General features: G+C 46.0%; 1 protein-coding gene across 3 annotated transcripts; it reads right to left on the minus strand.

Moving 5' to 3' along the window:
- Positions 1-44,132: 44,132 nt before the first annotated feature.
- Positions 44,133-48,789, minus strand: PJA1 (praja ring finger ubiquitin ligase 1). 3 transcript variants are annotated; one of them, XM_053580473.1, is made up of 3 exons: positions 48,620-48,789; positions 46,230-46,749; positions 44,133-45,662 (listed from the first exon to the last, which is right to left on the minus strand). In XM_053580473.1, exons 2-3 carry the CDS (start codon positions 46,520-46,522, stop codon positions 44,579-44,581), a joined length of 1,377 nt encoding a protein of 458 aa, XP_053436448.1. In that variant the 5' UTR covers positions 46,523-46,749; positions 48,620-48,789; the 3' UTR covers positions 44,133-44,578. The 3 variants fall into 3 exon arrangements, with proteins under 3 accessions (XP_053436448.1, XP_053436446.1, XP_053436445.1); XM_053580471.1 differs by having other exon boundaries at positions 44,133-46,424; XM_053580470.1 differs by having other exon boundaries at positions 44,133-46,749.
- Positions 48,790-72,089: the final 23,300 nt, after the last annotated feature.

Here is a 72,089-nt window from a genome sequence, read left to right on the forward strand (position 1 = left end):
ATACCCATCACCAAGCTTCAACAATTACCAACTCAGCCAAGCTTATTTCACCCCTATCCCACCTATTGGCTGTCCAAGGATTATTTTGGAACTGATTGCAGATATTCTATGAGCATGAATACAGATGGTAATTTTAATGGTCAGCCCTGTCCTGAGCTAGAACTGGCATCTAGGAGAGGGAGGGAAGGAACTCATTATCACTGGAGGGTTAAGTATCCCTGAGGCCATTCTTCATTATGGCCAGTGCCCCCTTCTGTGGGGTACAGTTCAAGGAACAGAGGCTGGTGCTACTAACTAAGCAATGAAGACTACTGAAGTGCCTTGAGCTTGCAAGACCAGAGGCATAAGCTAGGGAGCCCTCTATACTCTCCAGCCTAGAACTGGCACTGTCCTACCCCTGGTACCCAACATTTTCTCAGAAAGGGACATATTTACCCATTTTTAAAACACACACACACACATTCACATACTTACACACCCTACAAGAGTCTTTGGAAGGCATGTCCTAGGCTGCTGCTCACACCTTGCCCTGGAGCCTGGCATGAGTCACCTCCTCACCATGGACATGTGGGCACAGGTCTTCATGGGAGCCGTGGGAGCAAGCAAACTTCAAGGCTTCAGGGGCCGCCAACCCCCAGGCCTAGGCTACATTTCTAGCAGGTGGTTCTTCTTGGCCCTGCCTGCTACCCCCTCCAATGCTCTTAAGTGTACTCCTTCTTTGTCAGTCCCTCCCCTGGCTGTCAGCAGGGCCTCTAGCCCTAGTGAGGAACAGCTGGAGGCAGAGGAGCAGTTGTTGCAGTACCCACACTTAACCAACATAACAGCACTTGACTCATTTAAGGCCCAAGATGCCCTTGACCTTGGCAGAGCTCTGGCCCCTGACTTGAATAGATGCTTGCACACATGGCAATAGCTCCACAGGCACTTAGGCTGGTTTTGGTGGGTCTCATGTGCACACATCTATATTAGTTTATCGGTTTTTAACTAGAAGACAGGGATTGGCCTCCTGATGTTCTGTCCAGAAGGAGACCAATGGTGATAAGACTTTTAAATAAATAAGTAAATATATTTCAGAGAAGGTGGTGGAGGAGATAACAGTGAGTGGAAATTATATGACTGGTAGTATTGGTGGTTGTTGTGGTAACAGTGGTGGTACTATTGTTAAAATTGTTGCAAATGATGACAATAATGGTGGATTTTATTAAGCTGGTGATAGTAGTGATGAAAGCAGTGGTGGTGACAATAAATGTAGTCACTTCCTGCCTTCATACCCTTGCTTAAGTCTCCATACTTTCCTGCACCTTAGTTTGCTTATCTAGAAAATGGGCTAAAAATCCAGAGTTTGCAGAGGATTCTATGACATATTTCTAAACTGTGCCTGTCACAATTCCCAATACATAGTAGGCATGCCCTGTCTAGTAATAGTGCCCTTTCCTCCCTTTGAATCTTATTGAGAAAGTACAGCCTTACCCAACACCTTACCCACGTGGTACACCAGAACATTCCTGAGTAGGATACTAGGTGTCCAAGAGGCTCATCTTGAAACCACTTGACTCAAGTCACTGCAAAACCTCCAGGTTAGGCACTGGTCAGTAAGGTTTCCCAGAATGCCAGAGGATGATGATCTCTGTGAATGAAAAAGAAGCATATAGCCCATCCTCACTGCCTTGGGCAGTTGTACAAGGATTGGCCAAGGAGAGGACACTGTGTGCTTTCTCTCTGCTCTCTAGTCTTCTAACAAGCCCCTTCAACTAGCACAGAGAACATGCTGTCTGGAGATGTCTCTTGCATTGTTGTTACGAACCCTTGTATTCTTTAACTTGGTGTATGTATTTGTGTATGTGTGTCTAGGTGTGTTCTGTCTCTCTGCAAGGCCCCCAAGAGCACAGGGCACCTCTTCATCCATTCTATCCCCTCTTAGCACAGAGCTGGACACTGGAAAGGCTTTGGACTAACCTAGTTCTTGCTTCTGTGTTTGAACAGCTGTTGAGGATCCTTCCAAAAAGGGTGAAGTTCGAAATCCCTCCTAATCACTGGATCTCTGGGTCTTCCTGGCCCTTCAGAGACTATTTTCCTGGCTGCGTCTTTTTCTGCAAGATTCTGTATAGTCCTCTGAGCTGAGATCTCTCAGGTATATCTCTGTACTACTGTTTCTGTGAGTGAATGTCTTCAGTCACTAAGAAATGAGGGTGGGGCCGATGCAAACAGTGCAGCTGAATAGAATCTTTGTGGCCTAACGATTTTGGAAAACAATTCACATGGCAGGCTTATTATTCAGAGGATGGGAACCAGTTGTTCCTCCTCTCCCTGACAGCAGGATAAGGAGCAGACAAGTACTGCAGTTGGAAAGACGAAGGTTTTTGACCTAGAGGGGACAGTGGCATACAGACCTGAGGTCCTACATTTAGGGATACAATCTCCTTTCTAGAAACCTCTAAGAGCAGGTCACATCTCATTCCAGCTCAATCTGGGCAAAGGGTTCTTCTTCTAGATATCAATGGGTGGACACAATGACAGCAAGAGGATATGCAGCGCTAGGCCAGACTTGGGCAAGACATGGGTAGGAAGCAGGAAGAGGGCCTTGTGAAGTCCCAGGATAGAGATTTGGGATTCCTTGGACTAGAAACTTTGTCTAAGAAACTGTGGGTGGCCACAAGGGAAGTATTCCTTCTTGAAAGCCAATTATAGATCAGGACCTGTGCCACGTGCTTCTGAATCTATTACTCCCATCTATTCCTCAAGGCAAGCCTTTCAGGCAAAGGTATTATTGTGTCTGTGTGACTGATGAGGAACCTGAAACTCATTGGGAACAGTGAAGTTGTTCAAGGGCATACTCAGATAGCAACATCAAGGCCAGTATTTGAGCCTAGGTCTGGCACCTAAATCAGTGCTCTTGCCACTGTTCCAGAGCCTTTACTGTCCATGTCCAAGGAAAGCAGTGACAAGTTGAGTTGCTGGTGCTTGTGGTGAGGGAAGTGGAGAAGAGCATGACACTGACCCACTGGTGTTTTTCAGGAGCATGGATGCTGCATCAGGCTGTGCCACCATGGGTAAAGTTCTTCAGGACCCAAGCTCCCTTTACCCTTGATGTTCAAGGCTGGGCACAGGAGTGGCTGGGGGCAGTGTTTTATGCTAGATACCTTCCCGGTTCCAAAGAAAGCTGGTGTAAGAGTCTCAGACTCAGGAGACATTGAGAAGCTGCTTCAAGCTTCACCAGGGCATCTGGGGCTGTCTGCTAGTGCCAAAATAGTGCCCTCTGAGATACAAGGAGGCTGGTCGCCACCCTCACAGCACTATTGAGAGACTGAAACAGTAAAATGTATTTGCTAGTGTCCAGGGATGGTACTTGATGACTGTTGGAATCTATGTGGCCAAATAAAGGACAAAGTGCTGAGGACAATTGGGCCCTTGGGGGAGCAGGTGGGAAGGGCTGGAAATTTACAGGGCCTGGGCCTGAACCTGCCATACTGTTGTGCTCGCTTCTTCCTTGAGGAGGGCTGTGCTTCCTCAGACAAGCCTCAAACAATGGGCTCAGATCTTTCTACTTCTCAGCTGCCCCACCTGCTCACCCAGGAAGGAGAGACTATTCCCAGCATATCTCCTCCTTGCTGTCTCTGCAAGCCCTTTTGTGTTTTAAGGACTTTACAGTTACTCCAGGTGGAGAAATAAGTGGAGGGTGGTGGGGGTACCACCAGAATACCAACTGAGGGGAAGCCACAGAGGGTCAAGAGAGCAAAGTTCCAATTGCCCTTGGCATTCATTGAAAGGAAATGGGCTTGGGGCAGCCATTCTGATAGACTTTTCCCAGACTCTTTTTCTTCCGTGGTCCCCTGGACATTGCTTATAACGTCATTTTCTCTGTCTTTTATGCCTAAGCTTGGGGCTTCTGTGCTTCCCAGCAATGTGCCCTCACAATCAGCTCCACCCCCAACCCTCCTCACTATCAATAGGCTCTGGGGTAGCAGAAACCTTCTCAGCATAAGCATTGTGATTAACATCATTCAAGTTCCAGCAGACTCAAGTGGGTCATCTACATGGACCCTGGAATGTTCACACTGGGAGGAGCTTACAGATCATCTAAGTCATTTCTTCCTCAGTCCCTTCCCTCTGAAGAACAAAGAAGAAAACTGGGGCCCAAAGAAGAGAAGAGAGACCCCCATAGTTCTACAATGAGTAAGAGGCTGAAGCAGAACCCGAGGCCAGGGTTCCTGATGGCTCAAAGGGCTCCAGTCACTGCCTTTTATTTCCAGCTTTGAGGACCAGTCTGGGCCTCTGAGAGCAAGCCTTGGAGGGTACATTAGAGTCAACTCCTATCTGCTTTACACGGGGGGTTGGGGGGGAGAGTTCAGAGGAACTTTTCCCCTAATTAAGGGCAGCTTAGGCAGTCCCTGGGGGCTCAAAGGAAGGAAATTCCCACCTACTCTTAGCCCCTACAAGATGAAAAATACTCCTGCATCAGTTATTTTATTCCATCCTCATGACAATCCTGCCTAGGAAGAAGGTTGTTTCCCCGAAAATAAGACAGTGTCTTATTTTAAGTGTCTTATTTTAAGGTGTGCTCCCAAAGATGTGCTAGGTCTTATTTTCAGGGGATGTCTTATCTTTCCTGTAGGTGGGTCTTATTTTCGGAGGACGTCTTATTTTTGGGGAAACAGGGTATTACTACTATCCTCATTTTTCAGATGAGGAAACTGTCAGAAATGTGAAGTGCCTTGGACATGGTCCCTTAGCTAGAGAGTAATGTTCTGGGATTGGAGCTTGTGTCCTATTATGTATCTCCTCCTGCCACACAGGGTTCCTCAGATCTTATCCCAGCCAGGCCCCAGCACGGGTCATGCTCCCTTCTCCTTCCACTTTCAACCCACCTCCAAGTCACGCTGATTGACCTGGATAGGAGTGTTCAGGTAAGGGATCTATGACATAGTACTCCTGGAAACACACAGGCTCTGACTCAGCCACTTCTGAGGACTCTGAGGAGTTAGGAAGCAGCTCTCAACACACTGCAAAACAGACAGGTGTGGACAACAGGCAGTGTGTGCAAGTCTTATGTAGGGATGGTCTTGTGTGTGTGCGTGGGCACATGAGCTAACTGGGTATCTAAGTCAACTGAGGATTGTGCATGAGACCCTGGGTCTGTACATGAGTCTGAGCTTAAGTATTTGAGGCTCTGTCAGGGTGGAGATAGATGTCTGGATGTGTGTGCGATTGCATACATGTATCTGTCCACAAGTGCCATTGTGTCAATGGGTGTGTATTTCTATACATTAAATATGTGTCTATTTCTGCATACACCTACAACTGTGTGTGTGCTTATGATTGCAAGCACGTGAGATCATCTCTCCAGTGTCTGGGTGTGTCTACATGAACATGATTGTCAGGACCTCTCTGTCTGTGCATCTGAGGGCAAGCCTCCACCCCACATGTCTAGGCCTAGGGGCATCTGTGAGCACACACACAAGTACATCTGCATATGTGTCTGTGTCTAGGCAGACCTGAGCCTCTGAGGGTGCTTCATGCGTGGAGACCTCAGTGTACATTCAGACCTGATTTCAGTCTCCACCAGTGAGCTTCAGCAGTCCCTCAACATGTGTATTTGTGCAGCCTCTGTAACCACCACCACCACCACCACCCCCGTGCAAAGGAAGCAGGACCCATTAGGTGTGAGCATCCCTGTTACACCCTGCCAAGTGCACTAATCCCCCTGGGGAAGTGATTGCCAACAACCATACACAGCCGGAGTTGCTTAATCACTCTTAAGAAATTTCTTTATAATCTGAGTAAATTACTTTAATTACTTGCAACTACCAATTAGTGTTTGAAGGTTTCCCTTCCAGAGAAACAAGCCTCCCCCTCTGGACTTCCAGTGCCCTCCTCCCAGATGAGGGCTGCTCACCTGGCTGCCCCTCCTACCAGGCGCCAGACTGCCCCCCTCTTTGCCCACAGGGCCCAGGCATAGTGGCCCAGCCCTTGGCTTGGCTACAGGAGGTCTCATACTCTCACTGAAGCTCTAAGTCCTCCTTCCCGACCCCAGGGCCCATGCTTGAGGGGGAAGCTAGAAGCCAGGTGGTTAGAAACACCAGCAGGCCCCAGCCTGACCTCCTCCAACTTACCCTCATGAGGCCCGGATAAGCTCTGATTTTGTTCTGGGACCTCCTTCCAATGGCTAGAACATCCCTTCTCTGGGTGTCCCTCATTCACAGCCACTGCCTGCTACTGCCTCTGAGCTCCTTGAACATATGGGGCAGAAGTTCTGAGGGCCAATTTAGGCTGCCTCCTGCTTCTGTTGAACCTCCATAAGAGGCTCTGACCCTATGTGGCTTCCATCCCCAGCCCAGGGAGCCCCTGGGAAACGTGCAGAGAGAAAGCAGCACGATGTAAGAGGGGGAAGAGGAACACTGGCTTTGTTTATAGTGCTCACTCTGCTTCACCTTAGCTGCATGACCTTGAGCAAGTCACTTCCAACTCTAAGCCTCAGTTTCTTTAACGTAAAATGTGGAAGATGATGCTGACCTCACACTTGGGTATGAAGATTAAACCCCTAGCCCCATGGCCCAATGCCAAGCACAGAGAGAACATACAGTACGTGCTAATTCCCAGTGTGGTGTGGGCAGGAAACACAGAGAAACAGGACCCTGTTGCAACCTTTGTCACTTCTAGTCTCATGGGATAGATATGTGTATGATGTGTGGAGAAGAGTGAGAATTGTGGTACTTTCCCTAAGAAAGAGACACATAAACAGAAAAGCAAGAGCCTGTTTCACCCAGTTTTTAACTCACCACCTAATTCCCATTTGTCCCTCCCTGGGTTCATTAAAACCCTGGACACCTGGGCATCTTTGTGTGGCATGGCCATATAGGAAGCTACAAGATAGTCTGACTCATTTGGGTGCCTTTGCATGTCCCTTTACACATGCACACACTCACACACGCACACACACACACACACATATATATATATATAAAATGAATGTGAATGTGTGTGCACACATGCATGAGAATCTCAGGGGAGAAAAAGAGCAGGTGAAGATAAAGCAAAAGAAGGTGGTGGGGAGCAAGGCTTGTCTCTCCACCAGCTCCTCTCTCCCTCTTTCCAGTGCTGGGTGGCAGCCTCTGCTTACAGAGCTCAAGGATCCAGCCACCACCCCCTGCCCCTTCCAGCCCCCTCTCTTTCACTCAGACCTCTCTCCATCTCTGATACTCCTGATTTCTTCCGATCATTATTTGGACACATAGTTTCTTAGACATTTGTCCCTCCTTTGTCCCATTAGATTGGTTCCATAGTCTTGACAAGTAGGTGCTATTAATAATATCTGTTTTAAAGGTGGTAAAACTGAGGCATAGAGAGACGATGTGACTTCTCTTTAAAATTGTGAAGACAAGCACTTTAACCTTTAGTACCTTGGTAGTATTGCTCAACATCTGGGGGTCCCACCAGTCATTTGAGGGGTGGGGAAGAGGATTGAAGGGGAGGGCCACTTCTTTGTCTGACAGCCTGCTATCAGTTAGTCCCAGCTCCACACCCTTTCTCTAGACTTCTGTTCCACAGCCCCCCACCCTTTCCCCACTTCACAGAGAAGAGGGAACTGGCAGCCTCCTGGGCAGGCGGGCAGGCGGGCAGGCAGTGGGGCTGTGAGGGTTGGTGGGTCTGTGGGGGTTAATTAACTGTTTCCCAAAAAGCTTTGAAGATGAAGGCTCCTCCAGGAGGGGGGACCACAGACCGGCTTGCAAACAGGCACAACTGCCAGTGAGTGAGGGCACCAGGTTGTTATAAAGGCAAAATCCCCAGCTTCTGGCCTCCACTCACCCACCCCCTGCCAGGTGCTGCCAGTGGGCTCTGCACTTTGCAAGCTCTCTGGACTCCATGGCCTATCATGCCTGGGCATGCTTTTTGGAGGTGTACAGCCCTGGTGGAAGGGAGCGGAGCCCCTGGTCCGTGGTGGATACATGACCAGGGAGAGGAGAGACTCCAGGCTAGGAGGCAATGCAGGTCCCAGAGCCACATGGAGGGGATGAGGAAGGTGCTACCCAAACATCCTGTTGGTGAGACTGTCCCAGCTTGATTTGGGGAATGAGGCTATTGGCTTTGGCCTGAGTTCAACCATGCCAGGATTCCTCTGCAGTGTGCCAAGATGGCTCTTGATTTAGTGCCTTGTGTCCTCAGAAGCCCAGAACTGAGATCTGAGATGTTTTACTCCAGGAAAACCAGGTGAAAATAAATCTGTTTCTAGCTACAAGCCATAATTTTTCCATAACTACCTCTCTGTTCTCCTTTTTGCCTCCCTCCCTCTGTCCTAGTGCTGCAGATGCAGAAATGGCCATACCCTGACCCTGTACTTCCAGAACTTACAGTCCAGTTGGACAGATAGAGGTTTAATAAGATGAAGTGCAACCATTTAACCTAGCATCCCACTTTGAGGGAACTAGCCAACAGAGTACTCACTCGTGTATGAGGAGTTGTACGCAGCCTAAACAGTCATCATTAGGGAAGTGGTTTAAAAAACTATGGCATATAATACAGCTGTCCAAAGAATAACACAGATCAACCCATGAGAATGGAAAGATGCCCTACACATACCATTCTGGTTAAAAAGCTGTGAAACATGGGTGCACATGGAGTAGAATCCCATCCGTGAAAAACAAAACCAGTTCTACATCCTACATGTACTCCCTATGTGTGGTACAGATCAACAGAATAAAGTTCCAGCTTTTCCTCACCCCCTAGACTTCTTCACTAGCCTTGGCCTGCAGGTGGGGTGTGACGCTTCTTCACTGATATTCTTAGTCCCACAGTGGGAGAACTATAAGAATAAGAAGTAACTGAGTGCCCACTCTGGGCCAGGCCCTTGCTAGGACTAAATGTGTTTGCCGAGGGGACTAAGTTTCAGTTGAGGATGATAAAACCTGTCACCCATTGTGACACCTCCCTCCACACCAAGTGGCTTCTTCACACACTGGTCTAACTAGGGTCTCCTCTGCACTGAAGCTTTGCCTGGTCTCTGGCAAAGTACGTGTCCCTTTCTCCAGGTTAGGGGTAAGGGGTCAGCAAAAGCATGTGTGCTCTATGGCCTATGCTAGGCCCTGGGAGGGAAGTGGGGAACCAGAGGACAGTGTTTGCCCCTACAGTCTGGTGGTGGGTTAAGGAGGTAGGGTCCTGATAGCACACACAGAAATCAAACTCTGGTCAACTTGAGTTACAAGGATATTTGTACCAAAACTCAAGGCATATGTATTCACAGAACTCATGGAAGCCAAGGAGCCAGATGAGCATGAGTGGGAGCCAAAGAAGCATCACGAGCATTAGTGGAAGCCAGGGAAGCATCAAAGGTTCAAGAAATGAGATGCACAGGACCTGACATGTAACTGACACAGCCCAATCAGGACACCATCACTGTCACACAGCCAATGTGGTCAATAGGCACCCCTCCACTATGTTCCTTGCTCAAAGATTTTGGCTGAGCTCTGGTCAGGGCCAGCCCCCTTGACTGCTATAGTTGAAACAGTTATCTTAGGTCGCCCTCCACCATGGCCACATAAAATAGAAAAGTAGGGCTGGGGGCAGTGGCTCATGCCTATAATCCTAGCATTAGGGAGTCCAAGGTGGGTGGATTGCCTGAGCTCAGGAGTTCAAGACCAGCCTGAGCAAGAGCGAGACCCTGTCTTGAAAAATAGCTGGGCGTTGTGGTAAGCACTTATAGTCCCAGCTACTCAGGAGGCTGAGGCAAAAGGATCACTTGAGCCCAAGAGTTTAAGGTTGCTGTGAGCTATGATGCCATAGCACTCTATCAAGGGCAACAAAGACTCTGTCTTAAAAAGTAAAATAAAATAAAAGGTAATTCCTCAAAAGAAATTAGGGGCAGGTGGAAAGGAAAATGGGCAGCCCCCAATGTCCACAAGGGAAGCTAGCAGATGGGTATTAGACATAACAACCTAGACCAACAAAGCCTCTGTGCCTAGAATATGGGTAATGGCCACTTGAGGACTGTGGGGGAGATGATGTTGAATACCTCCTCAGTGCTGGCCCTATGCCAGGCTCTCTCTCCTTTGTCTTCACCTCAGCCCTGAGACATAGGCAGTGTCACCTCCATATACAGATGAGGATCTGGAGGCTCAGAGACAGGGAGTGACTTGCCCCATGTCATTGCCTACCAAGAGGCTGAATCTTGCCTTGAACCCCAGATTCAGGCTGTGCTCTCCCCGTGTCTCCCACCCTTGGTGTGGTAGAAGCCCCTACCCTGCTGTTTGAGCAGCTCCTTGGGATCGTGGAAGGGCCTTCAGAACTAGGCATCAGCAGCACTCTCTTGGGCTCTTCTTCCCCTTCCTTTTCTCCCTCCCACCTGTAGAGTTCAATCCTCAGCAAATCCTTGAGCTCAATTTATTTTTTTTTTTTTTTTGAGAGAGTCTCAAGCTGTCACCCTGAGTAGAATGCATGACATCATAACTCACAGCAACCTGCAACTCGTGGGCTCAAGGGATCCTCTTGCTTCAGTTTTTCTATTTTTAGTAGAGACAGAGTCTCACTTTTGCTCAGGCTAGTCTCGAACTTGTGAGCTCAAGCAATCCACCTGCCTTGGCTTCCCAGAGTGCTAGGATTACAGGCATGAGCCACTGTGCCTGGCCCCTGAGCTAACTCTAGTTAGAGTGCTGGAGGTCTTTAGTGCCAGCCAGCCTCCTGGGCAGAGGCAGGGTGAACTGTGGTCACATTGCCTAGGGCAGTGGTTCTCAACCTTCCTAATGCCATGACCCTTTAATACAGTTTCTCATGTTGTGGTGACCCCCAACCATAAAATTACTAATAACTGTATTAAAGGGTCACGGCTTTAGGAAGGTTGAGAACCACTGGCCTAGAGGCTTTTTGCCAGTTTTCTGCAAGGTTGGACCTGAGCCCTTGGCTGTGGGCAGGGCCTGGGAGGGATACTCAGCCCTGGAGAGGAAAGAGCAGGGCCTCCTTCTAGCCCCTCTGGCAGCCCCCAAGCAGGAATGGGACTTCCAGAAAGCAAGAGAGGCTGGAAAATGGCTAAAGCTACCAAAGGTACCCCAGGCTACCTAAGGAATAAGGTGGAGTATCCTTTTGGCTGGAGGGTGGGCTCCTGGGCTTTCCTGCTACCCTACCACTCCTCTGAGCTGATTACCCAATCAGCTACTTTGGTGGCACTCCTATCTTCCCAGCCCCCTCAACTGCCAGAGTATAAATATCAAGACTCAAACCCTTTCCAGGCACTAGACTACTTTGTGGACTTCTGGCTTCTCACTTGTGCTAGGTGAGTTTGCCTCTTAGGGAGATGAGTCTTGGGAGATGCTGGGCAGTTCTGTTCAGGGTCTCAGGTAGGTCTAGGCCACTGGTCTTGAGGCCTACACTGTCTTTATGAAGACTTTTGCTCAAAGATATTAGCAGTTCTCTGAACTCAAACTTAGAAATCCTTAACTTGTTTGCCTTGTTCCATCAGCCAAATGGCAAAGAATAAGTTGTAGCCTGGAGAAATGCTCTTTCCCACCATTACTTGACTGAGCCACCACGTGCAATTCCAGGAGGTACATACAAGGTATCAGGGAATAGGACAGGGCCAAGTATGAGCCCCACATGTGCCCTTATTTGCTGTTACCTGGGGTAAAGCCCTCCCCTCTCTAGCTTCCCTTTACAACCCGTAGGTTATAGGTTTGCCAGAGGCTCAAATGAGTCAATTGGTATAAACACTAATAATTTGCTGAGCATTCACTAAGTGCCAGTCACTATTCTAAGCAATTTACAGTACTACCTCATTTAAATCTCACAGCAACACTGTGGCCTGGGGACTTACTGTTACTGAAATTATATAAGGAGTACTGAGGGAGACCTAAGGCACAGAAAGAACGGAAAGACTATGTATCTTGCCCTGAGTCACAGAGCAAATGAGTGGCAGAACCAGGATTTAAACCAAGGCAGCCTGGCTACAAAACTTTTTCCTTTGAACACTGCTATACAGACAGTCCCTGACTTATGATGGTTCCTCTTACGATTTTTTGACGTTACAATGGGGTGAAAGCAATACACATTCAGTAGAAATGGTGATTTGAGTACCCATATAGCCATTCTGTTTTCATTTAGTACAGTATTCAATAAATTACACTAGATATTCAACACTTTATTATAAAATAGTCTTTGTGTTAGAGATGATTTTGCCCAACCGTAGATGAATGTAAGTGTTCTGAGCATGTTAAAGTAAGCTAGGTTAAGCTATGATCCTGAGTAGGTTTGGTGTATTAAATGCATTTTTGACTTATGATATTTTCAACTTAACGAGGGGTTTGTAGGGAGGTAACCCCCTCGTAAGTTGAGGTGCATCTATGCTATAAAAGACTGCACATGCCTCAGTATTATTTTTAAATAACTTCTAACTAAGGCTGTTTGTGGTGTTCTTCAGAGAGGAGAATCTAAGAGAGAGCAAAATGAGGATTTTCAAGGAAAAAAGCAGGTGGTGGCTTTCTGAACTTGGTAGAGATCTGCAGAAGTCAGCTCATGCTTGGCCTGGCTAGGAGCCTGAGGCCCCTTGCATTGGGGAGAGCACCTCACCGTCTCCCAGCTCCCATCTGCTCTGGCCATGGGGGCAGGTTCAGTGGGGCAGAAGCAGTGGGTGAGCCGCTAATCAGAAGCAGCGGGCCAGGCCGGGCTGTGCCTGAACTGCTTGGCTCGGTCCTCTGCAGCAACTAGTGCCTGCTGAAAGGTCCCTGCTCTACTCCAGAGCTACTGGTGGCAGTGGCATATGATGATAGAGAGTGCCAGGAGCCCCTCCTTGGGGGCAGGCTGCCAGCCACTATGCTTCGATGGCAAGTCTGTAGTCCAGCAGATCCTCTGGCATCACACACATTTGTCTCAGTCATGAGGAAAGTCAGCACCCTAACAAGATCCAGATGTAGGCTTCCTCTGGACTAGAACCCCAAATACTTCAAATACCAGCCAGGCCATTGGGAGACCTGGGGACACATGGGAAGGGCACTGGGAAACCCTCTAATTGTTCTCAGAGGGCCCAGGCCTCTGCTCTCTTTTCATTCTGTGCTTCATCCTGGCACCCAGCCAGCTGGGCTCACCAGCACTCTGCCCAGGGGAGTAAGGGAGTCTGGTGTCTAGCTTTGAGGCCCACTGAAGAGGTTATGTGCTTCTGTTGGACTCAGACACCCCATCCTCTGACGCTGCCAATAGGGTTCTATCCGTACTGAGCTGAGTACCCAGACTGAGCTAGCCCTCTTTGACCAGAGGAGGTTTTGGTCAGCTATGAGGCCCAGGTATCACAAGACTTAAATGCCAAGTTTTGAGTGCATGTCACTTCAGTTTTTAGCACTCAGTTACCTTGTGCCAATGAGCATGTGTGGGAAGTTCTGCCATGTGAGGAAACATCAACTTCAGCCTTGAAAGATGAGCCTGGCACTTGCTGGCACACAAGCAAAGGAGACCTTCTCTCCAGAGACCTCAAGCTTGTGCCATGGCCCCCACTCTTAACATGCTTCCATCTTCTCCTACAGGGCCTACTATGCCAAGCAGGAGGAAAGGGGACGGCCATGTGAGTCTGGGTCCCTGCTGCTGGATCTAGAGGCTGGGAAGAAAATTTGGGCAGGCAAATCTGGGTGCCTCCTCAGACATATTCCTTTAAGACTGAACTTGCAGCCTAAGAGTGGGTGCCACTCAGCCAATGGCAGTGCATATGTCGGTGTGCTGTAACCTCAGACCAATAGGCATTATATGAATATAAGGTAACACAGGGTGTTAGATACATGGTTTATAATACTTCACATAATGGACTCTTAAAAGTTCCTCCTATCCTGCAGCTTTTTCAGCCTCCAACAACCCCAGAGAGCCTGAAATTGCACCATTAGCACTTTACAGTAAGTTATTATTTGCTGTTGACACCACAGTGTGAATTAGTTGATTAGCTTGCAGGAAGACCAGGAGCGATGGAGGTGGGGAAGATCATTCTGAGCCTGGAAGGGTAGATCTGGGCCTGATTCAAATGCAGGGGAAGAGTGTGAGAAGTGTGAGACCCCCAAGCAGCTGAGCATAGGAGGACTGAACCTTCTGGGGCACTAGACTGAGAAAAGAAACAGAAAATCCAAGTTGGAGTTCTGCCACTGCCACTGACCAAGGTGTATGCTCACAGTCAGGTCATACCCCTTCTCTGAGCCTCAGTGTCCTCATCTGTGCAGTAGGTGGAGCCTGCCTTAGATGGGGCCAAGGAAGGTGGGTAACCTTTAAGTGCTACCTTAAAGAGAACATTTGAGGATTTTCATTTCCCAGCACAGCTCTGTGCTTGGCCCATCTTAGAGTCTCCCTGTGGTCCTAACAAAGTGAAGGAAACAAGGTCCTATGAAGAGAAATTCTGGGTCATAGGAGTAAGGACTAGTGAGTTCTTGTTTTATGGGAGACCCAATTCCTGGTCTATACAGGCCCAGAAAGGTAGATAAAGAAAGAGGGGAGGGGAGGAAAGAGGGAATGAAAGGACTAACCCGAGCCTGTCCCCCTCACTGCATTCACTTTTAAAATAAAACCCATTTATATATAAATGTTGGCCTGATGCCCAGTCTCTGTAGAAAAGCTTTTCTGTATTAAATGCTACAATGAATTAAATTAACCATAATGATTTCTTTGTGAATGGAAACCTCTCTCCTCTCTCTCTCTCCTTCTCTTTCCTCTCTCTCTTTCTCTTCCTCTCTTTCCCTCTCTCTCTTCCTACCCCTCTCATTTGTGACATGGTTTTGATCAGGTTTCCCCCTCCCTCTTCAATTCCAACACCCCCAGGTCCCCAGCCCCACTTCCCACTCTCCACCCTCCCACCCCCTCCACCACATCTCTGCCAGCAGCACTGCCTTCCCACAAATGACCAGTTCTGTGATCCCTTCCCAAGGTTAAATTTGTGCCTTCTGGCATCCAATGGGGAGCAGAAAATCAGCGAGTGGGTGGTGGGCTCATGTGAACAAATGGGGCTGAGGGCATACCCTGGGAAAGCATATGCCCACCATGGCTTCCATGAGAGGGTTTCTGACTGCCTGACACCTACCTCTCTAAGCTTCAATTTGTTCATTTGTAAACTAACTAGAGTGGGTGGTATTGAGGGAAAACTGGAAAGGGGCAGTTTCTGTGGACATGTGTGTGCACAGGCTGTGCACAGGAAAGGGTTAGATGGGTTTGTGGGGCATGCCAAATAACACACCTACCCGTAGGGACATCTCCAAATATGGGTACCTAGACTCTTGTCCATGCTGGTACATTTAGGCATATGTGTGTATATGGCAGGAATATGACTGCATGTGATTTTTGATCCGCCAGGAACCTTCCCCCAGGGCCAGGCCCTGCACACAGAGAAATCAGACATGGGCTCTGCCTTCCAGGCACTCGCAAATACTATGCAAGGAATGGTTAGAAGAAGGACAACAACTTCTAGCTGGGAAGAACCAGAGACAGCTTCCCGAGAATGATAGCTCTTAACCTGGAGGCCAAAATGAGCAGCTCCAATAACAATAATCTTTCCCATGGACACAGAGCTTCTCATTTTTTCAAGGCTTCTTTATAGGCATTATGTCATTTCTCCCACACATCAAGCCTATAAAGTATATTATCTCCATTTTAGAGATGAGAAGACTGAGGCTTTCAAGCCTCTGGTACTAGTTTAGTCTACCACCTCAGCCTGGCCCCAGTCCACTATATATTTTACCTCCACCAGGTCAAGCCATAACCACTGTGGTGACTCCAGTGCTCAAGCTGCAGCTCACATAGCTTTCCTCTGCTTTTGCACCACCACTTTACAAGGACATCCTTTTCTGTACCTCAGTGTCCCCATCTGTACCATGACAGGTACCTGGAACCCAATCCACAATCCTCAAAAACATACCTTTGGGTTTCTTCCCACACTACTTCCTCTGCCTCCTTGTCCTCTTCCCCAACTTGTGTTCACCATTAAGTCTCCCCACCCTCCTTGGTACAAATCTGTTGCCACCTCCTTTGCCTTCCCTCTCTATTTACTTGAACAATCTCCCAGCTGGACACCCAAAGAAGGCATGTGAACAATGTGTCGCCATGCCTGTGCCTCCCACCAGATGGTGGGTTCTGGGAGGGCAGGAGTGTTCTCTGATGAATTTCTGTTTCTCCAGGGCCAGACACAGAAGCAGTCACTGAGATGTTTGTGGAAGGAGGAGGAGATGGTCTTTTCAATGCAGAGTCTACTGAGGCTTTCATTTAATCAAAAATTGCTGATATAGATGAACATTTTATCATAGTGCTAGGAAATATCAACTTGGAGAGGGAAGGGCAAAGTCAGGGTGCTGCCATCCATCAAGTACAAACTTGAAACAGGAAAAAAGAGTGTGCTGCAGTTGGGGTAGTGACGTGAGATGGATGACTCCCAGGGCCTTCCTACCAAGGAAGAAAAAGGATGTCACCTCTGGAAGGTGTCAGGCAGATGCTGCAAGCCCCAAAGAACCTGCCTGATAGACAAAGGCACATTTCTTTCTAGGGGCTGGAATCCCCTAGAGGTTTCATAGAGGGGGAGACACGGGAGTCTGGTTAAGAGGGTGACATCTTGAGTCACAAAATCATGACGTGGAAGGGAAGTCTTCCCCTGCCCTTTCCCTTTCACTCAACTGCCCTTGCACTGGTGGGCACTGTCTTAGCCCCAGGGCTGGTAAGGCTGTACCTGCCTCCTGAATGTGTAGATGTCCGGATCTGGCAAAGGCCAGAGACATTAACAGGGCCAAACCCCAGACTCCTTCCCTTTGGAGGCCCTTTGGTAGATGGTGGCCATGAGGGTCACATAGGAGGGAGATCAGAAAGTGGGGATGGCCCAGAAGACTTTGGCAGGGTGCCAGCAGGCCTGTTGTGGCACAGAGATGTGAGTGCATGGCCGTTGCAACTAGTCTAATTACTGTCTCACCAGCTCTCTCAGAGGCTTATTCCAGAGCCAAGCAAAGGGAGGTTTCTGCTGTGAGACTTGAGGGAGCCTGAGGAGAGGTGGAGGGCCCAGCACTTTGAAAGGCACTGACAAACCCCAGCATGCCCAGGGCAGAGACCCAAGTCTGGGGTGAGGGGGAGGGATATGGAGCAAAATAGCCAGGAGGAAAGGGACTGACTTTCCCATTGGCGGCCCTTGGCTTCTCCCCTTCACCCTGACTCTCCTCTTGCTAGCTAGTGCTCTATGTTCCATTTCCCAGGGTCCTTACTGGTGGGGAGTGCTGTCTCCTCTTCCCCACCTGCCACTGACACCTCAGACCACTGCTATCAGGTTCCTACCCCTACTTCAGCTCTCATCTGGGACCTCAACCTCCAAGACCAGGGGTCCTCAAACTGCGGCCCGCGGGCCACATGAGGCGGTGTGATTGTATTTGTTCCCGTTTTGTTTTTTACTTCAAAATAAGATATGTGCAGTGTGCATAGGAATTTGTTCATAATTTTGTTTTTTTTTTAAACTATAGTCCGGCCCTCCAATGTTCTGAGGGACAGTGAACTGGGCCCCTGTTTAAAAAGTTTGAGGACGCCTGTCCAAGACCTAATTACAAAAAGCCAGTGGCTACATTTCCATCCTTAACTCCCTGAACCTGTCAGTCACTTTTTTTTTTTTTTGAGACGACGTCTTACTATGTCGCCCTCGGTAGAGTGCCATGGCATCACAGCTTAAGCAATTCTCTTGCCTCAGCCTCCCAAGTAGCTGGGACTACAGGCACCCCTCAAACGCCCGGCTACTTTTTTGTTGCAGTTGTCACTGTTGTCTGGCTGACCCAGGCCAGGTTGAAACCCGCCAGCCTTGGTGTATGTGGCTGGTGCCCTACCCACTAAGCTATGCGCGCTGCTGTCAGTCACTTTTCATATTTAGGACCACCCCCTGCTTCGTCACAACCTCAACTCCCTAAGCCGATACTCTCCACCTAGCCATGGCTTTTCTAGCACTCCTCCCACTCCTTTGACTGTTCTTTCTCAGTCTCTTTCCCAGGCCTGGCTTCTTCAGCTTGCCCCTTAAATGTTAGATCCCTCCCTGCAAGCTCTTCCTTCAAGCCCTCTCAGGCACTCTTGTAGCTTCTGCCACCTCCCCTCAGCAAGTGAATGCCATGTCACCTCAGCCTGGACCCCTCCCCTGAGCTTCAGCCAGCATAGATATTTACCCACTGGACACGCCCAATGACACTACAAACCCATTTCTCCCCAAACAGACCAGACCACATTTCATTTTGGCTTCATTTCTCAAGGGGCAGCCCCACCATGCACCCAGGCTCCTAGCTAGAAACCTTTGCTCCTCCTTCTCCCTCACCCCTCACATCTAATTAATTGCCATGACCTGCCAATTCTACCTCCTTAATAGCTCTGGAATACATCCCAAGTATTCCATCCCTACAAACATGGCTGTAATTCAGGCCTTTATTATTTCTCTGCCTCCAGAGTGCATCCTCCCCTGACCAGCCTCCTCTCTGCAGCCAGTTAGACCTTTCCTAAAGACAAATCTGAGCATATAATTCCCCAATTAAAATCTGCCAGTGACTGCCCATTGCCCTCACAGTCAAGTCTAAGTTCCCGAGCCTGGTATACCAAGCCCTGCTCACTTCCCCCATCTCCCAGCCCTGGAATGGCCCGTGTGTGCTTTCATGTTATACTCTATACTCAGCCTCCCCTTCTGCTGACAAACTTCCACTCACACAGGCGGGATGGTTCAGAGTGTAGGCTCTGGGGCCTGACTCACTAGCAAGGAAAGTCGCTTACACTCTCTGTACCTCAGTTTTCCTATCTATAAAATGGGGACATAAACTGTTTTTATCTTATAAGCTTATATTTCTCTCATAAGGAACTAAATTAACTCAGGCACGTAAAGCACTTAGAACAGCATATTTAAGCCCTGTATAGGTTTTATCCATAATCACTTATTATTTGCCCTTTAAGGACCAGCACAGACATTACCATCTCCATGAAGCTAAGATAAATGTCCATCTTCTGGGTTCTTAGAGCCCTGGCTAACTTCTATCATGACACTGCAATACTTGAGACCACCTACCTACTATTTGACCTTCTGCCTCTGCCGCTTGATATCAGAGATGGAGGTCCACCTATCTTTGCATCTCTAGCACCTAGCCTATGACTTTTCATATGGGTCTCAGACCAGCCTGACATCACCCCCATTTTGCAGAGAAGAAACTGAGGCCCAGAAAGGTAAAGGGAATTTCCCAGATCACACAGCTAGAAATTAGCAAAACATGGATTTAAATGCGAGTTTGTAAGATTCCAAACCTCACAATCTTTCTAATTTACCTAACTTCTTGGGGGGAGGGAGGGTCTTAAAATATTGTCCTAGAAAGAAAGATTAAAGGAACTAAAAGATGCTCTTCCTGGAGGAGGGACAATTCAGGAGCAAGAACAATTCCCTCCCACTCATCTGTCTGAAGCCTACCGGTGCTGGTATGTGTGTTTCAACATTAATACCAATGCATGTGTTGGACAGGTGTGTGATGAGGTCATGCCAGAAGGCTAGGGATGGAAACCTTCATCTCAGAGCCTCTGCTCACCTCTGTACAGTACTCCAGAGTTTACAAAATCCTTTCTCATCTCATTCCCCCATTTGATCAGCCTCATGCTCCTGGGATGAGGTAGCCATAATTCTGACAGGGAAGTGACCTCTCACAAGTTTAATTAACACATAGTCTTCAACAAGCCTCATTTCCTTCCAGCTGAGAGCCTGAGGAAATGAGTCTGTGGCTGGGGAGGTTATTTCCCAAGTAAATGGGCATGTGAACGCTGGGTTGTGGGCATGTCCCACCTAGAGGGAGCAGAGACAAGTGAGGACTCTCAGACTCAGCATTCTCATCTGCAAATGGGAATAACATCCCCACAGATAGGTGTAAGTCTCAAAAAAGATGATACATTAGACAAATGCCTGAAGCATCATAAATACCCAAAAGATTTAACATCACGTCTGAACCCATGGAAAGCTTATAACAGTAACAAAGGTGTTCAAGAACCAGGCAGACGTGGTTTTTGAAATACCATCTCTGCCTCTTACAACTGTCAGGCCTGAGAAAGTCACATAAAACCTGAGGCTTTGTTGCCTCATTTGTAAGAGAGACAATCAGGTCTACCTTACAGAATCATCGTGAACATCAGATGTGAGCACACGTGTAATATGGCTGACACAAGAGCAGACGTTAATAAATGGTAGTCATCATTTTACTACTGTTCTGTCAGGTTAGACCCTAAAGCACAGTGATAAAGAATTTGAAGCCATATTACCTGGGTTCCAAGCCCAACTTCTTTATCTAATAGGTGTGTGACCCTTAACAAGGGAATTAATTTCTCTGTGGCTCTGTTTCTTCAGCACAGGGCTGGTCAATAAGATTAAATGACTAAATAAATATAAAATACTCCTGGCACAGAGTATGTACTCTCTGAGTGTTGGGAAGTATTGTTATCATCAGACAAAGGCTCAAGAGGCAGGAAATAGTGTCCTTCTTTCTCCAAGGCATCACATCCCCTTCATGAACAAAGACATTAGCTAAGGCCAGTTGGAAAAGATTAATGGGGTTCCTTTCCATTCAGCTTTCTGAGGCCATAATATGACCCCTTCAGAACTGGGTCCCTGCTTGTAGGGACTGTTGTGAGCAAGTCAGACTTCAGCCAAGATACCTCAGGCTCTCCCCTAGCTTAGGCCAGAACTGTCTAGAGCCCTTGCAAAGAGTTTTGTTGGGCTTGGAGACTTCTGGAACCATTACCTGCTCTCCCACACCCTCCCTGGGAGGCCAGTGGTGGGGGTCAAGGAATGAATCCACCTTTCATGTGCCTAACTCTGGCCCCCACAGCTGTGGCTGCAGGAGTTTGCCTTCATGGGCCCAGCAGCAGCAGGAGGGCAGAGTAGGCTTGAGGGCCAGTACCTGGGGTTCAGGCCCAGGACCTGGAGGGTCAGCAGTACCCCATGAAGTTTCTGTTCCCCCTCCATTTACAACAGACTTCCTGGAGTCATGGTGCATTTTCCCAGGCGCCTGCTGTAGGCTTTCGTAGCTTCTCTCACTACCCAGGCCCAGCTAGGCAGAACTTTGGGCCCTCAGAAGGAAGCAGGAGCCCAGGTCCTGGCCCACATGGGTCAATGCTCTGGCTGGCTGTGGCTGGGCTTTCACCAGCAAAGCTGTAGTCGCATGTAAATGACCCCCTCCTCTCCCTTCCTCTCCCCTCCTCTTCCCTCCTCTCCCAAGTTCCCTGGCCCCGCCCCATCCCCAATGCCCCCTGGAGGGAAATCAGGAGAACCGAGGAATTGTTTGTAATTAGTGTGTTTTTAAAGGCTTTTCCTTGAGTCTTTAGCAGATTTCGGGGGAGGGCGCTTTGCCAGGGAGCATTGAAATGGAAATCCTATGTTCTAGCCGGGACCCTCTTGGACAGAGATTCCTACCAGAGAAAAGGCCAGAAGCCCCGCCCCCTGTGCGCCGTTGTGGTCATGGCGGGCTCAGCAATGTGGGGCCTCTTTGTGGAACAGCATTCCTGCCTACAGGCCTCAGCCCTGCCTGGGTATCTGCCACTCAGCCCCAAATGAAAGGTCACTGCAAGGGCCACAGCTTCCCCTCGCAGCCCCCCCACACCGAGCCTCTCCCTTTCCCCCACTTTCCCTGGAACCTGGTGCATCCAGAGTTACCTCCTCCCAAGTTACCCAGAGGTCATGTGTGCAAGTAGCACTTCTAAGAGTCCCTCAGGCGCTAGCCGCCGTTTTACAGTCTGCAATGCCTTTGCACATGCACCAGGCCGGCTATTTCTGGCAGCGACCCATGAGGAGCTACTGTCTATTATTACCGGTTCACACATTGGCCTGGGAAAGGGGGATGACTTGTCCAGGGTGCCTCAGCTAGCAAAATAACAGAGCTGGACCTAGCCCCAAAGTCTGTAGGATGCCTCCCTTCCACTCCCAACCCCAGGCTGCCTCTCCCACAAGCTGGCTGACTCGGCAGGCAAGACTGTTCTGGTACAATCCCTGGGCCTTGTGGTCTGGGATCACTTCCTGTGACCCAAAGTACTTATTTGCAAGTTGTAAGGACTGCTCTGGTTTCTGGAAGCTTGGCTGAATGCTTCCAGCTGGGAATTTAACCTTCTAAGACCCAGCTGTGGATCTATTCGTAATTTGGGGGTCACCACCACATGAGGAACTATATTAAAGGGTGGCGGCATTAGGAAGGTTGAGAACCACTGCCCTAAGGTAATTTTGTGTATATGAGTGACGACAATAGAGGAGTACTGGACTGGGATCCAAAAGACCTGTCCTGGACCTAGCTCTGCCACCCACTTGCTCTGTGACCTTGGGCAAGTCCTGACACTTCTCTGACGTCAAATCAAGGCTTAGAAAGTGTGCTTCCTGCCTGAGTTTGCAAGCCCAGCCTCTTGTTTTCACTGGAATATGCTCTTCCCTTCTGCAGCTTCTCCATGGCTTAAGGTCTTGGGAGAACCTTGGGATTATTGCACATGACGGCTGGCTGGGTCAGTAGGCCGTAGGCCCTTGGGGATGATGGAAACCACCTCCCCTGGCCCTCCAGCATTGTACAGATGGTCAAAGTGAGGCACAGGAAAGGAGAATGATTTACCCAGGGTCAGCCAGTGAAGCTAGTGGTAAGGTCAGGATGAAAATACAGTTCAACAGTGGTGGTACCAAGGGTGGCATGGGAAAATTTGCCTTCTTAAAATTTCCGACCAACTCTCCTATGTCATTCTCTAACAAAATAGCAACATTAGTAAATTTATATTTAAAATTTGTATAAAGTGTGAATGAAAGTATCTTCAGAAAATTCTGCTCTTTTTATCTGTTTCTAACATGCATCCTCTGTGTGTATACAGTGTTTGGTCTGGGAATGCAGCCTCAAGGAATGGCAAACCTTCCATCAGACCACTGCTGCCCTTACAGCCCTCCTTTGCTGGTGGTGACAGGCAGGCATGGGCTCTTCACTCTCTTAATCACAGCCTCCTCTTTGTGTTGGTGAATAGGTCAGACCTCCTGGGTTCTTCCTTTGGGCCCTGGACTGATGTCCTGGATCTCCTGCCCCCACCCCTCCTTAACAAGGGGAGGTTTCTCAGACACAGCCCTTCTCTCCTCCATCTACATCCTTACATTAGTTCTAGGAAGACAAAAGCATAAGCAGGAGAGTCTAGGATTCACAAAAGAGTAAGGTAAGGTTCATGGATATTTCAGCAGTGACTCTGCCTGCCTTTCCCTCACATTCTCCTCCTGCATAGAGGAGGCATTCTCAAACCTGCCCTAGTATGCAAAACATCAAGGAACCAGAGCACATTAGAGCTGCAGTAAGCCCTTATTCACCCCCCTCAGGTTACAGATGGAGAAACTGAGGCCCAGAGAGGGGGCAGGGACTTGGAAACCTGACAGCAAAGCTAGGACCAGAAACATCTTGTGCCTCTGCAGTCAATATTTTGTTCCACCCCCCCTTGTACCCTGCTGCCTCTTGTGTACACGTTCAGGCTCACCCATGTGTGTGCTAATGCAGGTTGACGGCTGCTGGGAGGGTCACACATGGAGCCACACACTGGCCTATTCACTCTGACACATACCCCAGCTGGCTGTTCCCAGACATGCACTCCACCATCTTCAGTAGCCAGCACTTACCCACCCCATCCTCTCTACCCCCAGCCCCTCCACCATCCTTGCAAAAGTGCACCCACACTGACTCACAGGCCTCTCCCTGCTGGCTACCCCTGAGTCTCCCTTTGTTGATATGACTGTTTACAGCTGCACAGGGAAGGTGTTAGGGAGGCAGGAAAGGAGGGTGTGTGTCCCAAAGCTGAGATACATGGGGGCATATATTTGTGAGTGTGGGCTTGATCCAAAAGGCTCCGGCTGAGAGGCCTCAGCCCAGTCGCATCTTGTATAAAACAAAGCAAGGGAGGATTCTTTAGTGTTTGGAGAGAGAATAGGAGTGAGAGAGAGACAAGGGCTAAATAGCCCCAGCAAGATAAGCTCAGGAAGGAGTGGAAGCCCTGGAGGCCTATTCTATCACAGGTGGGACAGAGTCCTGGAAGAGTAGCCTGGAAGCTATCCAGAAAGTATCACTGGACATTAGCCTAGGCTGGGATTAAAGGAAGGATGGAAGTAGGGGGCAGCCTCTCTAGAATTTGGGGGGGAAGTTGCTGAACTTGGGAAAGGACAGGCAGAGGTTTGGATGAGAGAGGTATGAGGGTGGTATGTCTTTGAGGATGGATGAGGTTGGGCAGTGCCTGACACCCTGTGGGTGTCAATACATGATGATTAGATGAATGAATGAATAAGCTATATCACCCTTTACCACTGTGATGGAGCCTGGGCCTAAGCTCATCACATGGCTAGGGCTGGCTTAGTATGGATGACTGCATGGGAAAGGGTTAAAGCCTCAAGAGAAGGAATTGAGCCTTTGGGCACTGCTAGTGGTACCAGGCAACCTGTCACAGAGGGGCACTGCAGGTGGGACCCTGGGTCATCATCTGCCAGAGCTGGCAGTGCCCCTCATGGCCACCTAATCCAACCTCTCCTCTACCTTTAGACAGGGAAACTGAGACTGAGATTGAGAATGAATTTCCCAAGATCCTGCGGCCCACTGGCAAAGCTCAGCCTGGAGGTTGCTTTTCTGCCCCAGTTTGGGCTCTCTATGGCAGCACTCGCAGCCCCTGAAGTCTCTAGACAGAGGCTTTGGGAACCTTGACTCAGTGGCTTCTAGACCTGGGAAAGAGATGAGGGAACCAGGAAGGGTAAAGAAACTGTAAAGAAAGGAGAGATGAGCTTCTCTGGGGGAACAGAGGAGGAGCTGCCTGGTCATGAAGAGAGGTAATATAATACTTCCAGGAAAGAAATGTCTGTCACAGCCCTCTTCTGCCACTCTGACACTACTGAGGTCAAGCCTGCTGTCCCTTACTCTCAAAAAGTCCATGGGGAAATGTTTATGTTCCCCACACACACCACAAACACACACCCTGACACACACATACAAAGCCCCAGGGTATCTATTGTGTGACAGAGGTGATGGCTAGAAAGACAGTCCCCAACCCCCACCTCACAGCAGGGCCTGGCATTGCAGCTAGAAAGGAAGTACCGGGTGGCTTGGGGGACAAAGGCTCTTGGATTCCACACACCACAGATGGATATTTTTCTTGTTAACACACAATGCTACTTGCATAACTAGAACTGGCTAGACATTGTGAAAAATGCTTAGGGCTCAAGAAAAAGCAGGAGGAGGAATAAAAAGCCACAAAGCCACAGGGTCCCAAGGGCTGCTTTCCCAAGGATGTCCTGCTTCTCTGACCTTCCCACGTTCCCAGGAATGGGGGTCCGGAAAGGAGGTTACAAGGATGGAGCAAGCTCCCTTCTCTCAGCAGCCTGAATGGCCACTGGGCATGCAGGACATGCCTCTTTGCACAAAACCTGAGGTTGTCTGTGACATCCCCCTATCCTTTGGGCTGGTTATGGCCTGCCTTCTGGACCCAATCTCTAGCTGGGTCCAGGCTGGGAGAGCAGTGGTTGGACAACTGTCAGGGCTGGAGCTGAAGAGGTATCTCCACACATGATTAGGCCTACAATAGTGAAGCTGGTCATTTCTATTCAGCCCTGACCCTGACCCCAGTATTAGCCCTAATTCCAGTGATAAAGTGAACCCTGAGATGATAGAAGTGGCTCAAAGACCTGGAAAAGATATGGAGGAGATGATCAAAGAAAACTGATATTATGAGATGATTTAAGAAAACTCTTTGAGCCAAAAACTCTGGTCCCCTCAGCTGGCCTCCTCAGCATTGTTGAATGTATAGACATCATATTTAGACAGAGGGCCAGGATGAAAGAACAAGGGAAAATGTGCTAGGATGCCTCCACCCAAGTGTGCAAGGAAATGGCCATTAGCATGTAAGGGTAAGTGTGCCAAGCCAAGAAGCAAAGTCCTCAATGGCCCAGGACCAAGCCATGTGAAGACCACCTTCTTTCTTTCTTTTTTTTTTTTTTTGAGACAGTCTTACCTTGTCGCCCTCAGTAGGAATCTGCATAATAATCCACTCTGGGAATCTGATAATCCCCACTCTGTCATAGCTCACAGCAACCTCAAACTCTTAGGCTAAAAGCGATCCTCTTACTTTAGCCTCCCTGGTAGCTGGGACTGTGGGCGACTGCCACAATGCCTGGCTACTTTTTAAGATATGGGGTCTCGCTCTTACTCAGGCTGGTCTCAAACTCCTGAGCTCAGGCAAGCCACTTGCCTCAGCCTTCCAGAGTCCTGGGATTACAACCATGAGCCACTGTGTCCCGCCAAGACCACCTTCTTGATGGTTCTCTGGAGCAAACAGGCCCTATAGTAAATGGCATCTGAAATTCAGACATCTGAAATTCTCCCACTCTAGTGTTTCGGTGGTGAGGGTCAGAAACATAACATCCCCTGACGCCAGCGCTTCAGCTCTTTTAGAGACAGAACTTCTTGTCACCAAACCCATAAGCCTCTTCTGAAGGTAAGACTTCCTGGAACTTAATTTTCTTCATGCCCACCTCTGCCTTTCCCATCCTCAGAAAATTCCTACCACCTTTTGGGAGGTGAGACTTCTTGAAAAGAGCCCATTCTAGCTCCCAAACATCCCATTCCAATTCTTGCTCTGCCTGCCCCCTGGAGAATGGGTAAGGGGGATCTGGTGACTGGCACCCCTGGGTCCTTAAATGAGAAGCATGTTTGTTTATATCCAAATGAAATTCATCCCTATTCCCACCCCCTTCCTCTGGCCATGTCTGTGTATACATCTCAGAAGTTCCTGCCACGGCCCCTGCACCAAGCTGGCTAGGGAGGTGGGTTCCCCTCCTCCCACTTCTCCCAACCTTCCCACCCCTGATCCCCGAGAGGCGGGGCTGAGGCAGCTGCCACATTCAGCGTGGCAGAGCCACTAGCTCAGTACAAATCAGAAACACATTGGAGGCAGGCAGGCCAGGCGGGGAGCAGACAGGCCGGGGCTGGGGCCCATTAAGGCCGGAGCCCGGCCATGCTGTTTACCGTCTCAGCACAAGGTTTCAGGTTTGCCTCCTGATTGTTTGTTTGTTTCGGGGATGAGAAAGGCCAAGAAAGCAGCTGGCAAGGACCATGGGGGGCATTGGAGGCAGGGAGAGGGTAGGGAGGCTCTGGCTCTCACAGGTTCTCCCCACCCTGGAACTCATGAAGTGTAGGAGAAGCAAGCTGCCTCATTTCCCTACCCCCTCCCCCAAATTCCAAACAGATGTGCAGTCAGATTCTTCCCCTCCTTGGTGGAGGGAAACAAAAGAAATTTAAAAAGGGACCCTAGAGACAGTACTTTGAGAATAACCCTAATATAAAGAAGGGATGAAAGGGAGACACAGGAAGGACTTCCGGAGGTGCAGGTGAAATGGGAGAGGTGAAGTGGGGCAGCTCACTCCTTCCCCAAAAGATAAGCTGCTAAAGATTCCTATCTAGGGTTGGGTGGTTTGGGGGAGGGGGTGTTGCCTGGAAGGATGATTGCTCTGGGAGGTCCCACTGAGTCTCACATGTAAAGAATTCAAAGATGTCCACAGACATGAATAGAGTCTATATATCTTGACTCGGTGATTCCTGACTTAATTGGGGCTGGCAGTAGAGATCCTGGAGCCCAGCCTCTTCACCAAGGCCCAGAGAGGGGAAGGCATTACCCAGGGTAGCACAGCAGATCAGGCTGTGGATGAAGTCTATGACAGAGGCCTCCTGGCTCCTGGTCCAGTGCTCTTTTTACTTTATGCTGCTCCCCTTTCTTAAGCTCTCTGATTTTGTAGGAATGCAGATTCCCTGACTCTCTCCGTCTCACCCAGCTCAAACCTAGGGTCTGAGTGAGATCTCTTTCAGGGACTGTCTGCAAAATCTGAAAGTTCTCTCTGGATTTGCTCTGCAACCATGGCTCCCTACAAGGGGGTTTCTACTAGTGCCTCCCCACCCAGGCCAATCTCAGACATCCACAATTGGTTGTGGACAGTGGAGCCAAATGGTGAGCACCTGGGTTTAAATGACTGGGCCAATGACCTTGTTTCTAGCAGCAGAGCTTCCAACCTGCCCTGAGTAGGCCTTCCCTGGGGCACCAAGAGTTTCATGCCCAGCACTATTCCAGTTCCTACCCAGCTCCTCCCTCCTCTCAGATCTCCCCACCTCCTTACCAAGTCTCCATCCATGCCAGACTGAGGGAGCAAAGACTCTACTCTAGCTTGTGGAAGACCCCACGGCTGTCTCTGAAGGCTCTCTGAGTTCCCAGAGGGACCTGGCAGGAGATAATCCCCACTCCACATGCATACTTGTACACATACTTTGTGTGTGTATGCACTTGCACACACATGCTGTTTTCAGTAACATCTGGTGAAGGTTGCTCTGCTACTTGGGCCTAGGAGTCTGTCCAAGCCTCACCCTGTTAAGACTACCAGCCTTTCAGTAACCCATGGCCCATTGTCTACTCAAAGTCCTTACCCCAGGGGGCTTTGGAAACTCTTATGTTGGTGTCCATGCCAACGCTGCTAAGGATCAATGCTAACAGATTTGGGGAGATGGTGGCCAAGGAGATTAGATTCTCTTTCAGTGCTTTCTCTCTGTCTCTTTCTGTCTCATGCACACATACACACACGTGCACACACAAGCACAAACATCCTCCTCATTCCTCTCTCTCCCCCCTCCCTCCCCATCTCTCTTTTTTTCTTTCAGTAAATTCCAAACAGATGGGCAAGTCTTCTCCCCTCACTTCTGAAGTTGAGAGGGAATATCGGCCATGGGGGAACCAGAAATCACTCCCTTCCTCAGACTGGATCATCCCAGCCTCTCTGGGTCTCCTTTTCCAGTGTCTCATGCCTTGCTGGATTAGGGCAGATATTATAAAGTATTTCCTTAGTCCTTTTTGTTCTGCATCTACTATGTCTACTGTTGACACTTGTGCATTCCTCTCTATAGGGTCTCAAACATAGAGAGGTGGAAGAGGAGGGGGAAGAGGGAAGGACACACTTTCTAGGACTCAGCTATCTGAAGGGCCAGACCCAGGCTGCAACCCCATTATTATGGGGGAAGAAAAGTTAAATTCATGGGCATGACTGAGAATGTCAATGGAGTGTCATGTCTGCCTATTCAAGCTCTCTAAGCCTGCAGACAAGCACAAACAGAAACGGCAGCATTTGGAGCAGTCAAGTGCTGCTTCTTGCTTTGCAGTAAGAGCTGAGTTTTGTTATTTGAGCTATAGACAAAGGGATTTATACATCTCCATGTAATTTTCCCTCTCAGCACCAAGGCCCATCATCCCTATGCATAGGAAAGGCTAGGACAAAGCCTCTCACATCTAGAGATATTTCCAGAGAGAGCAGTGGGGGCCAAGTTGGGCCGAGCTGCCTGGCTTTCTGGGCCTGCAGATTCTTATGCCCATAGCTGTAGCCACAGAGGCATCACCCTAGCCCCCAGTATTGACCTGAACCTCAATTGAAGCGTCACTTGGACACCAACCCCTACGTGGTATTGTCAACATTACCTGTAACAAATTTCTGACCCACTTGTGCCTGTGCCTTGTATCTCAGTTATAACAACTAGCCCCCAAGGCCATCAGCCTGAGCCCATTCTAAAACTATGGAAGTGGCACAATCACTGCTGGCTTCCCTGACAAGTAATAATAATAACCACTATCTTTTGAATGCTTACTATGTGCCAGGCACTGTTCCAGGAGCTATATATATATATATATATATCCTATAACATAGGAATTCTTAGCATTACTCTCATTTGACTAATAAGGAACCTGAGGCACAGAAAGGTTAAATAACTTGCCCAAGGTCACACAGTTGGCAAGTGTGAGACCTGGGATTCAGCCAAGTATGGAGATCATGCCCTTGAGCATGTAATCGCTGCCCTCCAAGACTGGTACTCTGTCTCCCCAGTCTTCTCAGGATTTCAGTCAGGCCTCCAGACCTCATGCCTTGTGGCTATGCTTTAATCTGCTGCCTATCAGAGTCTCCTTAACCAGATACCACCCATCCACCTGACTCCTGCCAAGCCCTCTCACATTGGGCTCACTGGCCTTCCTGCCTACCCGGCTGTGGCCTTCTGCTTTTTGCCTTCTACTGTGGCCCTTTCCCACTCCCTACCCTGCTCTGTTTAGGGCATCTCTTTAGAACTGATGACATTTCTACTTCTGCTGGAGATTTAGCACAGTGCTGCCCAATATAAATAATATGCAATCCATGTATGGAATTTTCTAGTAACTAAATTCAAAGCATTTTAAAAAACATGTGAAATTAATTTTAGTAATAAATTTTGTTTCACTTAATATATTGAAACTACTATCATTTAAACATGTAATCAACATAAAAATTAGTAATGAGATGTTTTAATTTCTTGTTTCCACACTAAGTCCTCAAAGTCCAGCATGTATTTCTTCTTCTAGCACATGTCAATTCCAACTAGGAACGTGTCAAGTGCTCAATAGCCATGAATGGCTACCATATTGAACAGCACAGATATGTAAATAGTGTGAACCTAGAGGAGCCGGGGTACATACAAAGAAGAACAACTAAAATAACATAGGTGGATACAGTGTGAAAGGGAGGCAGGAAGGGTATTGACATGGGAGTTAAGGGACCTGGGTTCTACTCTCAGTGCTGATCCTAAGTCACCAGGGAGGTTGAAAAAATCTCTCACTTTCTGGCCGGGCACCGTGGCTCATGTCTGTAATCCCAGCACTTGGGAAGCCAAGGCGGGTGGATTGCCTAAGCTCACAGGTTCAAGACCAGCCTGAGCCAGAGCGAGAACTCATCTCTAAAAATAGCCAGGCGTTGTGGTGGGCACCTGTAATCCCAGCTACTGGGATGGCTGAGACAAGAGAATCACTTGAGCCCAAGAGTTTGAGGTTATTGTGAGCTATGATGCTATGGCACTCTACAGAGGGTGACAACTTGAGACTCTGTCTCAAAAAAAAAAAAAACACTCTCACTTTCTTGAAATACTACCATAATATTACAATGAAAGGATTGGTCTAAGACCAATCAAGCTTGAACATGGTACTACCACCTGCCTCCTGTCTCCCCACACACCAGAAAGCCTAGTTATTAGTAAAAGTAGAGAAGTCCAAAAAGTGATGCAGTACTCAAAAAACATGATGAGAACTAGGAGAGCCCATTTCTCCAGACCATAAAACCATGGCCTCTCCTGCCTCTGCTGGAAATATCCCTGGTTACATAGAGGTAGGCCCTTCACTCCATATGACCAATGGATGCTGGAAGTTGGCCTTGGATTGTCACAGCCAGACTCTTAAATCTGTGCAGAGTCAAATTATCTTCTCAATAACAGGAGCAGTTTAAGCAGAAGTGAGCCCAGTGGTACACCAAGCAGTCGGTTCTTACCTTTTTGAGAACCCCACTGGAATAATGTTTCTCAATCTTCATTCACACACATCTGCCTCCTTGTTCTCCGTGTTCCACATCAACCAAAAAGGTTTTGACACAAGCTTAACTATCTGGAGGATAGACCTCTGGAGAGAAATGGGTATCTTGATCTGCTTCTACCAACTCCACAAGCCCTTGAGGTGGGCAATAATCAACCACCAACACATCCATATCTCCTAGGCCAGCTCAGAGTCACTGGCCTAAATGAGAAACTTTTTTTCCATTCAAGAAGTATTTTTATTAGGGTTCTAATCCTAAGATTTGAGAAGACAAGGAAGTTTTCAAGTGATTTGGGCTAGTTATAATCTAGTTAGAGCAATGTTGTCCTATTAGAATTATTCTTCTATAGGAAAATAGTCTCCTTATAGTCATCTAGTCACTTTACCTGGAGTAAAATGACCTTCTTGTCACCAAGGTCAAATGTTGCCATGGAATTAACATAGATATACTACTTCCAGTTCATAAAAAAAAAAAAAATACTTTTTCTTTGGTGATTCAAGACTTTGTTTTTGACAGTAGAATGGGTCAGCATATATGTCTATAGGGGTAAAACCTTGTAAATGTGTACCTGGATACAGAAAAATAGGCATTTTGCAAGGACATTACCCCTGAGAGAATTGTTTCAAGAACTGGTTTTAGCTTTTGGCTATGTTTCTTCCATTCTGTAAGCTGTAGTGCCCCCACCTTAAGGTGGGATAAACAGAGCCTACACCAGAGTGGTTATGATGGAGGGCCCCATGAGATAAATAATTTGTAACAGACTTCATAAACTTCAAACTGTTGAGCACATGTGAAGGGTTATCTCCCCACCCAAAGGAAAACAGGAATACAAACCTGGATCATTGTGACTTCTGGCTATCTTCCCCACCTTCAGTGTCCAGGGAGAGGTTCAGACAATGTTTTGTATACAATAGTCCAGGGGTAAAGCAGGTACTTGGAAATAATTGGAGCCCAGGAGGGGTGAGACATCCCTGACTCAAACATGAGGCAGGAAGAGGCAAAGGATGTAAAGATCTTGAATTAGGATCTCTGAGAGATTCAATAATACTTCTTTAAAGCATACAGCTACATTCTACCTTTTGAGAAAACATGTGTGCAAATATTACTATTCCTGACAACTCTGGGAAGTGAGAACTATTATTACCTTCATTTTACTACTTAGGCCCAGAAAGTGTAAGTCATTTATCCAAAGCTACACAGCTAGTGAATAGCAGAGCCAGGATTTGAATCCTAGGCTATTTGATAACAAAATTATTTTCTGTTCACACTGTTAGGTAGTTAGGAACAGCTCTCCTGGGGAAAGAGGACAAAAGCTAAGCCCTCAGGCTGCCATCTTGCTTCTGCCCACCTTAATTTTGTCTCAAGCAATAGCTCACACCTGAGGAGAAGGGATTATCCTACCAATCAGAACTTAGTGTCCCAACTGCAAAAGGACATAGATAGCCCAATGTTTTTTCAACCTTTTTAATCTCATGGTACACTTGAACCTATAGTTAACTTCTGGGGCACACTTAAGTGATGCTGATCAGGAAAAAAAAAAAAGAGAAATGTTTACTGTGCTTTGAACTTCTTTCAAAAATAAAATGATCTTTAAAATTTTTCTCAGCACACCGCTTAAAAAATTACTGCTCTAGCCTAACAACAAGTACAATAGAGTCAGTCTTAAAGGTGACCTCAAATGGCCTTAAAACTAATTATTTATTATATCATGTGCTCCACTCCCACATAGGTTTTTAGAAAGGTTCATGGGACCTCTGAACCATGAGGTAAGCCTGACAAAGACAGTATAAAAGAGAACCGCTGGCCATAGCCCTTACCCACTTGCCCTGGCAAAGGAGGTCTGTTTGCTCACTGTCTATGGCGGATGTATCTTACGCTGTAAGCCTATATCTTGCTCTTATCTTCCTCTGTAAACCTATTTCTCTTCCTCAATAAACTTTCATGTCTGCCTTACTTTGGAGTGTCTGGTCATTTTTCAGCCAAGAGTGCTCCAAGAAGTGAGGACCTAGGCAGCTGCCTGAAACTCTGACATCTTAGGAGACAGGCAGCTGCCCTGAAACCCAATAATACCATACTGCCCCTGACTCCAGGAGAATTGTGGATACAGACTCACACAACACTGTCTGGGCACTGATTTATTAATATGTCCTTTATACATATTAACTCATTTTAATGTTCATTCAACCCTTTTCATTAGCCTCCTTTTTGGATAGAGAATACTGAGGCACAGAGAAGTTCAGTCACTTATGTAAGGACACACAGCTTCTAAGTGGCAGTTCTGGCTCTGGGGCCTTTACCTATTTCCCCATGCTGTGTTTTAGGCCAGGTTGTGGCCTGAGGAGGCACCATCTATGAGTCCTTTGGTTAATGGCAGCAGGGAAACCACTCAGAACTTTCTCTACAGGCTGGTTCCAGCATTCCCTACGCAGAAATAGCAAGTCACCATGCCCACCTTTTAAGAGCACCCAGCAAAGCAGAAGCAAGTTCAGCCTGACAGAAAGGCAAGGTGGTGTGGTGGAAAGAATGTGGCCTCTGGTATCAAACTGAAGTTGAAATTTTGGCTTTGGAAATCACTTCGTGACCTTGGGCAACACACCAAACTTCACTGCTAAGGGCTGTGGTGCGAAGTAAATGAAATGGCTATATAGAAAAGTGAATTATATACTCTAAATTGCTCTTGAAGGTTAGTTATAATTGTTAGTTGTTCTATAGGGCTAAGTTCCTGGGCTTGGGCTGGGCCAAAGCGGCGAGGAGGAGAAGTGGGCTTTAGAAATGCTAATGCATGCATGAGTGACAGTCCGGGGACAATGGAGGAGGGCGCTGTGAAAGGAGCTGCGAGGCCGGGCTCCCCACGTGGGAGCCGAGGGAGGGAGGTTGCGGAGGAGCGAGGCCGTCTCCAGCTCAGCGGACCGAGCCTGGGCTAATTGGAAGGGGCTGGCGCTCGGGAGCAGGAAGGGGGAGTGGTTTACCTGCGGGGCGGGGCGGGGCTTGGGGAGGGCGGTGGCGGCCAGAGGAGTTCTGGGCGTGGCCGGGGGTGCGGGCCTGCTGGCCTGGGGACCCGGAGCTAAACTGCGGGAAGCCGGGAAATTAGGGGCGGCTGGGGGTGGAATGTAAGCAAGGGATTCTGGGACTGCATCTCTAGGCCTGAGCCTCCGCTAGGGGTAGAAGAGAAAGGATTGCTAGTTCCGAACCCCCTTCCGGTCGACCAGTGAGCGCAGCGTGTGTGTGTGTGTGAGAGAGAGAGAGAGAGAGAGAGAGAGAGAGAGAGAAAGAGAAAAGCTGGGTCTTTGGAGAGAGAGAGAGAGAGAGAGAAAAGCTGGGTCTTTGACCTTCTCCTTTCCCCTTCTCTCACCCCATCTCTTCCCTCAGCCCTCTCCCTTTGCCCTCCCTCCCCCTCCACCATGAAGGCTGTTTTTGTTCCTCCTCCTGGCCTAGCCCCTGAGGTGTGCAAACAGGAAGGACCTCTCCCCGGGCAATGAGTAAGGAGGGAAAAATGAGGTGTTGAAAAGATGACAAGTCGCCCTGTCAGAGCTCACCTTGGCAGGGAGCAGGCGGCAGGGGCCTGCGGGTGGTGGGGGGAGGTGGGCTCTGGAAGCCAGCCTACATGTGCCCAGAGCCAGGCAAGCTAATCCTCAACAAGCAGGCACTGTGTATGCGTTTGTTTGGTTTAGAAAAGTCTAGCCCCCTCCCATTCCCACCATCAAAGATTCCTTCCTTTCCTTCCCAGTAGGAAGAGTAAAAGCTGCTGGGCCAGCGGTTTAGTGTGTGATTGAAGGGGGAGGGGTGGGAGGAGGGGGCTGGGCAGGAGGCCCAAATCCCTTTTCTAAACTGCAACCCTTGGATCCCACAGCCTCCTGGACATCCCTTGCATGTTTCAAAGGCACCTCACACTCCACACATCCTAAACTGAATTCATCAATGCTGCTCTCCACACCCCTGCATTCTGTCCTTCCTACCGGGCTCCTAGCTCAGTAAATGACCTCATCATTCAGTCCCCCAAGCCAAAATCTTGGGAGTCATCCGAGACTTCCTCATATCCCCAATTGGATGGTTCTTCCAATCTGGTCAATTTTCCCTCTTACCTGTGCAGTCTGTCTCAACTCTCCCTCCCCATGGCCACTACCCCATTTAGCCTGCTTCATTCATTAATTTGTTCAAAAACTATTTTTAAGCATCTACCATGTGCCAGGCACTGTGCTAGCCACTGGGGATTTAACTGTGGACAATTCCAACCTGGTTCATGCTCCCATGGAGTTTTGTGTCAGGTAAGGCCGGACTCACTGCACTGGGATGGGGGCAACAGGATGGGCCAGAACATAATGGTTAAAAGCAGTGATTCTGGAGCCAGTCTGCCTAAATTGGGATTCTAGCATTACCACTTATAGCTGTGTGGAGTTAGGCAAGTCACTTAATCTCTCTGTGCCTCAGTTTTCTTGTGTAGAAAGTGAGGGTGTAGAAAGTAGAGCCAATCTCAGGACTAAACATGTTGGTATTTTAAAGTGCTAGCTAGCATGGTGTTCTATTAGCATTGTTAACTTAATTACTTAAAATATTGAGTGAGGCAGGGCCTGATGATAAACTGAGTTGTAGGAGCCCAGAGGGAGGCCTGCCTAGGAGGCACTGGTGAGAGTGCAAGAATATGGCAGCAGGTGTTTGCAATGGTCCTGTCAAGAAGTCAGCCTGGGGAAGTCCAACCAAGCCCTGATTAGCTAGCAAAAGCCTGTCATGGGACATCCCAGCCCAGCATCCAGATCCAAAGAATAGGAAGCAAAGAGTAGTATAGCAATTACTGTCAGGAAGGCTGGAGTAGCAGCTCCTGCTCTGCTGCTTCCTAGCTATGTGACACTGAGCAGGTCGCTTCCCCTTCTGAGCCTCAGTTTCCCAAGGATGGAAATTGGCAAGTACTGAAAGCTTAATAATGTGCCAGGCACTTTTTGTTCTATGCACTTTAACTGCATCCTGTAAAGGGAGCTACTATTATTTAACTCCCATTTTACAGATGAGAAAACTGAGGCACAGAGAGGTTAAGGTACTTACCCAACATCACTGAGCAAGTGAAATACAGAACTGGGACATGAAGGCAAGAATATTTGGGACTAGAGATCAGAGTGCCTTCCTTCCCGAGCTGTTGTGAAAAGTCCATAATACGATACTTGGGGAAGTATTTACCAGGTTGGCACACTGCCTAGGGAGGACCATCTCCAGACTGTGGGCTCCAGCCACTGGACTGGCAGCTACAGTCCCAAACAGAGCCTGAGGCAGCACCAGAGACTCTATAAAGACAGGCCAGAATTCCCCTGATCAGAAGCAGTGCTCAAGGTCAAGCCTGGGCTAGTGGCCAAGAGAACTCAAACCCACAAGACTGAGGACAGAGACCATTTTAGTCACTTCTGGATTCCCCAGTGCTCCATGAAAGGAAGTGCTTAATAAATACAGGAAGGATATGGCACTTACAGTATCTCCTATATACTGCTACAGCAGCAGTCCATATGTCCTCTTCATAGCAGTCCCATGAGATTATTACTCTCATTTGATTACTAAGGAAACTGAGGCTCAGAGAAGTGATGTGACTCTCTCAGGACTCAGGACTACTATGTAGTCAGATTAATCTTTGGATCCATAGACAAGAAAAAAACCCAAAGAACCCCTCCCATTAGTGGCAGGGGAGGAAGGTACGATTTAACACTCCAATTAGACACTTCCCTGGTGACCACAGGCCTCGCTACTTCTGCCTCGTGCTATCCATCTGCAGCCAATGGACAAGCTCCACAAGAACCAGCATGGGATCAGATTTGCACTTATATGTTCTCAGCCTTTGCTGAAAACCCCTGGGGACTGGACCATAGAAGCCCTCACCCTCACAGGCTTGGAAAACCTGATGCTCGGGGACTTTTTTACTTTACAAGAGACTAGCAGGAACTTCCAACTCCCACAGGCCCAGATGATATCTCAAGTCGCCTATTCTCTTAGCCAGGACCCTGGGCAAGGCTTGGGCCTTTCTTTTTCCAGTGCCCAGCCTACAAGGGCGGAGTTGATGTGGCAGCCATGTCTAATCAGGAGGGGCCCCATGACACAGAAGCTCCTTCATCTAGGCCTGAGGAGGGGTCAGACCTGGGCTCTGGGAGGGGCCAGAGGAGACACAGGGCCCATCCAGCCTGGACCAGCCCACATTCCTCAGAGGGCCTGGATGGGGTGGGCATGCTCAACAGGAAGCCAAGCCCTTCACCAAGAGGGGCTCAGCCACCATCTGTGCATGCAGACAGAAGTCAGCAAAGGGCCTCAGCCAGCATAGCAAAGTCAATTGCACAGAAAAAAAAAATAGCAAACATTTTGCTTCATCCTCCTCCCCCATCTTGTAGCACTCTGCTTTCAAAGGGAATGTTGGACTCCTGCTAAATATTTTTGTCCAGACTGGGGCCAGGCATCTGGAGTCAGTCTTGCTAAGTTGCTGAAGAGAGAATAATTGTGTGTGTGTGTGGGGTTGTTCTGAGCCTTTGGCTTCTGCTGCTCCAACCCAGAAAAAAGAGCTAAGAAAAATGATAATGACAAACAACAATCCCCTTAAGGTCACATGGCATATTTTGTCCATCCATTATTTCATTTGCTCATTCCAACCACCCTATGGGATAGAGATTCTTCTGTTCCATTTTATAAATAAATAAACTGAAGCTGAGAGAGGGCAGGTACTTGCTGAAGACTCACAGCTAATTAGCATTAAAACTTTCACATTCCAAATGCTGTGGTCTTTCCACTAGGCAACACTGCCTGGGTGCAAAGCTTCTTTGTAACTCCAGTGAAGGACCAGAATGGCCTATGGAAGACCCCAACTTGAGAGGTGTGAGTCAGTATTCCAGTAATATTCCATTTTTCTCTTACCTTTTTATCCTTGATCACTTGTTTGTTGAAAAAGAATTTAAGAACTCCCCCCACCATGGAAAGAAAATTAAAATTACCTACAATCCCACTACAGAGAGAGAACCACTATTAGCTACCATGATGGTAGGGTTCCTAATAATCTTTTTTGTTATGTACACGTACAATGTAGAGATCTATTTTACCTACCTGACATCATAATGGACCTGCTCTGGTTGTTGGGCCACCTTCTAGCCTCCACACCACATCTTTATGAGGCCAGCTTGGCTGTGGTTCCTCTTCTCCCTAGGAGGCCTGCTTGAGCCAAAATTTCTGTTTCCCCGGGGCCTGACCTTGTGGCTGAGTCTTGACTGCCATTTTTCCATTTGTATCCTGACAATCAACTCTTTACCTTATTAATGGAAGTCACCTGGGAGAGTCTCTGTTTCACAACTCAGGGTCTCACACGCACAACACATACACACATACACACACACACACCCATGCACAGTCCATACTATGTCATATCTGCAGGCCTTTTTTCATTTAGTCCCCTTTGCCTCAGAACTCTGCCCTCCTCTCTCCCTCCTTCCACACCCCATCATCTATGCACATGGTAAAAAAATTAAAAAACAAACAAAAATAAAATCTAAATCAAATTAACAAAAACTCCAAAGGGTAAAAAAAATATATATGGTGAAAAGTGAGGCTCTTTCTCATCCCTGGCCTTGGCTTCTGTTTCTTCTGTATCTTTCCAGAGATATTCCACGTACAGGTAAACACAGGTGAATATGCATCTTTTGTGAATTGTGAATGGTAATAACTGTGCTGGCTGTTCTATACCTTGCTTTTATAACTTCATTTTTGGATACTTTCTCACAACAGTAACTGTGGATTGGCCTCATGCTGGGTACAGCCTGTTTCACAAAGCATCTGATGGCTGTGCCATCATTTATTTAACCAGGCCCCTAGTGATGGACATTTAAATGCTTTCCTGTCTCTTGCTACTACAAACAATGCAGCAATAAATATACATGTACGAACAACTTTGTGCTTTTGCTCATGTAGCATAAATTCCTACTAGTGGAATTGCTGGGTCAGAGCATGTGGATTTTAAGTGTTAATACATTTTTCTAAAGGGCCTTTCAAACAAGTAGTACCAATTGCCACCCCCATTGACAAAGAAGGCCCAGCCTACCCTTCCTTCCTTCCCTTACTTGGCTGGTGCCTCTGAGGCCAGTCCCCCTTCCCTGCTGGACCAGTCAGCCTCTTTGCTGCCAGGTCAACTTATGTCTGCCTCCTCATCCCACTTCCCACATAAGCACATATTCCTCTCTTTTCAAGTCTGTCTTCCACACTAGACTATGAGCTTTTTGAGGGAAGGACTAAGCTCTGTTCCTCTCTTGCAGATCCCAGTCGAGAATAAATAGGCAGTAGTTCAATCAGTACTTGTTGAACTAATTTAGCTGGCTGTGAGTCCCCAGCTTTGAGTACATAGTGGACAGGAATGTGTTCCCTGAATACAAACATGGTAAGCAGTCTTGAACTTGGTTCTCTGGGTCCCTGAAGATTTGTCTTCATGTACTTGGTACCCCAGTCCCTACTGTCCTTTAGTCTTGATCCCAGGCTCTCCTTTAGCCACATATCTTAGACTCTATGAGCAGATACTGTCTCCTAGTCTCCAGCTCTTGTGGAAGAATCCTTCAATGTGAGGACTGCAGGGAGGAAACAGGATGGGAGGCATGAGGGGGTCAGCAAAACCTGCAGCAATGGGCCTAGGCATAGTCTCATTTCTGTACATGCACACACCAAGGCAGGCTGATAGCGTGGCCCAGGGGTCCCAGAACCTAGCTTGTTCTATGCCAGGTCTCATCCAAGGCTAGGGCCAGGTTGGCAAGTACCCTAACTGCTTTGTATTTGTCAGAGGTTCAACCTGGGCCAAAGAGGGGAGTGCTGAGGCCGGTTTCCATGTATTTCTCCATCTTCAGATAAATACCCCTCTTCTCCACAGGTGTTGGGTCAGAGAATAGCCTCTGAAACACTGAGGATTCAGCAAGATAAAACAGAAAATGAGATGGAGATTATGGGTAGGCCAGTGTTGCAGAAGAGGTAGAGGAGGGATGCTGGGGCCTCCAGAAGCTGGGAGTGGGAATGGGTTTAAGGTTGTGTCAAATCAGCCTGGTTGGGCCAGGGCCCCATGTCTCCTCCTGGGTTCTCTTTGAACACAGTCCCTGCTTGAGCATACCTTGTGAGAGGAATATACCCTGTCTGCAACTGTTGCTGAACATTTTGGGGCCAATCACTGCTTACCAAGACTGTAGAAATGACTCAGATATGACTCCTGACCTGAAGAACTTACAGAGATGAGAGAAACAGGGAGTAAAGGACCTAGGGGACATGGGAATATTTTTTTCAGGACCTGGCATGTGAACTTTTAAAGCATAGGTACAATTTAGATAGAGCTTGAAAACACATTTCAATCAGAGGTCACTAGGCATGTATGTGGAAAGATTTCACTAAAACAAAGGGCTAAGAAAAGTGCCTTAAAGTAGATGGCCTTCTGATGCCTCAACTGTAGTGCCAGCTAGGGGGACTACCTCAGGAAGTCAGAGTGGGCTCTTTCAAGATGTAGTGCTTTATGCTCCAAATTAGTAACCAAAATTTGGGGCTATTTATTTCACAGACAGTAAACAAGGCCAGAAACCAAGAAGCAAAGTGTAGTGGTTGGTACCTTTGATGAATATGTCAAATAACCTACTCTCAGAAATAACTGCTTCATATCTAGAAGCCCCTGGCTATGGGTGCCAATAATGAGCCTGACCCTTGGCTGCATGGGATATCTTATATGATGAGGAAAATAGGCACAAAAGTGGGCTATGGTATTGGTAAGTGTGCCACTTAGGGTTCTTAGTTACAAACAACAGAAACCAACTCTAGTTAATTTAACCAGAAAAGTTTTATTGGAAAGCTATAGAAGAGCCTGGGGAATGATCAGAGGGGTCAGAGAATCAGAAACTGGCAGGTACAAGGGAACAGGATGGCAATGAACACTGCCATATCCTTCTAATGGCCACCAGCACCAGCAGCACAGGGGCCACACCACTGTCCCCCTAGACCACTGCAACTGTCCCCCACTGGTACCACCTTCATCATCACCACTACAGTAGCACAGGGACAAATGATTCAGGAGCCCTGCACCTCTGACTTCCTCCCTGCAGACTTAAAGTACTGGACATGAGTAGTCTGATGGGCTTAGCTGAGGTTTCAGATCCAAGTCCCGGTTGCTCAGGGTCCCACCAGCACAAGTTTCAGGCCCTGGGGGCTTCCTTGGTAAAGTCCACCTCAAGTCCACCAAGATTCTGCAGTGGCAGGTTTCTCCAACACCAGCAAGGGGCTTTAGGTCCTGGGTAGGTGTCCCCTTCTGTGGATAGACTAATTCTGACTAAAAGGCAAATTAGGGTCACTGATGTGCAGTGCAAACAGTGTGCTCCTAAAACACCTCCTGTGTAGTGCCAGTCAGATCACAGCAAAGGTTAATGGCAAACCACCACAACCCCACCCAAAAAGGGCCCTCCAAAGACTCAGACTCTTGAGCGTTCCTACCAGCTGAGGAGCTGGCTGAAGGCCAAGGAGAAACATAAAATGTCCTGCAGGGGATGAAGTCAAACAACGGCTTGACCAGCAGCAGAAAAAAAAGAGTGTGACTTCTATCCATATTTCTGTATGTGCACTGAGAAAAGAATGATAGTATCTCTCTTTTTCTAAATAGGAAATTATTTTTTCTTACTTATTTTAATATTCATGAAAATGCATGGATACTATAAAAATATCAAGAAAATTCATTATTTCAGGTAAAAATCAAAAGCATCCTTCTTCATTGTTATATTCCAATCCTCTGTCCCTTCCCAAGGTAAATCCCTGCCATCTGTTAGGCATGTAGCCTTCCAGACATTCTTATGCATTTACATATACAGTTTGGTTTTATAAGGTTTTTATTTTACATAAAGACTGTACACAGTGCTCTACACTATGCTATTTTTACTTAATATTATGTCTTGGAGACCTTTCCACATCAGTACATGCAATTCTTCTTTTTTTTTTTTTTAAGACAGAGTCTCCCTCTGTTGCCCAGGCTAGAGCTAGAGTGCCATGGCATCAGCCTACTCCACAGCAACCTCAAACTCCTGGGTTCAAGCTATCCTCCTGCCTCAGCCTCCTGAGTAGCTGTGACTACAGGTGCCTGCCACCATGCCCAGCTAATTTTTCTATTTTTAGTAGAGACGGAGGTCTCATTCTTGTTCAGGCTGATCTCAAACTCCTGAACTCAAGGGATCCTCCTGTCTCAGCCTCCCAAATAGTTGGGATTACAGGGGCCTATCACAACACCTGGTTGATTTTTCTATTTTTAGTAGAGTACATGCAACTTTTAACTGCTGGATACTATTAATTTGGATACCAAAGTATCTGAGTTCGGGTTGAGGATCATGTGCCACTTGGCACATTGACAGGTTTAGTTACTACCCAAACTGCTTTCCACAAAGGCTGCTAGTTTACATGTACACCACTGCAGGAGTCATCTCATTTCTTCTCTTCTAAGTCCAAATTAGACATTATCATGAAAAAGAAAACTATTGCTTTCTAATGGACACTGTTTCATTAGCATGTTACTTCACATGTCACTGGTTACCAGTGAGGTTGAACAATATCTGGACTATTGGAGGCATGGAAAAACTGCTGTCATAAACTGTTGGTGGAAGCATGAATGAGTACAACCATTTTGTAAAGCAATCTAGAAATATCTAGTTGGGGTGAAGATGCTCAAATCCTAGCACCCAGAAATTTCACTTCCATGTACTCACCCCTAGAGAAATTCCCACACGTGCACAAAGAAACATCTTTTTAGTATGCCCACTGCCACAAAATATTGGGGAGAACCTAAATGTCCACCAAGAGGGGAATGGATTAATAAACTGTGGTAATTCATACAACTAAATACTTCCTGTGCAGCAGTTAAAGTTAAAACATATGAACTAGATCCATATATATCTAAATCTCAAAAAAATCAAGTGGCAAAATGATGCATTCTATCAATTATGTCCATTTTAAAAACATACTCTATATTGGTTATGGATATATATACACATACATGTTCACATATACATAGATGTAAATTCCTATGTATCTCTAAAGACATAGATGAGAAGTAAACATACCATTTTCTAGGTAGTGCTTACCTCTGTGGAAGGAAGGAAAATAAGACGGGGTGAGGAACTTTACTTGTGCCTGAAGATTTCATTTAATGGTGAGATGGGAGGGAGGGAAAGGCAGGCGGTATGTGTGTGTGTGTGTCTCTGTGTGTGTGTGCATGTGTGTGTGTCTCTCTCTGTCTCTCTCTGAAGCAAATATGGCCAAATGTTAAAACCTGTTCCTCTGTGTAGGTGGGTACCTCTATTTTCCTGTAGCACTTGCTGACATATACTATGTATTTTTCTATTCCTATCTGTGTCAGTGTGTTAAGCTATAAAATTGGCATGTAGCACTACTTTTTTACCCATTGCCTCTGAGAGTTTCTATTTTCTCAAAGGTGATTTTAACTCATTCATCCCTACATGCAGTTTGATTGTATTCCTACCATTATTCTGTACCTTTACCATGCTTTTTCACGGTTTCTTTCCTCCCTACTCTTTTGACTTGACCTTTTCCCCTAGTAGTAGTAGTTTGACAATTATACACTTTATTAATAGTTTAAAAAATGATTACCCTCCATTTTTGGAGTCATTGGGGAGTTGGAGTCATCATTTCCAGTGAAACTAAAGTTTTTATACTGCCAGGAACACCAAAAAACTCTACTGTTGATGCAAACACAGGGATCGGTTATAAAGTCACTTAGTACTACTGATTCACACAAAACCAAACAATTCCATTATACCATGTAAAACCAAAAGAACTTTAATAAGCTTTTACAGCACTGCAATTACAGGAACATTAGCCCATAACATGCAACAAAAATGATTTTGCCTTTTGGACATGTTTAACAGATAAACTTGACATTACAATTAACAGCAACATATTCTACTGAAGAAAACAAATGCAACTTATTTCAATTTTCAGGTTAGAAAATGTATGTTCTTACTGCAATCCAAATAGCATTTAGAAAGTTTAGTTTTCTTTCTAACCTCTAGAAGCTGAAATGATTTTTTAATGCAATCATACACAACCATTTTCACATTGGAAATCATCACGAGGAATCAATAGGTTTATTCTAAGTGGCCAATAGGTTTCATTGCCATTGTTAATTTTGAGAGGGCTCCTGCAGTATTGTGGATTTCAGATAGGGAAAATAATCAGACCAGGAGTAAACAGCCTTGGTCTTTAGAGTGGGGGAGGGAACATGCAGCGGCACACAGGGCAGGTGCCTGACTTCTGAAGCCAGATGGATACACACGGCTTATGGAAATAGTGGTGGCATGGCAACTCAGTTGCTACCTCCCCCTTCACGTATTCACTGCAACAGATAGGGCAGCACATTTCCTGACCAACTGCACCATGATCTTCAGTGACTAGGATTTCAGGAAGAGTGTCGATGCTCTCCTTGCTTGCTGGAGGATTGGCCACCTCCACATCCACTGCAAGAGACTCCAAGTGCGCAAGGGCCGTTTCCATTGCCTGGGCCAGGCGCTCTTCTAGTGCCATGTAAGTGAGGAACTGAGGATCCACGTAGGAAATGGCTTCAGCCACTCCTAACCCATCTGCAAATCCATCAAAGAGGCTCCAATCTACTTCTAGGTCTTCGCTCACACTGGAGTCATCTTCAAGGTTGTTGTTGCCATCAAGCATGAATACCCCAGGTTGCATCAACTCGTGACCAGAATCGTTATCCCCCTCACTGCTACTCTCATTCTCATTGTACTGGAGCCAAGGAATTTCTCCTTCTTCCAGGGATGCCTGTTCCTCTTCCTGAAGAGATGGTTCACGAACTTCTTCAAGATAATTACTGCCACTGTTGCCAGCACTGGCACCAGCACTGACAGTGGCACTGGTGCTAGTGCTGGCAGTGGCACTGGGGGTGACACTGGCATCAGCACTCACCCTAGCTTGCTGAGGTTCACGCTCTTCTTTCCCTGGCAGAGTTTCCCAGCTTTCACCACTGGAGGACAGAGTTTGCTCTCGACTTCGATACTTACGACGAAGAGCAGCAATCCACTCTTTGTCACTGTCAGAGTCTTCATCACAGTATTTGTAGTAATCATCACTGTATGTCCAGAAGTCAGGGTCAGCCATGGTGCGTCGCCGTCTTGGCATCTTTTCTGGTTTCACTGGGTCGCTTCTCAATTCTCTCTTATCTTCAAGGTACTTGGGCTCAGAGTAGCCATTTGAACTCTCACCTCTGCCTCTTCTTGCTAGGCCATCTGAGTGGCCTTCATCAGCACTGGTGGCATCCCTCCACCTGGAAGTACTGTGTGGCATATCATCATCATCATCAGTATCAAAAAATATTTTTGGTTTTACACAGTTTGGACTTGTCAGATTTCTAATTTTAGGCCTTACCACTGGTTCCTCTGCATTCTTTGGGTTGTTTTCCCCACCACCACAAATACTCACAGGAGCCCTGCTGGAATGTGCAGGCAAACTCTGCTCCCGTCTCTCCTTCTCTAAGCTGACACCATTTGTAGCCACCTTGCCTTCAGCAGAGGATGACTGTGAGGCCACACTATTGTGCTGTAGGAACTCAGCTCTGCTACCAGAGCATCTTGCTACAGGGGCTGGATCTAACTTGTCAAGCTCCTCCCTCACATCACAGCTAAAACTCGCGAACTGTGGAGATGCCCCAGCCAAAGACCTTGCCCCTTTCTCTGGATCATACAGCTTATCATCTTTAAACTTGCCAGTTTTCCCTCTCACTGGAGGTCGCTCAACAGGCCCAGCCCCCTCCTCCTCACTATCATCTGGCCCATAAGAGTCAGTATGTCCATAGGTCATTCCTCTTCTGCTACCTGAAGCCCTGTATTCCCTTGGTGGATACCTGGAATAGTCCTCATTATCAACATTCAGGCTGGTTCCCGAGCTTTCACTGTTGTCCCAACTACGACGAGTGGTAGAGAATGGCGAGCGGCTCCTCTTGGCGTTTTGACTGGGGGCTGATCTGTGCATTGGGACTTCGGAGGTCGTCTTTCTCTGGCTGGCAATCCTTTCCTGCTGGCTTGTGGATGGCCTGAAACTGACATAAGCATGCCTTCTTCCATACCTCCTGCCTGTATTGGATTGATACCCTCCTGCTGGTTTTGGCCATACAGGCTTGCTAGATTCCTGACCCATTGCTCTGACTTAGGAGGGTTTCTAATACAGCTGGGGCTTGGGTGAAAAGGCTCCTGCTCCCTGCACACGTTTTTGAGATGGGAAAGTCAAATCAGTTCAGAATAAAATAACAGGGAGGTTTATTTTCACTTCAGCAGGCAGGTAACATAAAGAAAAAGGGCCTTTAAAATTAGTTTCACTTTCTTCTAAGGCCAGGAGTAGCATTCCAGTGACTGTCAGGTGTGGACCTGGAACACATTTTTAACGTTGGCAACATGATTACAAGACTGGTTTTGCAGGAAAGCCTGATGTAGGGGAGAATCTGACAGAAGCTGAGGGTGACTAGACACTTGGAAGATGAGTGAAGTACTGTGAATTGTGCTAATGTGGGAAAAGGAAAGACTATTGTGGGCTCTTTAGGGGGGTATCTGCATTTTTCTGAGCCCTGCAGACATATAGGAGAAATACAAATTGGAATAGAGTGGAAAATATAGATCACTGTGTGTGCATGAGTGCCTATGTGTCTGTCAGGAGAGGGACAGATGGAAGGGGACCATCAATACTGCAATGGAAGCATGTCCATGTTCGTAGGAGGAAGGCGTATAACTGTTAGAATGGGACTCACTCTGAATGAGACTATGAAAATGATAGTCATGGGTGGGGTGGCTTTGGAGGAGAGGAGTGGGTGTAAGTAAAAGAGAAATGGAATGTGTGTTATAGTTGTACATGTGGCAGCTGGAACTATGGAGGGATGCCCGTGTTTATCACAAGGTATGGTAGCAATGGAGAGGAGTGTCTAAGAGCTTGTATGTGTGTTAATCAAAATGGTAGGCAATAAATAATGGAGAAATGTCAGTAAGAGCAAATGCAGCAGGCACCAATGTGGGGTGGGGTCGGTACTGGAGAGGGAAGTACCTGTGTTGTGGAAAATAGAACAGAGGTGGCAGTCGAAGAAAGCCAGAATGTGTGAATGTGACAAACAGGGAGGGGGTGGTGTCCCCAGAGCAGGGGTTGATGTAAGTGTGTGAGTGTAAGCACTGCATGGACCAGCAAAGGAGGACTGTCTCTGACATATGCGGCAGAGAGCAGGAGCGGAGAGCACTGAGAAGAGTGTGTGGACAGGCATGTGTGGGTGCCTACGTATGCCTATCCCAGAAAGAGAAGGATGTCCTTCCTTATGTGTATGTGGCAGGCAGAGAGAAGGAGGGCAGTCCCAGAGGGAGGGAGGTGTGTGTGTGTGCGCGCGCGCGCACGGTAAGGAAAAAGAGGGGGTCGGTCTAGGAGGTGTGCGTGTGGTAGGCGGGGCGGGTAGGGGAAGGCATCGAAGGATACAAGGCCTGTGTGTCAGGGGAAGGCATTGGAGGGTCTGAGGGGGTGTGCGTGCCTGTGTCTGCACACGTGCGGGGGAGGGGATGCACTGGAACCGGGAGGAGTGAGGGGCAGGGGGGCTGTGACCGAAGGCTTCTGTGTGCGCGCGTGCGTGCACACATCACACAGGGGTGGGAGGGCGCAATGTCATAATAAGAGATGGTAAAATTTTATCAGTTCAAATGGTAGACCCAAACCGATGTGGCAGTGGAGTGGGAAAAAGAAAGAAAAGGGCATGCGTGGGTCTAGATTCCCGCCCCCCCTCCCGAGAATCTTTTTTTTTTTTTTTCCTGACAACAATCCTTTCCCCAGGACCAATATTTTTACCTAAAAATCTTCTCCATTTACCCTTTGGCAAAACGAAGCAAAATGGGGGAAGAAAGGCCACGCGTGCTCCGCAAAGGGGCCGAGGAAGGAGAAAGAGAGGGGAGGAGAGGCAGGGAGGAGTGGGAAAGGGCCGCGACCAACACTCCACTGCCAAACAGCGATTAAAGCCACTCGAGTGGAGGCCACCACAGGAAAAGGGCTCGACAACGGATGATGCAGCCCCCAAACAGAGGGAGAACATCGGCCTCACTTTGCAGTCCGATCCCGCGTCCGCCCCACCCTTCCCGAGGGGCGAATATGAAAAGCAGTTGGTGGAAATCCACCCCTCCCAAATTCTAGCCCCCTTGCCAGGCCACTCGCCCCATGCCCCGCCACTCTCCCCACCGCCAGCACCCGGATGAACCGAAACAGCCTTTTACTCACCAATCCAGACAGTAGCACGTTCTTCAGAGCAGCTGAGCTGTAGACTTCCGACCGCCACGACCGCCACGACCGCCACGACCGTCACGACCGCCAGAGCCACTGCTCCCGGGTCTCCAGCTCCTCCCCAGCCAGACAGCAGCCGAGCAGGCGGCGACTGCAGCGGCGGAAGTGATTGCGGCGTCAGTTGTCCCCGCCCCCTTGATGTGGCGGGGGCGGCAGCTAGTCTCCACAAATGATGGTGGGCCTGAAAGCATTATTTCATTTTAAATCAGTGGTTCTCAACTTTCCTAATACCGCGACCCTTTAATGCAGTTTCTCATGTTGTGGTGACCTCCAACCATAAAATTATTTTCGTTGCTACTTGGTTGGGGGTCACCACAACATGAGGAACTGTATTAAAAGGTCGCCGCATTAGGAAGGTTGAGAACCACTGATTTAAATGATGAAATCGTCAAGGATACAGAAAAACAGCGAAAAAATATAACAAACAGCCAGTTTTAACAAATGTTAAACATTTAGCCACATTCCTGTTTTTTTCCCTAATAAAATGAAATATGAAAATTCCTTTTGATTACTTCCAGTATGAGAGTAATTATATTACTATATCACATCCTATGCTGCATGTCATGTTTGTACTGGAAATGTCAAAATGTGAAGATATATATATATATATATATGTACATACATATACACATACAGGGTTACAGTAAGCTTAATTTTTTTTTAACCTGGTGGTTGAAGCAAATTGCAGCTATCTATAGTTGAATTTGTTGCTGTTAATCAAAATCAAACTTCTTTATCCAAAAGATTACGAACACAACACAGGTCCACATTCCATTCATTGAACTGCAGTTAAAAAATATTAGTTATCCCTTTTGGATTTATACAATTTTACTGAACTCTGAACTCTTGAAATTGCACTTCATAATTGAGTTATAATATTTACGGACAATGTAGAGAGTTCCTATATTTACAACAGTAGCAAATTTTCTCTCTTACTGGAAATAATATGCATAATAGAACAAAATATTTTAGGGAGTATCAGAATAGAAATAGGATGTGTAACTTTCAAACTATTAAAGTAACAATATATAGAACAAAGAAAAACTCAATGTGACAAAGGGAAAGAAATGGAGGTGGAAAGCAAGAAAAAAAGGTTATAAAAAAACAAATAGGAATAAATCTTAATGTATCAGTATGTATTATGAGTTAATATGTGCTATTAAAAAGCAAACTTATTTTTGAGCATTTTGTTTTTAAAAGCCCATTTATATGTTGTTTATATATTTCACCTAAAGCAGAAATAGGAATGGAAAATATATGCCAGCAAAATATTACCTGAAAAAAAAAAAACAGAAGAAAGGGAGGGAAGGAAAGAAAGAAAAAAGGCAAGTAAGAGAAAGACTTGTAGCAATATTAATATCATAAAAATCAAGAACTCAAAGTAAAAAGCATTAAAGAGAACAGGTTGTTTTATTCACTGAGAAAGATCTGCCAGTCACAAAAATTTATGTGCCAAGTAATGTCGTTTCAAAATATATAAACCAATTACTGTTAGAAATATAAAGAGAGAGCAGGAAATCTGAAATTACAGTGGGAGACTTAACTGCTGTGGTGTGGATAAATCAAATAGACTGCAAAATAAATGAGGATTTAGAGAAATCAAACACCACCATTACTAAGCCTAATGTATATGTATTTTATACTCAAAAAGGATGCATATTCATTAAAAATATTTTAAAATATTTCAAACATACAGAAAAGTAGAGTATAAAATACACATTCTGATGCACCTGTCACACAGATTGAGTAAATTTTATTTTCTCCAGAGCCTCAGATCCTTCTGTTTTTGAAACAAAATAGTAGTTAAAGTCCTCACACTATTCCATTCACCTGACTTCTTTCCTCAAGGTAAGCCCCATTTGGAAGTTGATGTGTTTTCCTTGTTGTCCATGTTTGTTTGTGTATATACACACACGTACGCACACATATCTGTAACCAATTCACAATAACAAATACATATATTCTTTCACAATAAATTTTTACTCACTATTATTTGGGGGGAAATTTATTAATTTGGATACATATGTCACGAATTTTAACTGCTGAATATTATTGTATTATTACCCAACATGATATTACTATAACATATTATTATATGGACTTGTGTTGCATGAATTATCCAATTTATTTATCTCTTTCCCTACTGATAGACTTGGATTGTTTCCATTTTGTGCAATTATAAGCGAGGATTCAATGAAAATCCTAATGGAACAGTTTCTTCAGGGTAGAGCTTCTCAGCCGAGTTATAGGTGTTCTGATACATTGATCCCCTTAGTCCTCTAGGAAGATGGCCCTAGCTTTACTGAGCTACTGCTCCTGGGGAGTGTTGCCTCTGGCCAAGAACACACTGTCTGTTTATTCTAGTGAACTGGTGCAAATATTAGCATTTTAAATATAAGCTTTAACATGAAAGGGATTGGAAAAATCACTTGAGTGTTGGTACATTGAAGTGGAATTTCTTGGTCAAAGGGTATGTAGTTGTTACCTGTAACTGCATAATAAATTGCCACAAAATGTAAAAAATAAAAACAAACATTTATTATATCACAGTTTCTATGGCTCAAGGTCTGTCATAAAGTTGCATTTAAGCTCTCATCTTGGTTTGTTGTCTTATTTGAAGGTTTAATTATGGGGGGTAGGTCCACTTGCAAGGTCTTTTACTCAGCCGTTGGCAGGCCAAAGAAGATCCACTTCCAAGCTAACTCATGTGGTTTCTTTCAGGCTTTGATTCCTTGTCATGTGGACCTATCTATAATAATTTTGTTTATCCTCTTTTTTTACTTGGTCAGCCTGGCTAGGGGCTTATCAGTCTTGTTGATCTTTTTTGAAAAAATGGCTTCCTTCCTTCCTTCCTTCCTTCCTTCCTTCCTTCCTTCCTTCCTTCCTTCCTTCCTTCTTTCCTTCCTTCCTTCCTTCTTTCCTTCCTTCCTTCCTTCCTTCCCTTCTTTCCTTTCTCTCTCTTCCTCTCTCTCTCTCTTTCCTCTTACTCTGTCACCCTGGGTGGAGTGCCATGATGTCATCATAGCTCACAGCAACTTTAAACTCTTGGGCCCAAGAGATTCTCTTGCCTCAGCCTCCCAAGTAGCTGGGACTATAGCCACCCATCACAACACCTGCTAAGCTTTCTACTTTTAGTAGACACACAGCTGGTCTTGAACTCCCCAGCTCAAGCAACCCTCCTGCCTTGGCCTCTCAGAGTGCTAGAATTACAGGTATGAGCCACCGCACCCAGGTGCCCCAAAATCAGCTTTTTGTTTCATTGCTTTTTCTCTACTATTGTTTTTTCACAATTGCATCAATTTCTGCTCGAATTTTTATTATATTTTCTTCCACTTACTATGGATTTAATTTGCTCTTCTTTTTTTTTAGTTTCCTATGGAGAAAGTTTTGATGATTAATTTAAGACTTTTCTTATATTTCTTTTCTTTTCTTTTTTTTTTTTTTTTAGTCTCAAGCTGTCGAGAATGCCATGGCGTTACAACTCACAGCAACCTCAAACTCTTGGGTTTATGCAATTCTCTTGCCTCAGCCTCCAAAGTAGCTGGGATTATAAGCGCCCGACAGAAATGCCCAGCTATTTTTTTGTTGTTGTGGCAGTTGTCATTGTCGTTTTTAGCTGGCCCTGGCCAGGTTCAAACCGGCCAGCCTGGGTATATGTGGCTGGCGCCCTACTCACTGAGCTACAGGCACCGCCCTCTTATTTTCTAATATATGCACTCAATGCTACAATTTTCCCACAAATTTTGGTAAAGTCATATTTTCATTTTAATTTATCTCACAATATTTTTCAATTTATCTTGAGACTTTTTCTTTGACTCAAGTATTATTTAGAGGTGTATTGTTTAGTCTCCAAATGCTATATGATTTTATAGCTATTACTAATCTGTTATTGATTCCTAATTAAATTCCATTATGGTCTGAGAACACACTTTGTATGATGTCTATTATTTCACATTTGTGAAGGTGTATTTCATGGCCCGGAATGCAGTCTATCTTGGTGAATGTTCCATGTGAGCTTGAAAAGAATGTGTATTCAGCTGTTGTTGGATGAAGTAGTCTATAAATGTCAATTAGATCCAGTTGATTGATGGTGCCATGAAATTGAACTATATCTTTATTGATTTTCTGCCTGCTGGGTTTGTCAATTACTGATAGACGAAGGTTAAACTTTCCAACTTAGAATAGTGGATTCATCTATTTTTCCTTGCAGTCCTATTAGTTTTTGCCTCATGTATAATATTTTGACAAAATTGCCAAAATATTGTCCATTGTTAGGCACAGACACATTAAGGATTGTTATGTCTTCTTGGAGAACGTACCCCTTTTATTATTACATCATGCTCCTATTTATCTCCAATATTTTTCCTTGTTCTGAAATCTGCTGTGTCTGAAATTAACATAGCTACTCCAACTTTCTCTTAATTAGTGTTAGCATAGTATATCTTTCTGCATCCCTTTACTTTTAATTTATCTGTGTCTTAATAGTTAAAGTAAATTTAAATATAGACAACATATAGCTGGGTCTTGTTTTTTAATCTATTCTGATAGTCTCCTCTTTTAATCAATACATTTAGACAATTCACTTTCAATGTGATTATTGGTGTAGTTGGATTAATAGCTACCATACTTGTAATTTTTCTTTGTTTCTTTTTTCTTCTATTCTTTTTCTGTCTTCTCTAATTTCAATTAAGCATTTCAAAGGACTCCATTTTCTCTCCTCTCCTAGCATATCAATTATACTTTTTTTTTTTAGAGACAGGATCTCACTGTGTCATCCAGGCTGGAGTAGAGTGGTGGCATGATCATAGCTCACTGCAGCCTCAAACTCCTTGGGCTAAAGCGATCCTCTTGCCTCAGCTTCCTAAGTCACTGAGATCATAGGTGTAAGCCACTATACTTCATATTTTTACTTTTTGCCCTAGAGGTTGCAATATACATTTACAACTAATCCAAGTCTACTTTTAAATGACACTATATTACATCACAAATAGTGTAGGGACCTTAAAACAGAATGTTCCCAATTCCTTTCTTCAGCACCTTATAACAGAAATATTATAAGCATTTCTGGCATTCATTTTACTTAATGATAAGTATAATGATCCAATAGATTGTTGTTATTTTTTTGAACAAACTGTTGTCAGATCAGTTGAGAATAATAAAAAACAAAGTAATAAAATACCTTCATTTATTCCTTTTTGAATGCACTTCCTTTCTTTAATTAGATCCAAGTTCTTAATTTATATCATTTCACTTTTCTCTGAAGAACCTGTTTTAATATTTCTTGCAAGGCACATCGCAGAAGTAACATCCTAACACTTTTGCCATATTTTATTTATTAAATGTGAGTTACTAGGTCTAGCCCACACTCAAGGAGTGGGAATTACACAAGGACATGAATTTCAGGAGGTGGAGGTCATGGAGGCAGGAGGAATTAGGAGCATTACAACTTTAATAGACATTGCCAATCTGCTTTCCAAAGTGGTTGTAACAATTTACATTTCCACCTGAAATTTATTTATTTCAGTGTTTCCCCACATCCTTACCACTCTTGACACATTCAGCCTTTAAAATTGTTGCCAATTTGATGAGTATGGAAGACTGTTGCTTACCTTTGCTTTTCCCTAAATTACTAGAGAAGTTAAGCATCTTTTCATATCTGTTGGCCACTTAGATTTATTCTTCTCTGAATTGCTTGTTCATATCTTTTGGCCATTTTTCTATGGGATTGCTTTTCTTATTATTGATTTCTAGGAATTATTTATATATTCTGAATACCAGATGTCAGTTATATTTTTTATAATTGCAAATATCTTCTTCTAGGTGATGTTTTCTTTAAATGTAAATATGAAATTATAAAGTACTTAAAATAAACCAAGGGAGAATGTCCTTTTATAATCTTGGAGTGGGCCAGGGGCAGTGTTTCATGCCTATAATCCTAGCATTCTGGGAGACTGAAGTGGGTAGATGGCCTGAGCTCAGGAATTCAAGACCAGCCTGAACAAGAGTGAGACCCTGTTTCTACTAAAAATAGAAAAACTAGCCAGATGTAGTGGCACACACCTATAGTCCCAGCTACCGGGTAGGCTAGGGCAAGAGAATCACTTCAGCCCAAGGGTTTGAGGTTGCTGTGAGCTATGACACCACGACACTCTACCCAGGGTGACAATAAGACTGTGTCTAAATAAATAAATAGATAAAAACAAAAATTAATTAATTAGGGTGGTGCCCATAGCTCAGTGGGTAGGGCGTCAGCCACATACACCAAGGCTGGTGGGTTCAAACCCAGCCTGAGCTAGCTAAAACAACAATGACAACTACAACAACAACAAAAAAAGCTGGGTGTTGTGGCAGGCGCCTATAGTCCCAGCTACTTAGGAGGCTGAGGCAGGAGAACCGCTTAAGCCCAAGAGTTTGAGGTTGCTGTGAGTTGTGACGCCACGGCACTCTACCCAGGGTGACAGCTTGAGACTTTGTCTCAAAAAAATTAATTAATTAATTAATATAATCCTGAAGTAGAAGACGTTTTTTAAGTTTGACAAAATACACAGGACCAAAAAAAAGAAAAGTTTCAACTATATAAAAATAAAATCTTCTGGCAGAAAAAGATAAACAATTCTAAGTAAAAGACAAATGAAAATGTATTGAAAATATTTGCTGCTAATTTCACAGGCAAAGGGCTAATTTCCCAAATAGATGAAGAACTCCTATACATGAATAAAAGTCCAACACACCAATTTTTAAAATGAGCATAGGATATCAATACACAGTTTATTAGAAAGAAAATACAAATGGCACTTAAACACATGAGAAGATGTTTAAAGTCACTGATAAAAATAAAATAAATGGGATACCACTTCACCCATCAGACTGACTAATATGAGACAGTATGATAATTCACTATGTTCTTGAAGGTGGGTAACCATAGGCACTCTCCAAGTAGGCAAGTTGGCAATATCTATGAAATCCATATCCCTTTTCATCCAAAGAGTCTACTTCTAGGAATTTACTTACAGATAGATTTTCATATGATTGAAATTAAATATGTGCTATTATATTTATTATAGCATTGTTTTTAATAAGAAAAGACTAGGACAAGCCTAAATATTTATCCAAAGGGGACAGACAGCGTGAGCAACATAGCAAGACCCTGTACCTACAAAAAATAAAAAATAAAGGGCGGCGCCTGTGGCTCAGTCAGTAAGGCGCCGGCCCCATATGCCGAGGGTGGCGGGTTCAAACCCGGCCCCGGCCAAACTGCAACCAAAAAAAAAAAAAAAATAGCCGGGCGTTGTGGCAGGCGCCTGTGGTCCCAGCTGCTCGGGAGGCTGAGGCAGGAGAATCGCTTAAGCCCCGGAGTTGGAGGTTGCTGTGAGCTGTGTGAGGCCACGGCACTCTACCAAGGGCCATAAAGTGAGACTCTGTCTCTACAAAAAAAAAAATAAAAATAAAAAAATAAAAAATAAAATAAAAAAAATTAGGTGGGCATAGTGATGTGTGCCTATTGTCTTGGCTACTTGGAAGGCTGAGGCAGGAAGATTGCTTGAGCCTGAGAGTTGGAGGTTGCAGTGAGCTGAGACTGCACCACTGCACTCATGTAGGGGACAGAGAGAGACCTTGTTTCAAAACAAACAAAGGAGACTGAATAATTGTTACAGTAGAATACTTACTATGGCACAAGTGAGATGCAAAGTCTAAATCTATATGCATCAGATGAGATGAAAATGGAAAACAATATTAAATTAAAAAACAAAGCCAGGTTGTAAAAGGGTATGACATTACAATAGCATGCATGTTTTAAAAACACATAGGGGATATGTAGGTTCAAGATGGTTCTATTTTTCCATATAATGGTTTATTTGAACACTAAGAAATGACTCACCTTTAGTAAGACTTTTGGTATAAAAGTCAATTTGGCTGGGCTCTGTGGCTCATGACTGTATCTCAGCACTTTGGGAGGCTGAGGCAGGAAGATGGCTTGAGGTCAGGAGTTTGAGACTAGCCTATATAACATAGTAAGGCCTCATCTGTAAAAATAAAATAAAATAAATTTTAAAATACATATGGAATGGTGGTGCATGCCTATTGTCCCAGTTACTTGAGAGACTGAGGTGAGAGGATCATTTAAGCCCAGGAGTTCAAGACTGCAATGAGCTGGCATACAACTGCCCTACAACCTGGGAAACAGAGTGAGACTCTATATTAAAAAAAAATGTCAATTTTGTCAGTAATACCATTACTCAGTTTTCTTTTGATAAGATTTTTTTCTGGCATGTTTTTACTCACCTCTTTAAAATATTTTTAAGATAATATATTTTTATTACACAAAAATATCTATGTAGAAGACAGGCGCACAGCCTACAGACATATGAAAAAAAGCTCATCATCCTTAATCATCAGAGAAATGCAAATCAAACTACTTTGAGATATCATCTAACTCCAGTAAGATTAGCCCATATCACAAAGTTCCAAAACAATAGATGTTGGTGTGGATGTGGAGAAAAGGGAACACTTCTACACTGCTGGTGGGAATGCAAACTAATACGTTCCTTTTGGAAAGATGTTTGGCGAACACTTACAGATCTAAAAATAGACCTGCCATTCTATCTTACAATTCCTCTACTAGGTATATATCCAGAAGACCAAAAATCACATTATAACAAAGATATTTGTACCATAATGTTTATTTCAGCCCAATTCAGAATTGTTAAATCATGGAAGAAGCCCAAGCACTCATCGACCCACGAATGGATTAATAAATTCTGGTATATGTACACCATGGAATATTATGAAGCCTTGAAGAAAGATGGAGACTTTACCTCTCTCACATTTACATGGATGGAGCTGGAACATATTCTCTTCTTAGCAAAGTATCTCAAGAATGGAAGAAAAAGTATCCAATGTACTCAGCCCTACTATGAAACTGATTTATAGCTTTCACATGAAAGCTATAACCCAATTATAGCCTAAGAATATGGGGAAAGGGGAAAGGAGAAAGGGAGGGGAGGAGAGGGGGGAGGATGGGTGGAGGGAGTGTAATGGGTGGGACCACACCTAGGGTGCATCTTACAAGGGTACATGCGAAACTCACTAAATGTAGAATATAAATGTCTTAACCACAATAACTAAGAAAATGCCAGGAAGGCTATGTTAACCAGTGTGATGAAAATATTTCAAATTGTATATAAAACCAGTGCATGGTATCTCATGATTGCATTAATGTACACAGCTATGATTTAATAAAAAAAAATCTATGTAATTTTAGTATGGTTATAAAAGAAATTCTATGTGCATGCTTTTAAAAATTATGGTCTTTTTCTTCTATTTTATTTGCCTCCCTCCCCACCTACATCAGTGTCCCCCACAACCTGTATCAATGACCTACTATTCATTATTCCGCATTTTTTCATACTTTTATAACCAGATATAGACATGTACATGTAGTCCTATATTATATATACACACATACACACACAACTGCTTTGCACATCAGGTGTGGATGTGCCATAATCTATTAAACTATTAATCTGTTATTTGGTAATTATGATTTTTTAGGACTATTTAAAAACTACAACTAGTGCTGCAATACATATCTACCATAGTTTGAATGACCTCTTCAAAATTCATGTTGAAATTTAATTGCTAATGTAATAGTATTGGGATGTGGGGGCTTTAAGGGGTGATTAGGACAAAAGGGGTCCACCCTAACAAATTGATTAGTTATTTCAGGAATGGATTAGTTATACAGAGAATTAGTTTCTGATAAAAGGATGGAGTTTGGCCCCTTCTTGCTCTATTTTGCATGCTCACTTCCACCTTCTGCCATGGGTTGACCCTAATCAGATACCATGCTCTTAGACTTTCCAGCCTCCAGAATCATGAGCCAAAAAAATTCTGTTCTTTGTAAATTACCCAGTCTGTGGTATTCTGTTAAGCACCAAAAAAATGGACTAAGACAACAACTTTGTCAATATAGGTCCTTAGGTACTAGGGCTTTCATTCCTATGAGATGAGATCCCAGAAGTAGGAGTGCTTTTAATCTTAATAAATGGTTCCTGATTTTCCCAAAAGGCTGGAGAGTTCCTGCTTCCTCAGCAATGTGTGGCCCTGCACTCTGGCTAACTTGGCTTATCCTGGGCAGAGATTCCTCTCATAAGGATTGGAAACTTAAAAGGGGACACAAAAAGATTGAGAGGATTGGAGCCAAGTAATGTTCATATCAATTAGTTCTGAAAACAAGCCCAGTATCTTGAAAATACAGTGCTATTTTTTGCCCAAGTTAGCCATAGTTGACATCTGTTGCTTGCAACCAAAAGAAATTTATGAATTCTGGTCACAAATTGAACCCTGAACCTGATCACAAACCAAGCTCTGATCCCAGCTACAAATTTAACTTTGGTCTAGGCCACACACTCAGTCCTCACCCGAGCGGAAAACTGAGGGCCATTTCCAGCCCCAGACTTCACTGACCCCTGCTTAACATCTCTTTAGAAGGTATTCCTGGCTGCAAGGGGAGCCAGTGGATACATTTCAGCCAAATTCACCCATAGCCTGGGACCCAAAGTTAAGGCCTCCTTATGGCAACTAATGCTGATGAATTGTGGAGATGGGGGGATTCCTTGTTGAAGAAAATGTTGTAAAGTCTAAGTCAGAAATATTTTGGGGATGTCCGAGTACAGGGAATAATAATAGATCAAAAGGGAACCTGGTTGGGACTGCGGGTTTTAGTTTGTGGATGCAGAATGTAAGGATGTGAGGAAGCCGGATACCTGGAGCTGAATGGGGCTGGCCTGAATCCCCTGCTGGAACCTTAGATAGTACCCACGAGGCATAGATCCTGTGCCCCCAGGATAAGCTCAGAGGAGATGCCCCGTTGAGAGGACTGGATGGCCTGTGGCCTAGAGGCTTCCTCTGAACCTTCAGGCACTGCCTTGACCAGCCTGATGGACCCCCATGGTGGCTGGCCAGCCCCTCTCCTCACTGTCCTGACTTCCCACAGCCCCTGAAGCCACTTGCCTCCACCTCCTTCTCTCCAATCACCCTCCCTTAATCTTTTCTCCTGGCTTGGCTTTCCACTGTGTGCCTCCTGCTGAGTTTTAGGTATTAGGACTTCTACTGTGGGCCACAGATCCCTACTCTTCTTCTCCCACAGCCAGGAAGCTATTGGCAAGATCTGATCCCAGCCTTACCCCAAGGTTCTCTGGAAGGAATTAGGCAGGTCTTGCTGGGTGTGTGTTGGAGGGGCAACCCAGGTGTGTGAGGGGACTAACATTTGTCAAACATCTATTATATGCCAGGTAGGAACTTAGTACATAGTTCCCTTATTTAATATCCATAGCAAGCCTGTGAGGTTGTGATTCTTATGTTCAGAGGCGGAAGCTGAGGCCCAGGGGGTCTTCAAGTTTTTGTCCAAGAGTACTCAGCTAGAGGTGGCAGAGCAGGACTTTGGCCCAGGAAAGTTGACTTCAAAGCCAGCTACTTCTAGGCTTAAGGCAAGAGAAATATGGGGGCCTCAGTTCCTGCTTAAAAGGTAGATCCTATAGGTAGGGAATTCTCTGGTGGAAGCCTAGAGCAGCTTCCTTGATCTAGGGCTGGGCTCCTGGCCTGCACTGTGAAGAGTGAGAGGGCTGCTGGGTAAGACATGGGCCAGGTCAGAAAGGCAGGGAGTCAGGCTCCCCTCACCCCAACCCCTGCAGCCTCTCAGACAGTGCTGGTCCCTCTCCTTCTGTAGGGTCTCCTCTCTCCACTCAATGCCTCTGTGCTTCTGTCAACAGGGAGATAAGGGAGTCATATGATGGTGCTAGGGAGATGGTTGGGGCAAGGGATCAGCATAGTCAGTGACCAGAACAAAGTTAGTTCATGGGCAAGGACTCTAGGCTGCCCCTGGGCCTCGCCATTCCCATCTGAGCAATGGAGAGGTTGTATTAGATGATAGCTGTGACCATGTCAGCTCTGCCAGTGTGTATGTGGTGGGATATGCCTAGGCATGGATGTGCAGTAGCCATGTCAGCAGGGAGAGCTTTGTCCATAAAACATGACTGGGGGAGTGGCAATGGCAGGAGCTAGGCTAAGCTTGGAAGACACATTAATTGCTGGCATGGGAATAGCTCTGTTGGGCCTGCCTGGGATCCAAGCCCTGCCTCTTGCTGTCCCATCCCAATACAGGGTGGAGGACAAGTAAGTGGGAAACTGTGGTTAATGGGAAACAGGCCTTTTTGGAAAAGAGGAGCACAAGGGGATGGACAAGAAGGCAAGAAAGAGCTGGAAACACTCTGCTGTTTGCCCTGAGAGAGAAAATGGCACCCCCAAGAAAAAGGCCACCTTCAGACTTCTGCAGAGTCATGAAGCACTGGATAACTTCTTAAATGGACCTGTAGTTCCAGGCCTGATAGTGTTGCTTACTATGGCCCCCTGAACAAGTCTTTTTCCTTATTGGGCCTCAGTGTTCTCATCTTCACAGTGAGCGTTTGAACTTAAATGTTCTCTAAGAGGTCTGACAGCTCTTATATTCCAGAATCTTCTACAAGCCTGCTCTGAGTCAAGCCTCTTAAGCTTGCTGTGCCTCAAGTAATTGGCAGTTGTTCTGATGTGCTGTAAGAGTCAGAGTAATATGGGGGGGATATCACTGGGGTCCTTCTAGGATCCAGTATGAACTCCTTACCCATGGCCTAAGCAGGGGTGGTCAACCTTTATTTTTCCTCTGACACATATTGAAAGAATATGAGTTGTCTTAGACCACACGTTAAATACACAAACACTAATGAAAGCTGATTAGTAAAAATAAGGCTGGTGCATACTTTTCATGACATTTGACACCAAGATAAGCACAAAAGTCCTCACAAAATCAGATTGTGGATAGCCCTTTGGGGCCACAGGTTGGACACTCCTAAAGGATTGAGTGTATTGGTGCCCAGCCCCATCTTTCCAGCCTCCCCTTTCTCCCCCCATAACCTACCTTCCTTGCCTAGAACCTACCAGACTCTCTCTTGCTTTAGCACCTTCACATATGATGCTCACCATACTAGGAACCATACTAGGAACAGAGTTTCCCCACCTCTTTGCTGGCTAATTCTTCTTTCTGATTCTTCTTTCTTCTTCCAGGAAGACTTTCCAGTTCCTAGCCTAGGCCAGCTCCTACTCTGAACCACTCTCCTAGTGTCCTGATACTGATCACAATAACAATTGCTTATACCCCCTTACGATGTTTGTGTCTACATCCCTTCCCCAATTACTGTCAACTCCCTGAGAGAAGAGGCCTTGTTTATGTCATTCACACCTCTACCCCTGGTTTCCAGTAACCCCAGAAAATTTCAACCAACAAATATTTCCTGGAAACAAAATTTCTAGCAGCTCCCATGTACTGTAGATCTACTGGGGGCCAGGCAGAGACATACAACACCTCACTAGGTCCTTGGATCACACTCCTCCTCCTCATTTCTTAGGTGCAGAATAGAGGGGCAGAGAGGTGATGGACCAGTCAGCTGGGTGGTGCTGAGCTGGGACTGCGTGCTTGGTGCCTCCTTTTTTACTTGCCACTGCTCTTCAGCGAGGAGCAGCAGCTGTGGCCTCTCCTTGTGTTCCCATAGCAACCAGTGCTTACCTCCCGCTCACACTGGTTCCTAATTGCCTGATTACGCATCTTCTCCCCCTGCCAGCTCTGGAGCTTCTTGAGAGCAGGGTCTATGGCTGGCTTTGCTCACCATTGCATGGCTCCAGGCTCAGTGAGTATTAGTTAAATGATCAAAAATGAATGCATGACCATCCATACACATAGGTTTTTAAAAGCTTTCATCACAAACAAGGCACCTGGCAGCCTGTAGTGGCTGGGGGGAGGGGAGAACTTGAGGACTCTGTGTTCCTCAGCTCACCTCTGCTGAGTGGTGTGGGTGGCCAGCCCCCCTTCTCCTCTCTTCCCTGCTACCTGGGGAAGCTCTTTATAAAACAGACAAGGAAGGCTGCATGGTCATGGCTATTGGCAGGAGGGGGATGCTAGAGATGGTGTGACACTATCCCCTACACTCCCCCACCTCCCCTCAACCACACACACACACACACACACACACACACACACACACATTCACTCACACACTCCCTCACCACCTCCTTCTGAAAGAAGCCATCTCAAATGGCTAGATTTGGCTTTGAGAGTTCCCAGACACAATCAAGTTTCCTATTCAATTCTAATGCTCAGTGCGCAATCTCGCCATCGGGGCCCCTGTCTCTCCCTTCCCACTGCAACCCTGTTAAGCCCACTCACCACTATATTTTACTGTGCTGCTCCAGCAGCCACCTCTCTGCATCCCACCCTGTCCCTCATCTTCCATGGCACAGACAGAGGAGGGTCTCAAAAAGAAACCATCACATGTTATTCCCAGCCAGACTCACAAGGGAGGCAGGTGCTGGCATCACTTTTGTATTGTGATAGAGTCTAAGTCATTGAAGCCCCTAAAGGGGGAGAAAGCCGAACTACCAGTGCATTAGTTTAGTGCAGGGGTCCTCAAACTGCGACCCACAGGCCACATGAGGCAGTGTGATTGTATTTGTTCCCGTTTTGTTTTTTTACTTCAAAATAAGATCTGTGCAGTGTGCATAGTAATTTGTTCATAGTTTTGTTTTTTTTTTAAACTATAGTCCAGCCCTCCAATGGTCTGAGGGACAGTGAATTGGCCCCCTGTTTAAAAAGTTTGAGGACACCTGGTTTAGTGTTTAAATGTTGTTGCCTTAAATGTTTGGCTCTAGACTAAGGGTGAGCTAGTGAGCCCAGAGCTCATGAAGACAGGACCAGTATGAGTTGCTACCCTAGTGGAAGGGACAGAAAAACCCTCAACATAGTCTGCACCTTGTAGAGGATACTATGGGGAGGTACAGAGAAGTATGCAAGTGCAGAACCAGGGAAGGCTTCATGGAGGAAGGAACAGTTTTGCTGGGATTTCTATCGGAAATCATTGGTTGTAAGCAAGAGAAATAATCTCTGACTAACTTAGGAGAGAAAGGAATTTGAATCAAGGGAAAGGCTAAAAAAAAACAGATATGGAATTAGTCATAAGCAAAAGCAGCTTTGGGAGAGGGGTTAGGAAGGCCTAGAAAGCAGGAATGGTTTGATCAGGATGCTGCTGCTGAAATGCATGAAGTCTGTTCCCTTTATTCTTATCTGGCTTAATCCAGTTTCAAAGTCCAAAGAGAATGTCTGGTGACCAAGCTTGGTCCTATGTCTGCCTCTTGGCTAGACTGGGCTGGGGAGAGGAAGGTAATATCCCTTTAGCTTCTATAGTGAAGGCACACATCGATTTATTGTTTCACCAAACTTACCCTCAGTGAGACAAAAGCAATTTACTTAAATGAAACAGGAGTTTGAGGAAAGGAGAGGAATGAATGCTATGGACATCATAAACCAACAAATGTCCATTCCTGGTCAGAAAAAGAAGAGGAGGGCATCCATTCTCCCAGAGAGAACCGAGTGGACAGGGGCTGAAGCCTGCTGTGCTCACAGGTGGGCGGCATTGTGTGAGAGCCACTGATGAGAGATCATAGTGTGTCCTGTGGAGCCAGCCTCTGGAGGGGAGAAGGAAATGAGGGGACCACACTGGAATTTTAGAACCTTTGCCCTGGAGGTGTCAAGAATGGATCAGAAGTGGCAAAACTGGAGGTGAGGAGACTCACAAGGAACTCTTCTAGGCAAGAGATGATGGGGCCTGAATTCCAGCCAGCATTGGTCATGAGAGGAGAGGAGATGATGGATTCAGGAGCAACTCAGGACCTAGAATCCATGTATGTGCCAGGGGTTAGGGAGGGTCAGGAATACAAGATGACTGTGAGGGCATCAAGAGGGAGGAGCAAGTTTGGAAGAAAGAGGCTGTGGTTTCCTCGTGGGTTTCAGGAAGTCCCCCTAACTCTCTCAACACCCATTCATTCAGTAGTTCATGCCAGCCTAGCCCTACTAGCACATGTCAGGCCCTGTGTTGAGACAGAGAACCCTTAATGGGCCCTTCATACTCTGCTGGTGGGAACATAAACTGATATAGTTAGTCTGGAAAACAATCTGGAAGTCACTATTTAAAATATGCATATTATAACATATTGATGTCCAGGAATTTATCCTAAAGAAATAATTTAAAAGTGTGTACAGATAGACATAGGTATAAGGACAGCACAACATTGTTTATAAAGGTAAAAAAAATTAAAAAAAAAAACTAGAAACAACCTCAATACACATCAGCAGGGAATTGACTTAATAAATTATGATGCCTTTGTGCAGTGGCTTACTCTGCAACCAGTAGGGACAGAAAAGAGTTAAGGCATTGACCATACACATCTGGCTTCTGCAGCCTGACAGGCCCTAGCAGAGGATAAGAGCAAAGCTTCCACTTTTAGTGAAGTTTGGGGGTTTGTCTGTTTCATTAGACTGGACACATTAATCCTGAAGGCAATTGGAGGATTTTTTTTTTTTTAATTTCTGAAAGTATCTGAAAAAGTTCTGGCTGTTTGGGAGATTTCATCCTAGAAGCAGAGGAGAAATAAGTCACAGGGTTTAAAAGAAACACAAGGGACAAAATAAGTAGTTTTCCACTTGTGGAGTGCAACCCCTTCACTGAAAGTTATAGCAACAATGATAAGCTCTGGGGAGTTCTCACTGAGGTATGAGGTGTAACTTTCACTTAATACTTAGTTTAAACACTTCTTCATTGTTTGAGCATCTCACAATGTATACAAATTATAGAAGTCAAAAAATAGTAAAAACAGTGAGGATATTTGTATCTATAGAAAGGGTAGAGATGCTGATAGGCTACCTGACCCCTGGAGCTTCCAGAGCAGGGTTTCTCAACCTGTGCATTGCTAGAGGTGAGGGGACCTATAGCAGCATCCCTGGTCTCTATGCACCAGGTGCCAATAGCACACCCCCACCCTAAATTGTGACCACCAAAATGTCTCTAGACATTACAAAATGTTCCATGGGGGACAAAATCACCTCCAGTTGAGAACAACCATTCTAGATGGATTGTTTAGAACATACAGTTGTCTTTTGAGCTTCTATTGGTGGCTTTATTAATCCCATCTCCCAAATGGCTCTCTGCCAGCACCTCTCCCTGGCTCCATTTGTCTGAGAGTCAGGACATGCAGCCTCTGGTTTGGGTTCGGCTGCTTACTAGTTATGTAATCGTAGGCCTTCCTGAGCCTTATTTTCCTTAACCCTAAAATGGGATTAATAGAAATGATGTGGCTAAAGGACAACCAGGTTCTTGCTTTCAGCTGGATCTTTCCCAACTGCTTTACAAGTGCTCATGTCTTTCTCACTGAAACCAACAAGCCAACAATCTTTCTGGACACAACTTCATCCTGTACCTGTTGTCCTGTCTCTCTCCTCTCCTTTATGGCCAAATGCGTTTTGAAGAGTCATCTCATTCTTTGAAGGCATGTCACAGACCTCTAACCACTGAACACATCCCCTCCTTGATGTGACTCATTTGCTGGTTGGTCGTTTCTTTCTCCTGAAACTCTCTCTTGGCTTGATGCCCCAGGAGACCCTACTCACACTGCTTCCTCTCTACCTCCTCTTCTTTAGCCTAGTGCTGAGATGTCAGGGTTCCTCAGGTTCTTTCCCAAGGCCCTTTGCTTCTCATTCTATACCAGTGGTTCTCAACCTTCCTAATGCTGCGACCCTTTAATACAGTTCCTCATGTTGTGGTGACCCCCCGACCACAAAATTATTTTTGTTGCTACTTCATAACTGTAATTTTGCTACTGTTATAAAGTGTAATGTAAATATCTGATATCCAGGATGTATTTAGGCGACCCTTGTGAAAGGGTCATTTGTCCCCCAAACAGGTCACGACCCACAGGTTGAGAACCGCTGCTCTAGACCAACTGAATGATGATCTGTGAGGGATGAAGCAATATTATACAAAGCCCCCTAGATGATTCTAATATACACTTAATATCAAAAAATCACTGTTCTATAGAAAACGAGCAGTACTTGGCACATAGTTGCCCAATATATATGCCAAATCATGGATAGAGGGGCCCAGTATGAAGATGGAGATAGCTGCCTTCTCCAGATGCAGCCTTTTTCTTAGCAGGGCAATGGAGCAGAGAAAGAGTCTGGGGGCTAGATGCCGTGTTTTTCCTATGCTGGGTCCTAGCAGATACTTCATACTCAGAATAAGGGAAAAAGACAGAATTCCAGGCAGATCTTGTACCCAGGAGCCAGTAGCCCCTGAATCAGCAAACTGTCCTATAGGGTTGTTTCACTCCATTTGTAAACCATAAGGTAGCCTTTGAGAGAGAAGGCAGCTGGAGAGAACATATGCTAGCCCCATGTCTGTCCAAGTAGCTTTTAAGGGGAGCATACAGCTGGCCATGGCCTGTGGCAATGTTGTCAGAGAGGAGGAGGACCTGAGGCTGAGGCCCTACGAGCCAGGACAGGGAACTGAGGTTGAATATTCCATCCCGCTGGAGAGTGGAACCAGACCACCTGCTCCCAATCCCAGAGCTTCTAGACAATGTCAGGGGTGGACTAAGGCCAGGTTGAGTGGGCAGAGGAATTCTGCTTGCAGTCCTGACACATTGCCTGTGGCATGGCCTCCTACGATAGGCTGGCCTGAACTAAGGCCAGGGTCCCTCCTGGTCTGCCATGAGAACTGTCACAAAAGTACAGGCTGTTCTAAGTCATAGCTGAGGAGGCCCTTTGAGCCTCAGTTCCACCCACTGCATGGTTTTGATGGAAAACTGAGGCTCAGGTCTGGCTTACCTCTTGGCCAGCTGCCTTGGGCCTGCTTGGCCCTACAGAGTTGATAGTTTCTTTCTGCTTACATGCTAGAGGAGAGCGGCAGACCACAATTTTAAAAAGAATACGTAAGTAAAACATGTAACAAGAAAGATGGCGAAAAGTGTTATGGAGAAGAAGAAAGCAGTGGAGGGGTCTGGAAGTGCTGGGGTATGAGATTTTAGATGGTTTGGTAAGGGAAGGCCTCCTTAACAAGGGAGCATTGGAGCAAAGCCTGCAGGACTTAAGCAAATGAGCCGACATGCTCTAACTGTACTGTGGGAACACCTGAGAAAGGGCTCCAACCTCTAGACTGGTCCCCCTAGGGCCATAGTGGGAGGGCCTCCCGGGAGGTCACCCTGGGGATTTTTGCCCGGCCACAGAGATAAGCATATCTTCTGAAACTGAGACTTGGCATAGAACCAAAGGCCCATGACACCCTGGGTCAGGTAATGGTAACAATAACAGTAGTGATAATAATAATAGAACCTTAGTCTGTATTGAGCACATACTGTATGCCAGATACTGTTTCAAGTATAAGTGTTATCTCATTTTATCCTCACAATGACACTATGAAGTGGATACCATTCTTATGCCTATGTCGATGACAAAATCAAGGCTCAGAGTGATTGGTTACAGAATTTTCCCAAGGTCACAAAGCTAATGAACCTCACAGTCCAGCTCTGATACTCCAGAGCCCATGTTTTATGGACAGGAGCAGGTTTTAGCAGTCTGGGTTGAAACAGTTGTCTGAAAGCAGAGGCAGATGAGATGATTTCTTGGGTTCTCTACCATGGTCCTAAGAGCTGGGCAGCCCAGAGGAAGTCGAAAGTAACATCTATCATGGCAAATGACCTGAGGGTAGGATTGTATTTGGAGCCTCCATGTTGGAGGTGGATTTCTCCCCTAGAATGAGAGCTCCATGAATACAGAGCCCTGTCTGTTTGATCCTCTGCTCTATCACCAGTGCCTGGCACTTAGTAGGTGATCAATAAATACTGGAATAAATGAATGAATACAATAATGAACAAATATTCCACTCTTACTTATCAAAGGCTGGCCCAGACACAGACATTGCCATCTTTCCCAAAAGCCAGGGAATCTGGATTTGTGCCTCCTTGAGAATGATGGGCAAGGAAAGGCACAGCAGAACAAGGGCCAAGAAGGACACTGCTGGTGTTAGGAGCCAGGGTGAAACCTGGAATTCAGGCTTAGGGTGCAGGGAGGGCACTCTACTTGGGCATACCTCCTGATTTCATACTTCCCACAGGTCAGAGAGGTAGAGAATGCTATTATCTCTCAATGAAAGATGAGGAAACTGAGGCACAGAGATGCCAAATGACCTGCCCTGGATGGCATGAGCAGTTTGGGGTGGAGCTGGATTTAAACTCTGAAATTTTCAGGTATCGGCCAGGTAGGCCAGTTACTTGGTGTGGTCCCTGGCTGGGATACAATCAGAAGTTCACTCCCCCACTTTTGCTGTCTACCCTTCCCCATCCCAACCTCTCAAACTCCTTTGTTCTTCAGCTGTCCCCAACTCTCTTTAGTATCCCTGAGGAAAAGAGGCTCCCCATGCAGCAGCTCTACCAACCCTAGAGTTTGGGGCAAGGCCAGACCCAGCAGGAAAGAACAGACCTGCAGTGAGACAGATCTGGGTTTAAGTCCTTACCACCTCAGAGAGAAAGAACTTCTATGTCCCTGAGCCATAGTGTCCTCCTCTGTAAACTGAGGTAATACCACCCATCTCACAGGGTTGTTTTAAGAACTGACTAAACTCAATTAGGGGAAGAAGCTGGGTTCTGGGCAAGCTGGGAACACGGAGAGGCAGCCATAACCCACTACATCACAGTGTACACAGCACATCATGTACACTGATCTCTAGGCTCCCCTTACTCTGCATAGCCATCCTGTTGGGTAGAGTTATTGTCCCTTTTTTCATAAATGAGAAAACCAGGACTTGGAAATCATCTGCCCACCAAAAGCATATAGTCTGAAAGTTGCAAGGCAGGGATTCCGAGCTAGATGCACATGACTCCCAAATGTGTGGGGAGCCCCCAAGGTCAGTACTCTTTTACTCTTCTACATCAGGCCTGGGGGCCATATGGTGGTCTTGGGAAAGGCTGGTTCTTCTGATCACCTCCTCCAAAGCAAGACTCAGTGGTACAATGAGAGGCCTCCCCGAAGTCTACAGCCTCCTGTGGAGCCTCCCTCTAAACAGCTCTCACTGTGCAGTGGCAGCAGTGAAGAAAGGAAAATGGTATTCCCCTCAGGATGGTCAGGACAAGGACTGGAGAATGAGCAGGAGGCCAGCAGAACACTGAAGTGGCATAGCTCAAAGCTAGCAAAATATGTCTTTGTCCATCTTTAGAGGTGGCTTACTGGACAAGCTGTGACAAGACCCTTCCCTGCCACTATGTCACAGCAGCTATCCCCCCATGCATGGCTCTGCCTGAAGCTCTAGATTCGTCCCTTTGTACAGAATGAATCTCTTCTCTGCTATAGCCTATGAAGCTTTTTATTTACCTCTGATGCTCTGCTAATTTTCCATAGTGTTCAGGTATAGACTTATTTTTGTTATCTTTTTGGCACTTCTGTTCAGCTTGGGCTGGAGCCCCTTAATGCCTGCTTTCATGCCTACTTACTGCTCTATGGTGGTGTGAATCCCTCAGCCATAGCCTCTAATTCACTAATTCTTCCTTCCCATGACTGTGGTCTACACTAGACCTATCCCATTCAATGAGGTTTTCCTTTTTAATTTAAATAACCATATTTTTTATTTCCAAGATTTTGATTTTTCTTTTCATATTTCTCTTCCTGTTTTTGTGTAATCATAGTTCTTCTTTTAAGGAATATCATTCCTTCATTTATCCCTGTGAGCATCCTAGACATGCTTATTTTCAAAATCTGTCAGCCTGTTCTCCAAAACTTCATCTGGAATAAATTTATATGCTGATTGTAGATTGTGTTGACTCTCCCTGGTTTCTTTGTGTGTTTTGGAATTTTGGTTTGGAGAGGGAGAATTGGTGTCGTTTTGTGTTTGTGTTTTATTGTCTTAAAACGGTGTTCACCCCTCCCTGTCTGGTGGTTTTGTGGTAGTCTCCTCTGGCCTCTTAGACCCCCCCACCCCCAATGCAGAATCAGGCCTTATAATGACAGCTCAGGCTCCTGCCCTAGGAGAGATGTCAGAGCCCTTCTGTTCCAGTGTAGAACCTCCAGGCTTGGTTCATTTCTTGGTCATGAGGCCAGGTCTGGCTCCTCCCAGCTCCCCACAGCCCAGCCTGCCTCATAGTCAGAACTCTCAGCAGCAGCTGGCAGCTGTCTTTTCCAGCTCTTACCGGGAGAGCCCTTCCCCTCCTCCCCCTGGCTTTGGCCTCCCATCCCACAATGGAGCACTTGTAGTACCCACAGGAGCTGAGTCCTGGCCACGCCCCTCTATACTCTGACCCAGGCGCTGGCAGGCCACAGCTCAGCTCACTGCTTTGCATTTCTGTGCATGCTGTGTATCCCATTTATTAAACCTGACTCTGTCTTTGTGATTTTCTCTTTTTCTAGTATATTGATCATCTATTACTCTGTGTTTCATACAGAGGGGCTCTGTTACCATCTTCACTGGCAGTGCCCTCTAATTCTATTGTGTGTACTCTATGGACCACAATCAGAAGTTATTTAACCAATTCCCTATTGTTGAACTTTTAGGTTGTTTTCCATTTGGAGATAATACAAACAAGAAGGCAATAAACATCCTTAATGTACTTGTCTGATTCCTAATGTGAAATTGTTGGATGAAAGGGTACAGCTATGTTTAAATTTGATACACACATTATTTCACCCGTACCATCCCAATTGTCACCACCACCACCACTTAGGTCACTTAGCCAAGCTCACCACCACTACTACCACCATCCCATTACTAACATCTGGTCTGCTGAACAGAACAAGGGAGGCCCTAGAAATAAGAAGAAAACTCAAACTTGGTATACACAGGTGAGGCATTTTTAGACCACTGCTTCCCTGCTCCAAGTTCTTCTGGAACCTCAGCTGCTTCCCATGAGTTATTTAATTTAATCTTCATGAACCCATACAGGGTAGGGTAATATCATCCTCATTTTGTAGGGAAGGAAGCTGAGGCTCAGAGAGGTAAGATGACCACCTGAGCTTTCGATGGCAGGAAGAGGACCCAGGTGAACCTGAGGAGGGTAATGAAGTGCTTCCCAGTCCACTGTGCTGCAGAAGGGAGGCCTTCTGGCCTTCTCTGATCCATGCATTTAAGAATTTGGTTCCCTCCATGATGCCATGGTATACAGTGGTATGCACAGCTCCTAGAGGTCTGGGTTTAGGCACTCTGGGACAGCCTTCACTGTGTGGGACAAAGGCTTTGCCACGTGGGCTCAGCCACTGGCTAGTTAAGCAACAACAGGCTCCTCTTCATCATCTCATTTCAAAATTCAAGGCAGCTGGGTACAATGAGCGCACACAGGCTCAGGATTCAACTAGATCTGGATTTAATTAACACTCTGCCACCTTGCTGTGGCTTGACCTTGGGCAAGGCACTTTGCCTCTCTGGATCTCAGTTTCTACATCTGTAAAGTGGGAATAATACGGCCTCTCTTTTTTTTGAGACATAGTCTCACTTTGTTGCCCTGAGGTTGA

The sequence above is a fragment of the Nycticebus coucang genome, chromosome X (genome assembly GCF_027406575.1).
Source record: "Nycticebus coucang isolate mNycCou1 chromosome X, mNycCou1.pri, whole genome shotgun sequence".
NCBI classification, from domain to species: Eukaryota; Metazoa; Chordata; class Mammalia; order Primates; family Lorisidae; genus Nycticebus; species Nycticebus coucang.

Coding starts and splice junctions, on each gene's coding strand:
- PJA1 (XM_053580470.1), bottom strand. CDS start 46,522: ATGGGTCAGGAATCTAGCAAGCCTGTATGGCCAAAACCAGCAGGAGGG.